Source organism: Ambystoma mexicanum, chromosome 2p (assembly GCF_040938575.1).
Source record: "Ambystoma mexicanum isolate Mex_15411 chromosome 2p, UKY_AmexF1_1, whole genome shotgun sequence".
NCBI classification, from domain to species: domain Eukaryota; kingdom Metazoa; phylum Chordata; class Amphibia; order Caudata; family Ambystomatidae; genus Ambystoma; species Ambystoma mexicanum.
The window spans coordinates 863,841,248-863,913,336 of NC_090923.1; positions in this window are offsets into that span (position 1 = coordinate 863,841,248).

Sequence of the window (72,089 nt, forward strand, 5' to 3'; positions counted from 1 at the left end):
TGCATTTCTGCATTTTGAAAGCCTATGTGGAAAATAATAAAGATGTACGTCCGTGAGTATGTCTGTCACCTACGTCATAGCACTGAGTATATTCTTCGTGTAGATTGGTGCGGGAGTGTCCGGTGTGTATATTTGCACAGGTGTGCTGACCGTTGGCTAAGTCGTCATGGCATCTCTAACGACGTGTAGGTTTAGTCGAGTTGGTCCGTGCTGCAGGTGTCGGCATGGGCAGGGCGGGCTGTTGGGCAGGTAGATGGGCACATCCGTATGTTCCTGTACCAGGGTATTTGATCGTCCGGTAGATAGGCAAACTCCTCTCGTGGCGGGTGTCTGGGCCGTGATCCTCTAGGCCAAGCGCGAGAGGGGAAGGGCAGGAGCCTGTTCTTCCATTCTCCCACTTCAGCTTAAACTGAATACTCCCTGGAAATGGGAAAAAGAGCAGTCTGATGCAGTGGCTAAATTAAAGGAATGTCTTCTAAAGGCACCATGTTTAGCATACCCCATAAAGGTCAGGGATTTCTTTATAGAAATAGGTTTTTCTGAACATTGTATGTCAGCAGTGTTATCACAAAAACACGATTTGAATCACAAAACCATTGCCTATGCAAGTAAGGCATTTTCCCAAGTTGAAATGAAATTTAATGAATGTGAAAAGGCCCTATCAACCACTGTGTGGGCGCTACAACATTTCCGCCCCATTGTTCAGGGAGAAAAGGTGATTATTGAAACAAATCATCAACCTTTGCAATTTTTAGAGAGTAAAAGAATTAGATCAGGTAATCTAGCGCAATCCAGAATCACTTCATGGACGCTGGCATTACAAGGTTTTCCCGTAGAAGTGAGATATGGACAAAATAATAAGAACCCAATTGCTCAAGGGTTAACTGACTTACATGACTGTGCAGCTGAACAAATACCAAATGAAATGGAAGTGGAAACTAGTTTGCAGGAATTTGAACAATCACCACACAAAGCTTTTGATGAAAAAACATGCAAGGATTTGCCAACTGTATATGTGGATGGTTGTGCTTTTCATATTGAAAATGACAGTAATAAACAGTTAGTGGCAGGAATAGGAAATGTCTGGTTGAAATGTGAAGGCGTCCCCAGTATAGGGATGAGGATTGGAGATAGGAGTAGTCAGGTGGCGGAATTGGCAGCCATTTATAAAGCAATTGCTACTGCAGTTGATAAAAAGTTCAGTGAAATTGTCCTGGTGACTGATTCTGACTATGCACGGAATAGCTTTGTGGAGTATTTGCCTGGTTGGAAAGCAAGAGGCATGGTTACATACAACAAAAAGCCACTTAAACATGGAAAAATGATACAAGCCATAGACAAATTGGTGTCAGAGAATAATTTAACAATATACTGGAGAAAAATTGTGGGCATTCCTGCAGGAGAGGATAAGGAGGGAAATGATAAGGCAGACCACCTGGCTAAGATTGGGGCTGTGATGGGAGAATTGCTACCTATTGATTATTTAATGGGTGAAATACAAATTGATGCAGTGACACGTTCTAAAGCACCAAAGGAGGTAGATCAACCGGTGGTGCAGTGGAGTCATGACACGTCAGACCAAGATTTGATTGAGGCACAAAAGAATGATCGAATTTTGGGAATCTATTATAATCATTTGATAGATCCTGAACAAAATTATTTAACAGAAAATGATTGTATGGGAAAAGAAGAGTTGAGGGTGCTATTAAAGAACAAAACACGAATTAGATTACAGGATGGACTCATGATTAGAGAGTCCATAACAGGACAAATACAGTGGGTAGTATCCCTTTCATTCAGAGGGCTAATGCTACACCATGCACATGATGCCACAACTGCAGGCCATAGAGGTTCACAAAAAACATTAGAAATACTAAAAGATTATGGTTACTGGCCACATATGTCCCAAGATGTGGAATTATATACTAGAGGATGTCTAGTATGCGCCCAATTTAAACCTGCTTCACCAATGCATAGAGCACCATTGATGAAAAGAGGCCTAACTCTCCCATGGTCAGATTTGCAAATAGACTATGTAGGTCCTTTAAAAAGGCCGAGCAGGGGAATCCGTTATATTTTGAGTGTGGTATGTTTGATGTCGAAGTGGATTGAATGCATTCCTGCACCAGATTGTAGTGCGCAAACAGCAGCCACATTGCTGGTGAACCATGTGTTCTCAAGGTTTGGGTTGCCACATAGAATTGAGTCAGACAGAGGAAGTCATTTCACAAGTGCTCTAATGAGTAAGGTATGGCAAATACTAGGTGTGAAAAGGAAACTACATATCGCATATCGGGCAGCGTCTTCAGGTACAGTTGAAAGAAGCAATAGGTCTGTTGTGGATATTTTAAAGAAATTTGTGGCAGAAGCAGGTTCCAGCTGGGATTTACGTTTACCGTTGGTTTTGATGGCAACCATATCAACTCCTGCCAAAGCAACAGGTGTTAGCCCCCATGAGGTCTTGACAGGTAGGAAAATGGTGTTACCACAACACCTACTATACAGAACACATGAGCAGACACTTGTGAGTGCATACACAGTTCATGAATATATTGATGAACTGAGGAGGCATTTGCAACATGCATTTGCTTTTGTGCAGAGAAATCTGGAAAGAGCTGTTGACAGTGCAAAGTCTTATTATGACAAAAATACATCAGAAAAGGAATACAGTGTAGGGGATCAGGTGTACAAGTTTCATTTTGGAAAAAGTAAACAGAAAAATTCTAAATTTCTAGCAGCCTGGCAGGGGCCATTTCGAATTATAGATAAGGTCTCCCCTGTAGTTTATAAAATTTTGAAAAATGAAGGTAAAACGGCAATAGAGCAGTTTGTCCATGTAAATCAAATCAAACCATGCCATCCCAGAAATGAGATCAGGCAGCTTGAGCATGTAGAAACAGATAAAGTCCCTTGAACACAAAAAGAGAAAATAAATGGGTACAATCAGGAGGCAGTGACAAAGAAGGTAAAAAGTTGATTGTTATAAAGGCACATAAACAATGTAATATATGTAAGAATATATAATATAAGATAAATAAATAAATAAATATATATAATGGAAGCTCATGGTTGGTGTGCAGAGAGAAAATGTATTAAATATTGAATGCTGTTTTATATGTGCTTGTTTTCTTTTTAACTTGTGTTTAATTTCAGAAAAAAAAAAGAAATATTTTTACCAAGCATGTTTTATTTTTGGCAAAAGGGTGACGTTAGTATTGTGCTATGTACAATTTAGAAAATTAACATTATTTGGTCGGAGGTTCCGGGATAAGAGCCCACGGGAGACAATGGAGTCCTGGAGCCCACGTGAACGGATTCCGGGAAAGCCCCAAAGAGGGGTGAAGACCAAGGCTGCAAAGCGATCAACATTGAAGATGATACCGATGATATGGTTAATGATGATGATATTTGGAGGGATCTTCAAGAATTCAGAAGCACAGGTTGTCATTGAACCTGGACCAGCATCTGGTATCGCGGTGGAAGAGGCACCAGGATTCATCATGAGTGATAGAAGGATGATTTTCCAAAATATATACATACCATTGAATCCTGAGATTTTGATTGAAAAACACTTGAACAATACCGGAATTAAGATTGAACAGACTAAAGAGTGGCTGGAAATAAGAAAAGAGGACACTAAGCAGTCAATAAGAGATATATTAATGAAATTGGAAAAAACATTTGTGAATTCAGCAGACATTAAGAAGAGGAGAGGAAAGAGAGGTGCGGTGATGCTCGCGATATCATTGGTAATGTCTATAGTTGGAGTCATAATAGGTACCACAATATCAACAGCCAATTCTATTTCGGTAGGAACACTGAGTACTAAAGCGCAACAACTGAGTATTGACCTAGAAATAATACAAAAAACATTAGATGGAATTAGAGGGGGACTGGATGAACAAGTAAGATTCATAAATGAAACTGCAATCATTCTAAATGAACAAGCGGATGTAATGCAACGGGCGACTAAAATAATACTTAAGCATGACAGAACTTTAAATGAAATATTGAACATAATGAGTCCTGAGGATAGACTATTAACAAATTATATGAGAGAAGTTCAAACTGCAGTTTCACAATTGATTCAAGGACATATTCCCTTGTATTTGTTTCGCAGGATATTATCCGTCAAATGATAGAAAGATTGACCAGGAGGGAAATTGATATAATACAGGTAAAAATTGCATTCGAAATGGGTAATGCAATGCCGTTATATGTGGACTTGGAAAGACTAGAGATCGGATTTTTGCTGTGCATCCCATATATAGCCCCTGAACTTATTTATCAAACGAAGTGGGTACACAACGTGGGATTTTGGCAATAGGAGAAATTTATTAAGATTAAGACTCCAGAAGTGGTCGCATTTCAGTCATGGGAACCTGAAGTTTATTTAATACCAAAATTATATGTGTCCAGGTAAACCGTTTGTTCCTGATGCCACAGATGCTATTTGTGGTTTGAAATCTGACCCAAGTATATCAGAAGGATGTGAAGTGATTATTAGCAATATGGGGAGTGAAGAAATGGCACAGGCTAAGATGGTCAGAGGTAAATGGTTGGTCAGCACCTGTTTAAAGAACATGACGGTAGTACATTTAAACCATGGAACATACGTGGTTAAACAGGTGAAATATAATGTTTTTTATTTACAGGTTCCAAAGGATACAATTGTGTCAATTGGGGGGTTAACATTGTTTCATGTAACAAATGATGTTTGGGAAAGCCAAGTGGAAAATATCGATTTTTTTCAAAGGGATACTTTTCCAATAGATCCGGATGTGGAATATTTATTGAATCACAAAGAAAGACATGTTATAAAAATGAATTTGAGAAAAAACAATATTACAATTAGTAATCTGGGGATAATAGAAGTAGAAAGATTTCATTGGGGAACCTGGGGGGAACGCTCAATAGTGGGTTTGGCTGTCCTGGTGCTAATCATGGGTGGATGGTTGATTGTGCTATAACTAAAAATGAAAATGTTACTGATTTTACTAGCTACGTCAGGAAGAGAAAGATATCCCAATACACATGCATTTTAAAAGAAAAAAAAAGAACAAGTTGTTTTTAGGAATTGGCTTGGATCGTAGTCAAGTTCTCAAAACAAAAGGAGGGTATGTAGGGATATTTGGCGTGTTACAGCACAGAGTACAGCACTACTGCACTGGTAGCAATTTGTTTTGATGCAGAACCACCACATGGGTGTGGTGCATTGCTATATGTGTTGCCAGAGTGACATGGACATATAAGTAAAGACAGGCTATCCAGTCAAAAACGATTTTTACATATAAGATGCAAATCTATTTTTACAGTTAAAAGCACACGTGCACATTCAAAAATGCACACTATTTTTCAGCTGAAATGCCTATGGTGCAAGAGACACATTTGAAAATTAATAACTAACCTTATTAATAACTAACCTGACTAATAAAACTGCATTTAATATAACCCACTAATAAAAATGTGTCTCCACTGCAGAATTAGGCCTACTCTGAAAGTGAACTTTTAAACGCACATTCATTTTTTATTCTTTTTCTCTGCTGCTCTGTCCACATAACTACAGGAAGCAAAGGGCTCGAAGGAACAGGAAATCAGTTGGTTACAAATGGTTACTGTAGAAATGGGCCATTGTGTAGTGAGGGAGGAGATGGCATGATTGATTCTGATTGGAGCAGCGTCATAGCAAGTATCATGCTAGAGGCAGTGATTAGAGTTTTGCTGGGGAAGCTTGAGGAGAGGGGGAGGACAATCGAGATTTGGCAGAGCTGGGAGAAGGACCTGTTTCCTGGCTGAAGCATTCCTGCTGCAAAAGCTGAGAATTCCAGGCAATAACCCTGGTTTCAGAAAGAAAGACGCTTGTTTTCACTGGGGTTAATCTTCAAGGGAGCCAAATTCAGAAAGAGAACAGCCGGAGAAAACTCATGCTGAACAGATAAGGTAATTACAGAAGTGTGGGGGCTGAGTGTGTATGAGAATATTCAGTCAGTGTAGGAAAGGAGATTCCTGTGCTTTACTCACGTATTTAACGTTGCAAATTGAGTTCTTGTCTCCGCCACTCTCTTTTCAGTGTATCACAGATAATGCTGTTACTGTGCTACTTTATTTATTTCTGTAAAGAGTGAGATCGTGTTTAAATGCAACTTTTATAATACACAAAAATATTTGAAAGTAACAGGGTGGTGTGTTTTATATTTACCAATACAGTGCTGATGATGTGGGGAGATGTTTAGACAGTGCAATTGTCATTTTTAAGGTAGCTAAACATCAAATTTGGCTGCAGCCATGTGCACAATGTAATTCAGTATGAGCAATTATAACTAACTGTGTGTATTGTAGTTTGTCGGAGGTCTATGAGTCGGCAAAAAGAGAGGCCCGGGACATAGTTCACTACCGTATATAAGATAGTGAAAATACCACATGATAGCTCGCTGCCGTAGATAAGACAGAGAGAAATTGCCCATGGTGGCACACTAAAAATGAAAATGTGGTGTTCCTGAAATGCAAGCCTAAGGTCTCTCTAGTGATTACACGAAAAACCTAAACAAAAATAAGGGGTTCTGGATATTGGGGCCACAAATAAAACAAGGGAATTATGCTCACCAAAATACCACCAACCACGCATACCAACCACACATACCAAATACCCATGTCTGTGTGCTGAAATAATGCATGTCCACTGTATTATTGTTGTACATGGCCCAATCTGAATACAAGAAGTGATTGTTGCTAAGTTATTTTTTGGCGGTAAGAAAATACCGTCAGGCCCCAAATCTCCACAAAATACCCTACATACCCCACACTCTTGCCACATTGTTTTCATGTAACTCGACATGAAGTTGTATCCTCTGTCAGAGCCAACCTCCTTAGGGAATCCAAAATGGGTGAAAATGCCCAGGAGAGCCCTGGCAACCACATTGGCAGTCACAGTCTGAAGGGGTGTAGCCTCAGGATACCTGGTGGCATGATCAACCAAGACCAGGATGAACCGATGTCTACCTGAAGTGGGAGGGAAAAGGGGATCAACAATGTCAATGCCCACCCTCTCAAATGGTGTGCCAACCACTGGAAATGGCTGCAGTGGAATAATGACACTGCCTCCAGTCTTGCCAGACAACTGACAGATTGTGCATATCCTGCAGTTGGACTCAATTCTACTCCCACCTGGGGCCAGTAGAAATGGGCAGAGAGCCTTTACTTTGTTTTTTTGGTCCCAAGATGACCAGCCAAGGGCACCTCATGTGCCAACTGCAGTAGGAAGGGCCTGTAAACCTGGGGTATCACCATACTCTTGAGGGCACCAGGTTCGGGTTTAGTGGGCTCACTACAAAGGAGCTCACCCTCCCAATAAATCCAGAATGTCCTAGGCACTTCTACCGGTGCCTGGGACAGAGCCTGTTTCCTCAGACCCTCGAGAAAGTGGCACTCTCTCTGACCTTACAGAAGTCCGCCAGGGAGGGTCCCCCTTCATCCAACAGGCATCGAAGGCGGGGGTGGTTCTCCGGAATGAGCACCCCTCCAGTTAGAGGGTCTTCTGATTCTTCTCCCTCAGGAATTGAGTTTGGGTTTTCTACTGGACCCAGCCCGTCCGGAGTATGAATCCCAATGTGTGCTGCAGGAGCAGCAGGAGGAGAAGGAGCCCCCTTCACAGAGGTGGCCTTCTTGTTCCTTCTTCTTGCCTTAGGCCTCGCCTTTGGCTGGGGTACCTGACTCTCAGTCAGACCCGGTGTCACCTGCGTCCTAGTGACCACAGTAGCAGACATGACGAGACTATTGGAGATCAACCCCAACTCTACTGGATCATTGCCTAACAAAATGTTAGCAGGGACATTTTCCTGAACCAGGACTGAAAGCTTTGCTGTCTTGTCTCCAATCATGAGTGTGACTAAGGCTACAGAAAATAATTTGGGAGGCCCACCGGCTAACCTGGTGGTTCTCAGAGGTGCAACTACATAGTCCTCTGGCTTGAGCAGCTGTTACTTTCACCTGGTTCCTACAGGGGTGTCGGGCGGAACTGGACAGCCACGGTCTCCACCAACCTGAGGCGTAGTGCAGAGATGACTGACTGGACTGGCCCACCTAGCTTCGTCTGCTTGACCCATAGAAGTAGTCTCCCAAAGGCGGAGAAAGGGAATTAGCCACCCGTGGATGTGAGTAATAGCCCCTCACTACGTCCCCATCTATCACCTCTGATATTCCCGTTCACAAAGCTCACCTTATAATTTTGAATGATGAGCTCTCCATCCTGCGAGGAACGCAGGGGCACGTTGATGGCCAGTTACTTTACTGGCTTGAGGATATTGGAAGAGTTCTAGACAAATCTTGGCTCCAAAACCCCTGGCAAAGGACCGTAAGTATATAGTTCTTGAGAGGTCAAAAATGTCTGAATAATCACTCTTGTCCTATTCCTTTGTTTATCTTGCAGCTTAGACCCAAAAGAAGATAGTTCTGTGGCAGCTGTAAGCGTTCAGGTAAGAGTCTGCGCTATCCCACACTGTCCGTTAAATGATGCCAAAGTTTAACTCGCTACTTTCTCTTTTCTTACAGGTGCGGCGTAAGAAGATTTGGCGTGCTGGTGAATAATACCGCCGGCGGTCAAATCATGTAAGTATATGGTGGCAAGAGATTGTTCTTGTTTGTTTCCCCTCAGCTCACCTTGTTGTTTTTCTGTCCCCATTAGGTGCTGGAATGTGGCCACATAATGATGAAGACAGCGCCAGATTGTAGAGGTGCTGCGAGGAACGGTGAGTATGGCGCGGTGCTGCTACTAGCGATGCAACGTGTTTAAAATAAAGTCTCTTTCTCGTTCAAAGGTGTGATGAATCCGGAATCAGGTAAGAAACCCAATAATGTTCTTGTTCTAACCTTTCTTTTTCTTTCCCTTCTTTCCAGGCTCTCTGGACTCGAGGCGGGCGTGGCATGACGCTGGATGCTGACTGCAGGCACAGTGAGCTTTACGCTGCAGGATGCAGAATAACGCGAAGCGTGTGCTGCCCTTCGGGTGTGCTTTAAATAGCCTTCAAAGTAGTTCCAGGTAAGTATTCCTCCACAACCACACCCGAGTAACAAAATAGTCCCTAGGAAAAGTAGTCCCTTCCAAGCCTCACATGGGCTTGGATCTCTTGCAGCACAGTCTGCATCAGGTAAGTTTTAACATATGAGCCTGGCACCTATGGCGCCAGGACTGTTCCCCCATATGAGCCTGGCGCATTGACGCCTGGGCTGTACCCATATAGCCCCTAACAAGGGTTGCTGGGCTTTCTCTGGGTAACATGATGCCTGCTTCCGGGGTGGCTGGACTTGGTCTGGATGCCCGGGGGTAGGCATCATGACAGCAGCGTCCTGTCCACCACTGTCATGTTTGCACCAGTGTCTCTCAAGCCAGTAGAAGGCTGGCCATTCAAGAGGACACTTCTCAAAAATCTACGGGTGTTCTGTTGGATTGTCGCCAGTACTTCTGCGTACTGGTCCCAGGCCCCAAGGGACACAAGGGAAATCTCTACAGGAGCACTGAATATGATTCCTGTAGAGGAGGGGAAGACAGCGGCCTCCACCTCAGGCTGACAGCCTGGACTCCAAGTGCCTTACCTTTATACTTGGGGTCACACTTCTTGTGAAATCCGGAGTCCCACAGTCCCAACAAGTGCCAGGAATGTGGAGTACAGTACTGCAACCACTGGGAGCCAGCTTTGCAGCAGGGGGACCTCTACTCTCACTCCCACCCACATAGGATTTATCCCCACGAGATTTTTGGGTCTAAGGAGAGGAAGGTTTTGGTTTACTCGACTGTGATTGCTTCTGGGATTCCTCAGCTTACTGAGAGGTTCCCTTTTCTTTGTCCTCGTCCTTCCCGCTGGAGTCCTTAAGGGACACCGGATGGGAGACTGACTTGTCAGCCAGCCTGGCCATCCTAAAGGGATCTAAAATGTTCTGGTCAGCAACATACTGAGGCAGTTCTGGTGAATAGGCTTTGGAAAAATGCTCAAAAACAAAAGGTGGGACAATTCAACAAAGGTTTTCACCTTGTAACATCAATCCACACCATCATGTTCATATGTGCAGCACTCACCCAGTCAACCCAAGACACATTCTCTCTTTTTTTAAAATTCCCTGAACCTTTTAAGGTACAGTGTAGGTGTCATGCCAAACCTGGCAATCAAAGCAGACTTCATCCACGCATAGTGACTCCTTTCTTTGACACTGAGTTTCAGGAAAGAGTTTTATCCAGTCTGAGGCACTCTGCTTAACAAAGACTTAGCCCAATCTCTTTCATCAACATCATGGATTCCACAAGCCATCTCAAATACTTCAATCCGTTGGAGGATATCAGAACCCTCCACATACACACTAACCAAATCTTTCATAAACTTGGTGGCTGGGAACCTGACACTCTCAACTGGTTTCGCTGAAGCCTCCACTCAAGCTTTCTCTAGCTGAATTTTCTGAGGTTCAGTGTCCTTGTTTTTGAATTCAAGATCCTTATCTTTGAGTATCACTTGCTGTGCCAACTCCTCTTTCTTAAGTTCAGCTTCTGTTTCCAACTTTCTATATTCAAAGGCCAATTTCATCCTTAATAATTCAAGTTCCAAGGAATTCCCTGTAGAAACATTGTTGGAGGTCAGAACAGAGGCAGCAGGAATGGTGGTGTTCCCAGAATTAGATTCAATAACAACCCCAGGAGCAGAGTCCTCACCGGTTGCTTCACAATCAGTCTGGTAGTCCACCAGGGCAGCTATCAGCTCAGCCCTAGACTTATCGTCAAAGTCTAACTCCCTGGCTTCACAAGCACACCGGAGAACCTCTAAGCTTATCCTAGTCAATTTACCATTTGCAATAGATTCCATTGATTGTAATGTAGTTATCTTGTACACAACTAAACCTCAATTTAACAAAGTGTAGATATTTTGTAAGTGGCACAGTTACACATTGATTCTTAAAACCAAAAGCATCCCACCGCTGCCACCTTTTTAAAGCACCAGAGGGGGGTGTCTTTACTCCAGCTCTCTATATGGCAGAAGAGAGGCACAGAGGACCCAGCCAAGATTCTCTATTTGGTAGATATGGCCGAGCAATCAAGGCCTAGCTTTCAGGAGGTGATGCAGGCTGGTTCTTAAGTACAGGGTTTTCCCCAAGCACCCACAAAGGAATGTCCACACACTGTATTAGTGAAAACACAGTCTTTATATAATTAAGGTTCAAGGTTATATACACAATCACAATAACTCACATTGTGCTCAGTTAGACTACAATGGCAAATATATACACAGTTCTATGTGGTACGTCAATTACCATCAGATTTCATTAAAGTGCATCAACTGTACTTAGTTTAAATGTCACATAAATCAAGTAAAAAAGTGAACCAACAATAGACATAGGAGGAAAAGCAGTTGGTTAGAAGAAATAGGCAGGACACTGGCCTGTTTACCTAGACACAGTTATGTCTAAGGATCCCCCACACCTGGGCAACCTGTACATAAAGAGATATCATACAGGCCCAGTCCTTACATTGTTCACAAGGGTCTTATTTCCTTCTAAATAGTTCTACAACACCATTGTACATGGAATAGCAGAGTTTGACATTGGGTCGTCGACGGACCCTTCTTGAGCGGCTCGCTTTAAAGCAGGAGCCACGGATCGTCAAGATCCCATGAGGGAAAAGGATTAACACTGTTGTTGCTGAAGCAGCTTCCGTTCTCGCTGTGCAAGCTGAGGCGTGTGTGCACCTCGACGACAAGTGTTCATTGCCGCAAGGAGTCAATGAGGAACTTTGGCCCAGCAAGGGCGTTGAGTCATCAGCGTCTCTGCGGTCTTAGGGTGGTGGGAAACCCACTGGTGGATTCTCCTCAGTCGTCAGTTGCCTTGACTTTCTCCGGCAGGACGACAGCGGTCGACGAGGATGAGCAAGGGAGTCCTTGGAACAAATGTTCTTAGGCAAAGGAGCACTGTGGCTCTGGACGGCGGTCATCGACGATGATGGACTTCAATATCCGGACGCTTCACTTAGTGATTCCGCGGTGGTCCCCGTCTCCGGTTGGCAGCCTTTCAAGGCTCTGATATCCAGGGGGCTTTGGCAAAGATAAGCCGGTGCACGATGGTCCCTTGTAGCGCGGGAAGAGGTCTCCTAGCCAGGTCCTCTCTTGGATCAGTTCCTTGAAGGCACAGCAGCTTTCAGATTAGTGAAGGACAGCAGCAGCGGTTCTTCTTCTTCCAGTGGGCTTCAAAGTTAGGCATCATTTTCAACTTCAGCTTCTGAATGATTTCTAGCAGTGAGAGGCCCCCAGATATACTGTTGATCTCCCATTCACTCTGCTGGGTGACACTCAGGCAACCAATCATTCAGAAGGGCATTCAGGCAGTCAGGCAGCCAATCAGAGTCACAGTGCATTCAGGCCATTCTTCTCCATCCAGACACTCACAACAAGGGATGTGGATTCAGACAAGTATCGCGCCAATCAACACTCCACACTGCATTCATACAAGTTTCTGGAAGGGCTGTCTCAGTCATTGTGTCAACCACCAGATACTAGACACCCACAACACGGAATGTGTATTTGTCACACACTCCATTCACCCAGGTCTCACCTCATGGGCGTACCGACAACAAACAGTCCTTGGGAAGGCTCCAGCCAGTCTGGCCTGGACTTCCTCACAATACCATACATGGAATGTCCACCCAACAGCAAGTCAGGGGGAAGGGACAGAGTCAGGGTTTCCCGGGACTTCGTGAAAAGTAATGTAACAGGCAATGGAAAGCAAGCGGCCACAGGGGCAATCTTATTTCATTCATCATGGAGCTGCCACCAGCCCTTACCCTGCTCTGTGGGCCACACACAGGTGACCAAAACATACACTAGGAGTACAGGGTTGTACTCCCACCCATATTTGCCATCTGGGTATCCCAAGGGTCTGTTCACCATTCCAAAAAGAGGAAGAGCCGCACCACCAGGAGTCCCACATAAACTCCTGAGCGGAAAACAAGACAGAACATACATGATAAATTAATAAAGGACAAGGATATGGAGGCCCTGTCTCTCCAATGCATTTCCAGCAAGCATCACACCAATGGATTTCTGTTTTTCTCACTCATAGGTCAGCAGTGTTTTTCCCTCTCGCATGTGGTTCTCTTGCTAGTGGACGTTAGGCCAATCACTCCGTGTGGCACACTGTCATGCTTGCCTCCATGGGGTTGAACACTTTGAATTGTCGGGCCTGCCGTGTGCAGGTCTTTCCTCTTCACAGCCGCCGGGTTCGCTGTTGTATTGGGGGACAACGTGACTGCCATGTTCCTCTTTTGCAACTGGCAGGATATCTCGGGATGGCGGAATGCCGTGGAGAGTGCTGCCAGCAGGATCGCTGTTAGGTATGGACGGCAGAATGCCATGGAGGTGAACACGATGGGATCACTGTGCTCTGACGTGCTAGTGGGATCGCTAGCTGGATCTGTATGCACATGGGAAAAACTTTGTTGCCAGTTCCTGTACCTAGTACGAAGTAAGGATGCAACACAGGTATTAGGTAGAGCTCCTTCACTTTATTCCACTTTCCACCAATACATATTAGGAACTGCTGTTTCGTATCCGCCCCTTACTTTTCCACCCACTTCCCCACTTGTGTCCCTGGGCTTACTTAGAGGTACAGCAGCCTGCAACAGCGAGGGGCTTTGCTTGGCCCTCTGGTGCTGGTATCCCTAGAAGACTGGCATTTTGGTTGGAAATGATTTTCTTTGCCAGAGAAGTGGCAAGTGTAAGCTATGGCATGGCATGTGCCATCATATCAGTAGCACTTTACTTCCACAGGCTGTTTCTGTGGATTGGAGGGCCTCTTGAAGACATTGTCAGACATAGGTTAGGCATCTCCAGAGCATTCCCAGAGTGCAATTTGAAATTCAGAAGTAAATGGGCGCCTTGGCCATGGTGAGGATGACCTTTAAGGATTGTAACTTATGCAGGTGTTTTCTGGAAAGTGCAGAGTTTTCACATCCTACAATGACCTCAGACTTGACAGAGAAGCACAGCTTCATGTCACAGATGAGGCCCAACAAGGCTGAAACACGTGTATGGGGTTTCTGTTGGTACTCTTGTTCAGAAAGGAATTGGCATAGCATTTCGGTGCTGGACTGCCCATGTTGGCGGGACAAATGGATATTTCCCATCTATGAAAGGTACAGTGAGCAAAAAGCAGACGGCTGCACAGTCTCAAAGTGGTTAATAACCACTGAGCAGGATATCATGCTGTGTTCTTTCGAGAGAGGGGTGCCTGCTACCTTTTTTGTATTTTTGGAAGGAACTTGGGGTTGGTCACCCTAAATTACCTGGGGGCAACCAGACGTGGACTCCCTGCTCACTGTGCTCAGAGAGGCACAGCTTCACCTCACTGATGAGGCCATACAAGGCTGAAACATGTGTATGGGGTTGCTGTTGGTACTCTTGTTCAGAAAGGAATTGCCATAGCATTTTGGTGCTGGCCTGCCCATGTTGGCTGGACAAAGACTGATATGCAAATGGATATTTCCCATCTGTGAAAGGTACAGTGAGCAAAAAGAGATGGCTGCAAACTCTCAAAGTGGTTAATAACCACTGAGCAGGTTATCATGCTGTGTTCTTACGAGAGAGGGTTGCCTGCTACCTTTTTTGTATTTTTGGAAGGAACTTGGGGTTGGTCACCCTAAATTACCTGGGGGTAACCCGACGTGGACTCCCTGCTCACTGTGCTCAGAGAGGCACAGCTTCACCTCACTGATAAGGCCCAACAAGGCTGAAAAATGTGTAGGGGGTTGCTGTTGGGACTCTTGTTCAGAAAGGAAATGGCATAGCATTTCGATGCTGGACTGCCCATGTTGGTGGGACAAAGACTGATATGCAAATGGATATTTCCCATCTGTGAAAAGTACAGTGAGCAAAAAGCAGATGGCTGCGAACTCTCAAAGTGGTTAATAACCACTGATGAGGTTATCATGCCGTGTTCTTTCGAGAGAGGAGCGCTTGCTACCTGTTTTCTATTTTTAGAAGGACCTTGGGGTTGGTCACCCTGAATTACCTGGGGGCAACAAGACGTGGACTCCCTGCTCACTGTGCTCAGAGAGGCACAGCTTCTCCTCGCTGATGAGGCCCAACAAGGCTGAAAAACGTGTATGCGGTAGTTGTTGGTACTCTGGTTCAGAAAGGAATTGCCATAGCATTTTGGTGCTGGACAGCCCATGTTGGCAGGACAAAGACTGATATGCAAATGGTTATTTCACATCTGTGAAAGGTACAGTGAGCAAAAAGCAGATGGCTGCAAACTCTCAAAGTGGGTAATAACCACTGAGCAGGTTATTATGCCGTGTTCTTTCGAGAGAGGGGAGCATGCTATCTTTTTTGTATCTTCCCTGCGGTGTAGATATACATTGTAGTGTTTGATAATGGCCCTGAGCCACACAACACTATTGTCCATAGTTTTAACCTTTTCTTGTATTGTTGAGTGAATGATGTACTGCTCAAAATTGTCATTTTTGTGAAGTATCTGGACAGGTTCCTCTTGGGAACGTCATAGATTCCTGATGCATCATCATCGATCTTGCAAGCGAAGTCCTGAACATCCAGCATAGCAGCTGCCTGACTTTCTATAGGTCATAACTTTCACATCTATGGTGGTGATGCGGTCATCAAAGTTGTGCATCCATCAGGACCAGCAAGGCCCCAGACTTGATGCATGAGGCCCATTTCAGAGGTATAGAAGATGTGACTACAGAGCATCAAGTGCTTGGGCATGTTGTGATTCTTGCCAGGAGGTGCAAATAGGAGGAGTATGTGACAGATGAGGGCATGATGACAAGAAGACAGTGTGAAGCTCCAGCAGTTATATTGTATGATCTGTAGCGGGAATGTAGGAGTCAGGAACCGTCAAGTGGAGAAGAGCCCATTGCAGCAAGCTGAAGTTTACAAGCAGGTGCCTGAAATCAGGCAGCCGTCTCTGTGAACCAGCAGCGTGCAAATGTGGTTACTCGGGACTGGCTCAACACCAGTGTTTTGTTTGCCCATAAAAGAAAACACAAAGGCATGTGGGAATGCTGTGATGTGATACCACAATGCAACTACCTTCATCCCTTTTTACAAAGCAGAACTGCCTGCACTGCTCTCTACACAGTAGTGAGAGTAAACAAACCACTTCACATGCATCCTCCTTATGTCTGCTTCCCCTCGCTCTTTCTCAGATGTGCCTTCCTCGGTATGATGATGATGGTGGATGAGGGGGGCCAGTGGGAGAATGACATGGGACATCACAGTGACCTAAATTAGATAAGCATGATTGTCGCCTCCACACATGGAACATCGCAAACCTCAAATGCCAGCTCAAGTTCTGAGCAGCATTTTTAACTTGCGGATATATATTGGTGAGAAAAAGGGCCCAATTCATGGAAATGTGTCCAGAAATCCTACAAGGGCCATGCATTGAGAATTACATGAATCCAAAAGCGCATTTCTAGTTGACGTGCAAAAGGAATTGAGTTGTGCGAGGTATGCCCACAACACGCACCCATGCAAACCAAAAACATAGCCAAAGACCATGGCAAAGCTCTGTGTTCACCTCTGATGCAACACCAAGCACCCCAGCTACTCGAGGTCCCACATAAGTAACAGCTGCACCCCAGCTACTTCGCACAATGGTCCACGTAACTAACGGCTGCACCCCAGCTACTCTGCACGAGGTCCCACGTAAGTAACGGCTGCACCCCAGCTACTTTGCACAATGCTCCACGTAACAGCTGCATCCCAGCTACTCTGCGTGAGATCCCACATAAGTAATGGCTGCACTCCAGCTACTATGCATGAGGTCCCACGTAAGTAACGGCTGCACCCTAGCAACTGTGCCTATGCCCCCACAAAACCGTTCCTCCAAATCCCACCACACACAAAGTGGTGCCACATACCCTGGATGCACATCAGCCCCTTCAGGTGCAGATACGACCCACCAGCCCTCCTCACCTCGGCCACTGCCCCAGGCAGCACTCACAATACCCACCAGCCCCCCCTCACCTCCAAACTGTCCTCAGACACCCCCCTAAAGTCCAGACACCACCCACAAGCCCCCCTCTCCTCCAACAGTACCCCAGGCAGCCCCCTGACAGTAAATTCCCCTCCCCACGCTGTCCTCCCTTCCAACACTGGCCCCAGGCAGCCCCCTCAAGTCCAGACACCACCCACCAGCCCGCCTCACCTGCACAACTACCCCATGTGGCCCCCTGACAGTACACTCAACTGCCCACACTGCCCACAGCTCCAACACTGACCCAGGCTGCACCCTCACAGTACTCCACCCTCCCCACACATCCCTAACCTCCAGCACTGCCCCATGCAGCCCCCTCCAGTCCAGAAACCAACCACCAGCCCCCCTCACCTCCAACGCTACACCAGGCAGCCCCCCTGACAGTACACACCCCTCCCCACACTGACCTCACCTCCAACACCACCCCAGGCACAACACTCACAGTATTTCACTCTGCCCACACCACCCTCACCGCCAACACTGCCCCAAGGCAGACCCCTCAAGACCAGACACCACCCCCCAGCCCCCTTCACCCCTGGCACCTATTCAGCCTTGTTCTACCACTTCACCCCCCTACCAGTGCAATATTTAACAACAACTCACCTCAACTTGACTGCCCTGCCACTAAAATGAAGCGCACTGCTCATATAGACACCCATATACCCACCAATGGTCAGCACATCCAGTGGCACAGCAACAGACTGCAGAAATCTGAACTGCTACACAGTGAAAGCACCATTTAGAAGTCACACAGCAAAGCAATGTGAAGTAAAGTGACATATCAATCTGCACATGTGCCATTGCAATGACATCAAAGTGCTGTAGGTGAATGACCCAGGTGGAGAGAACTCTGAGTCCTCCCTGATGGGACAGAGTCACAGGTAATATTAGTGCACATTTGCAAACAACACTCAATGAATCAAGGCACTTAGGACAGAAAGCACAGCAGCCAAAGGCCCTGCAAGTAACGTAATGTGAAGATGCATGGACTGGGCCGATGTGAAGGAGGTCTGCAAGTGTGTGACCAAAGCAGATGGATGATGTGTACAGCAACACATTCTCAAACTCAGATGCACTGAAGAAGATTCACAATGGCAGATGAGTAACATGACATGAGAGCACACACTGGACCGAATCTGATGTGTGTTATTTGTTGTCCATGCATTGGGAAGCAACCCCCCGGCATGACTGATGACCCTATGCCACACCACCACACCACCACAGTCATGCCCACAGCTCGCCTGAGAGTCACAGAAGAAATGCATAGCAAAATGAAAGCAAACCACTCGCTGTCCATGAACAAAAAGACAACAATTATATGTTGAATAACGCAAAACTGTATTACCAATATATACACTATACAAAACTACTATGTGGAAAGGGGGAAATGTCCAAGGGAAAAACTGAAAATCCCAAAACACATATTAACTATTTAAAAGGGCAGTGTGCTCAATACTCTTCCATTAGGTTAGCCAGGGCAGAGTCACAATCATCATCCTTTCAGTGCCCGGGAAAGCAGACACTTTTTGCTGGCTACTGGGGGGCTGTGTGTGTTTGCTGGCAGGATGTGGGCTGGCACTGCCTGGTCCAAATCCACAAACTGGTTTCAGTGTGTCTGAGTGGTATGCATGAATGTCCCCGCCAGTGGTCCGGATTGGACCACTGCTGGGATGTGTGTGTGGGTTAGTCCTGCTATTGGCTAGGGGGAGTTCAAGCTCTTCCTGGCTTTTAGGATAAGGATAGGACCATTGCACCAATTATTCAGAGATCCTGGAGAACCCTGAAGGAGCCAAGTAAACCGTCCAGCTATGAGACCCATGAAGAAACCTGAGGCCTGACTGAAGGAGGCCTGGCAACCAACTTCTGCTGCTGTCCTGGAGGATCCCTGTCTTGCTTGTGACCTTTAGCAGTCTTGGGAAGGAGCTGCAACCCTTGGAGTGGAGGGATCATCCTTTCCTGATGGATGTCTGCACGGTGCCCTGCCAAAGGAAGCCTTTGTAAGTCCCGTGGACCATCCTTTGGCAGACCCGCTTTGATTTTGGGCTCCCGTGCTGCCGGCATCAGTGTTGCAAGTTCAAGCCTGAAAGTTAGGGGATCCTCGGCTGGCTCTACCAGGCTAACCTCTGCAAAATGTTGACGTCCTTGCATCGAGGGATAGGAAGGAAAATCAAACCGCAGTTGCTGAGTCACTTGGCATTGCCATGCTGTGGTGACCACCCTCTGATATCACTTAGCTGACCTGAGTCCAGTTCTGAGAGGTGTCCTGCATCGAGTTTTGCTGCATTCTTCAATCAAGAGTCCTTGCAACAGTGAAAAACTCCAACCGGAGATCGGCTTGCACCTGCAACCCCTGGGACTCAAGGACTGCGACTTTTGGCAGGAAAAGCAACATTGGACCTTCTTCATTTGTCCTGCCAAGTTTGGTAAATAATCGGAGCGTGGAAGTAAGTTACAGAGCTTCTAACCTACCACTATGCTCCCATTATAAGTCAATGGGCTTAGAATAAACCGTAATTCTAAAAATATTGGCTTTGCCATTGCTTGCTTGCGCAAAACCTCTGAAGTTGGGGCTACTTTTGGTAGTCAGTTTTACTTCTAGCCTAACCCTAAGAACTCTTCACTGGACCCCAGAGACCCTACCTGCATCTTCACCTGATTCATAACCTCTGTGGAACCTTTACCTGAACTGTTTGGCAAAAGGACCCAGACAATTTATGGCTAGAGACTTTTAGTTAGGGATCAACTCTGTGGACCTTGAGTGCACAATACTATTCTAACCTTTCCTTTGCAGGGGATTCTGATATGTATTATGCCCTATAACAAAGTGAATGTGTATGTGTATTTAGTATACTATTGTTGTGTGATAACTCTACTTGCTAGTAGTCATTTGTGATAGAGTGTTTTGGCCATGAATAAATAATTGGATTTTTATACATCCTGTCTGAGTATAATTTGTGATTCCCATTGTGTGACCTCATTGTGGTCCCTTTACAAACTCACCACCTCTGAAGAACTTATCCTAGACCGCCTGTCACTGCTACCTGAGCTCGTTTGGCTACAGCTCCCCAGAGCTGTGGATGTCACAATATAGGTTGGCCTTCAATACATCTGTCCACCAGGCCAGATACTAGGAAATCAGTCCTAACAAATTGGTATACAGTGGTGGGAGGACCCTCTCCAAATAACATCTGGGTGTTTTGTGAAGAGGATCTGTATTGGGTACCACAGTGTAAATCACTGGTGGTTTGTCCAGATAATACTTAAACATAACACTATTATTTGTGATTGGCTTGTAGAAAAAAGTTACTTACTGCACTATATACAATGGAAACAATAATTTTCACCACTTAAAGTGCCTCCAAAAAGGATCAGTTAAGAAAGTTGTGTGCTGACAGGGGCTTGACAGTCTCTAGCACTAAAGCAGAGTTGGTTGTGAAAATTCTGGACTTTGAAAGAAACAAAGTTGTGTCTAATTTAGCTGGGGATAGACCCAGTTGCAGTAATGGAGTTACTGCCACTACAGTTTATAATGTTGAGGATGCGGAGGAAGAAAGAGCATCCCCTGAACTGTTGGCTTTCACCACCTCAGATGCTAAGGAATTGTTCAATTTGAAAAAGGAGAAACTTAGGCTCAAAGAGAAAGAGCTTGAGTTTAATATGGCCAAATTGGAATTCAAGAGGATTGAAAGGCAGAAAGACAGGGATCACCAGCTGGCTATTGCCAAGATTCAGGCTTAACAAGGTTCTTCCAGATGATCTGAAGATGGTCCTGTGTTATCTTGACATCTTCTTTTCCAAAAGATTGCTTAAGTAAGTATGAAGAGAAGAATGTCATAATTGAATGGCTTGTAGCTTTTGAATATGCATGCGAGGTACAAGGAGTGAGTGATGCTGACAGGGTTGTGTGGTTGATCAGCAGACTGCCCCGTTCTGGCTGCAGTGCCATCATGGAAATGTCAATGGCTGATAGATTAGACTCTGTGAAACTAAAGCAATCTCCTATCCTCAAGCTTGGGAAGACTCCTGCCCAATACTTGAGGAGGTTTAGAGAGTATAAAAGAAAAGAATGTATGACCTATGTGACTTTTGTTGAAGATTCCTTAAAGAACGTTTGTGGGTGGATAGAGGGCCATCAAGTAACCACCTTTGAGGGTATGATAAATGTGGTCATTTTTGAACATATTGTTCCCTCTTGTTCCCCAGAGCTTAATCAGCATTTGGCTGACTCAAAGGAGTTCAATCCAAAGAGGCTAGCCATTTCTGCTAACATATGGGTTTCACATAGAGTGTCCCATAAGAACAAGCCTGATTCAGGCAAGCAGGAGGAGGGGAAGATGCAGAAAGAGAAAGAGGGTGGGGGTATTGATAAAACCATGTCCAAGAAGGCCCACAAGTTTAATAAGGGGAATTTATCAGAATCAGGTCAGGTTAGTGGGACTAACTCTCCCAAGCATGTAAGTGGTTTCTCTAAGCCTCCCTATGTGTCAAGTTCCAGTGGGACTTGTTACACCTGTGGAACAAGTCACCACAGGAAGGGTGACCCCAAATATAAGGGTTAGACCTTGGGGTTGCACTTTGCCAGTCTGACTTTTTCTCAGTATGAGGAAGAAGAGATGGCAAAGGTGACCTTCCCTTTAGACTGCATTCCCTCAGAGGAAGAGTCTGAAGTTTCTCTATATTCCTTGGAAACTAGTAGTGCTGGAGCATTGGCTCCCTTTCCCGTCCTGTTGCATAGTGAACATTCTTTGGACGATAGCATTCAGGTAGTTGGTGTAAATACCTCTACTGTTAGGAACACTGGGCCCAGTTCTACTGAGGTAGCTTCCTTCATGGTAAACCCACAGGTTCATGCCAGAGTTCCTTTGGGGGATACTCAGTTGGCTGGTTGGACCTCTCCTAATGTTCCAGTAGCACCTGTCATTCAAGCTGTGAATAGAGAAATAGTCAGGGCATCTGTCAATGTGAGGGGAGTGGTTCCTAGAAGAGTGCTGGTTGAGTTGAGTCGTCAAGACCTATATCCTGATAGGCCCTCACCAGACCCTTCAAGCACTAGGTCTCAAAATCAGGCTGCCTTAGCCAAGCCTAAGAGAAAGCCTATGCCTAAGGGGAATCTCCTGGCCAGAGGAGTCAGAAACAGAGGCAGAAGGAAAGAGAATATTCCCCAGCCTTACCTACAAAATCTGTTGAGGTAGTTTGAAGAGTCCCTATTCCTAGTTTGGAAGACGGACCCCCAGGAAACCTTGAATCCTGTGGGTCTCCTCAGCTTCCTAGTATATAGGTAGAGGAGACTACCAGGATAGAGAGAAGTATGGACCAACAGAAGAGGACACCATCATAGTTGGGCCTATGGAGAAAGGTCTGCTTCCAAGGAGTGGATTCTCCTCCAGTGAAGTAAAGGATTCACAAAGAAGGTGGGTTACTGCAAGGTAAGCCCACAGAGCCCACCAGAGAAAACCTTGAGAGGTTGGAGGTTACCCAGGTTGTAAGGCCCTTCCTACAGTTGGTGTGTTACAATCCTCTGATGGTGCATCCCAGTGTCAGGATATCACCTATGTGGTCTAATACATATTCTTGCTGGTCCTTGATGGGGGTCCCAGAGGAGAACCACTGTAAGAGTCTCACTCTCTGTCACCGGGTAGACAGAGATGAGACAGGAATTCAATTACTCCAGAGTTCACTCATAGGAGTTAACTCATTGCTACCAGAGACATTCAATTATCCCTTTGACTCTGCAGACCTCTTGTAATAGGTTGCAAGTCGTGATTGCTGATCACAATCCCATATGCCTGTGTGCCACCCCACAGAGAATGACTGCCAGTCAGTCATTGAAACCCTATTGTATGACAGTCCCAGAGGTAGCTCCTCTGCTGTACTGAGTAGGGGTCAGACCCAGTGGAGGGATGGTGAAGTGACCTCTCAAGTGTCCCCAAGCTGTCATGTACAGGAAAATGTTCTGAGAGAGCGAGCTGTCAGTTCTCTCCTAAGTTTGATTGGAGCCTTTAGTGGGCCCCAGAGAAGGTGGTGGGACCTTCTACTGTCAAACGTACTATGTAAATCCCTGACCACCTGTCAGTGGTCTGGGCCTTGCCATGTTTCACAGCTTGGCAAGATAAACTATTCATAAGGCCCTGGGGGACCTGCCCAGGATGCCATAATGTTTCCTATGAATAGTATGAAGGATGCTATCTTGAGAGATAGAATGTGAACCCTGCCTATGACTACAGGAAGGGAGCCAGCAACACCTGTGTCTCTCCCTACCCTGTGCCTCAACAGTCATGCTAATGGCTAAAGTGAGGATGGCCTAGTGTCTCCTCACCTGACCTCACATCAGCAAGGTGAGCTGGAGAGTTTGCTGAAGCAATATCCCCCCTTTGTTGTCACTGGCATCCCTTATAACCGGTTGATGTAAACCGGACTTTATTTTGGATGTGAGTGAACTACCAAGTTTGGGTATTGTGGTGACTCAACAAAGAGCATGTTCTGCCAGTTGGTGTGAGATCTACACTGTATTGGAACAAAGCGTGTTTGAGCAATCTAGCTGTCCAGAGTCCTTATCTGAGGATCTAGAGGGGTATACAGGTAAAATCAGTTTTAGATTCTGTCTGGACACTAGAGCTCAGTATACTGTCCCCAAGACAGAAACAGACTTTTCACTAAGAAGTAACACCTTAGTGGATCAGCACTGTACTGAAAAGTACAGCTGCTGTTAGGATCTCTCTGTAGGGTATGGAAACATATCCCTTGCAGTCTATGCTGAGGAAGAGATAACAATTCCAGCCTTTTCAGAGCCCTACCTCAGTGTATGCACTTTTGGATTGGTGGCTGCAACTGACTACTGTCAAATGAGCTTAGCCCCTTGGACACTTGGAAGGAACTGGGTCTGACTCGAGAGACTGGGTGTCAGGACCTTCATAAGGCCAACGTGTTCAGGGAGACAACCAAGTGTCAAACTGAACAGTAGCCGTTGGCCTTCCTCAAGCATGACATTGGTGTATGTGGGGACAAGATGCAACCTCTGGGAGGGAAGTACTTCAGGTGAATACCTGAGCAACCCCCACTACCCAAGCCCAAGTGGGGACTTTCCTGGGCCGCACTGGGAAACACTGGAGCAAAGTGGCAGCCCATAGCAATATATCTGTCCCTCTGACTGCCCTCACTACTCATAGGGGACCTAAAGAGTTCTTATGGACCCTTGAGTGTGAGAAAGCCTTCACTGGCCTGAAAGAATCCTTAGGTCAAGCCCCTGGTTTAAGGGCACCTGATTGAAAGAGAACTTTCGTAGTGCAGACAGATGCCTATGACACTGGGCTAGTTGGAATACATTCACAAATTAATGACAAAGGTGAGGAACATCCTATATGTCTAATCAGCTACCAGGTTATGAGTGGAGAACTCAGTTGGCCCCAGGTGGAGAAGAATTGTTTTTCCTTTGTATAGTGCCTTAGGAAGTTGAGTTCCTACCTCCATGGGACTCACTTCACTGTATATGCTCACCCTAAGCCTTTTAAGTGGTTGATAGGTGTTAAGGGAGAGAAACCAAAGTGGCTCAGGTGGTTCATGAGTCTGCAGGCCTTGAACTTCACTATTGGCAATAGGCCAGATCCCAAATATAGCAATTTTGATGGGCTGTCCAACAGGGATCACCAATGGAACAGAGGACCCATTCAGTGGTGGATTGGATCCCCCTGTCCCTTAGTCTGGTGGGAGGGGGGGTGTTAGGAGGGATTTATCTTTACTGCACCTTTCTTTCCATCTTTATGGAAACAACAAATGTTTTGGTTTTATTTGTGAGTATAACCTGTACTTTTTGCAGTACAGTGAAGAATTAAGCTTCACTGCACTAGCTTTTGCTGATATGTCATGTTGAAACTGATATGTCCTTCAGGCTGTCAGTACTGGGAAACACAGTTCCCTTAGTCGTGTTACTGTGTTGCTACTTTTTGTTACATCTGTATCACTTGTGGTAGCTTTTTATCATTGTACAAAGCAGCTGACACTGCAGTACAATGTGGTACATTGTTCTTATGCCTATACTCTGAGGAGTTGTCGTTATTCTAGGTGTGCTAAAAGAAAAAGCTGGTGGCAGCAGTAACTTTTTCCCACTTTTTTGGAATTTTTATTTTAGCCTTTACCGCATTTGGCCACTAACTGTGGCTACTGGTCAAACATGGCTGGGCCATGAGATTATTTGCATGTCCTTTTGCCATCTTGTCTTTTAGCTTTCTTCTTAGCGTGAGAGGCCCGAAAAATCCTTATAAGGACTTCCAGTGCTCAGGAAAGGAGAAGCCTTTTGGAGTGCCACTGGAGGGCTGCTTGTGGTTGCTGGCAGGATGTTGTCTGGGACTGTCTGGTCCCAATCCACAAACTGGTTTCAGTGTGTCTGAGTGGTATGCATGAATGTTCCCACCAGTGGTCCTGATTGGACCACTTCTGGTGTGGGTGTGGGTGTGTGTGTGTGTGTGTGTGGGCTATTCCTGCTATTGGCTAGTGGAAGTTTCAGCTCTTACCTGGCTTTTAGGATAAGAGGACCTCTGCACCCATTCTTCAGATGCTGCTGTCCTGGAGGAGCCCTGTCTTGCTCAGGATCTTTAGCAGTCCTGCGAAGGATCTGGTACCCTTGGAGTGGATGGACCATCCATTCCTGACGTTTGCTCGGAGCCCTACCAAAGGAAGCATTTAGAAGTGCCCTGGAACCTTCCTGTGACTGATCCGCTTCGTTTTTGGGCTACCATGCTGCCGACATCAGTGTTCCGAATTCTGTCCTGAAACTTAGAGGATCCTCAGCGTGCTCTATGAGGCTAACCTCTGCGAAATTGCGGCATTCTAACATCGAGGTAACCCGAGATAGGAGAGAAAGTCCAACCACGGCTGCTGAGTCCCTTTGCATCACTGTGCCGTGGTGACCACTGTCCGAATTCACTTGCCTGACCCAAGTCCAGTCCTGAAAGGGTTGTGCATCGAGTTTTGCTGCATTCTTCAATCAGGAGTCCTTGTAACAGTGAAAGTCAGCAAATGAAGAACATCTTGAACCTGCAACACCTGGAAATCAAGGACTGCAATGTCCAGGAGCGAAAGCAGCATTGGACCCGCTTCCCTTGCCATGTCTGGGGAAGAGTATGGGGTAAGTTACAAAGCTTCTAACCTACCCCTATAGTCCCATTATAAGTCAATGGTTATATGATAAACCTTAATTCTAACTAAATTGGTTTGCCATTGCTCGCTTGTGCATGAACTCTGAGTGTTGGGGATACTTTTGGTAGTTACTTACTTGTACCCTAACCCTAAGAACTATTTACAGGACCCCAGAGACCATACCTGCATTTTTGCCTCCTTCATAACTTCTGTGGAACATTTACCTGAACTTTTGGGCAAAAGGCCCCAGACAATTTAGGGCTGGACAATTTTAGTTAGGGATCATCTCTGTGGACCTTGAGTGAATAATACTGTTCTAACCTTTCCTTTGAAGGAGTTTCTGATGTGTATTATGCCCTATAACAAAGTGAATGTATAATGTATATATGTATTTAGTTTAATAGTGTTTAACTCTACTGGGTGGTAGTCATTTTTTATTGTGTGATTTGTCCATAAATAAATAACTGTATGTTTACACATCCTGTCTGAGTATAATTTGTGATCCCCATTGTGTGACCTCATTGTGGAACCTTTACAAGCTCACCACCTCTGAATAACTTAGCCAAGACCGCCTGTCATTGCTACCTGAACTGGTTTGGCTACAGCTCGCCAGAGTTGTCCCTGTCACAATATAGTTTGGTCCTCTATACATCTGGCCACCCGGCCAGAGTATAGAAAATCAGTCCTAGCACTCCTCTCCTCCACCCCCGCAACCCTGCAAGTCTCTTCCAGGATCTCAACCTGCCTCTGTGCCCTCCTCTCTACCACCTCTACCCTGACCCTGGCAGCCTCTGCCACCCTGGCCCGCTCCCTCTTCCACATCACATCCATCTGGACACATATGATTTCCGGAAAGCAGCTTTGCTCTTCCTGTTAGGTGACTGATATTCTCTGTGCAGCCCGCCTCCCTGATGCAGCATGGCCATGTGAAGAGTGCCCCTGGACACTCCCATAGTGCTGCTGCCTTGCCAAAGGTACCCTGCGCATGCACCCCCACCATCTTGATGTTGGACGATGGGGGGTATAGTACCAGCACTGTTCTGCTGTGCCAGCTGCCCCGGTGATGCCTGTTCCTGTGCAGGTGTCTCGGTGGGCACAGCATCTACCTCCAAAGTACTTCCTGGGACTTCCGTCTAAGGCAGGGACATGCTGACCATGAGACGGGGCAGTGTGTGAAAGACAGGAGTAGAGGGGGCCATGATGGAAACCGGCAAGTAAGGCCCCCCAGAGCACAACTGGGGCACAGGGGAGGCAGTGGAGGAGGGAGAAGCCGAATGAACCAGTGCACAAAAACCACCCGAGAGCAGTGCATGTGCAAGCTGGGATAGGGAGCCAGATATTAATCTGTGATGATCTGAGAGCCCCTCACGAATATCCCTCACATCATCACGGATCACGCTGACCTGCCTCGCTACCCAAGCCAGCAGGGCGTGCAAAAGCTCAGGGGTGACCACCATGGCCCCAACGGTGGGCCCGGCCTGGATGGAGGCACCCACGAGGTTGATCCCAGCTGCATCAGATGGATCAGGGACAGGAGAATGGTCAGCCCCCTACATGGTGCACTGTACATCCTCCTTTCCCTGACCCAGGGGTGCAGTTGGAACCCCCTCTTGGATGTCCCCACCCAACCTTGTGTGCTGGCCTTCATCTTCCTCCTCCACCACCACCTCAATCTCACTGGATGACTCCCGAGAGCCTTCCTCACTGGATGGCCCTTCAATCCCTACACCCTGGCACACAGCCACTGAGGAGTCCCTCACTACCACAGCTTCCTGGGACATACCCCCAGCAGCTTTGCCAAATGGAGCATGTGCACCCCTGTTGACTCACCCTCTGATGAGGTGGAGTCATGTCAACTGGTCAGGGGTGTGCTCTTAAGTCTGGTGGTCTTATCCTTCCCACTTCACTCCACAACAATGCCTGTGCCCTCTCCACAAGCTGCAGTAACTGTAGAAAAATTGGAGACAGAACATTGACATCAGTCATCGTCATCAAAGGATGTCTGACATACACAAAATAAACATGGCAAGTCGTGCATCATGTCACATCCATGAACTGAGACCCACAGTGCAAATGTTGTATACGTGTAATGTGATATGATATGATATGATATGATATTTTATTTGTATCACGCTCGTACACAAGTGTTTCAATGTGAAGGTGTTATCACATTCAGTACCCATGCCCATCTGAACTAAGCACATTGTACAGTGCACAACAATACATCGCCACAAACAGGCAACCCCAACATACCAATGACCAACCAACACAAGAACAACATGCAGACATGGTCATGGGGACAGCACCACAGCGCCTGCACACACAAACACAGTCATCAATGTCCACATGCAACAGCATAACCTGCAATCAAGCAGCATGTACTGCCATGCATACAAATATTGAATGGACACTCATACACTTGTGCCACAAATAAAGTGGAATGACATGAAACATCCCATTCCTGGAGGTGTCAATGCATGAACTTCACACACGCAGGGATCCAAGCCCCTTGTCATCACCATCAGATGTGCCTAATTGTATGCACTGGCAGTACTGCAACACATAGACTGAGACATCATGCACGTCACTCAAATGCCCACAACTCAGCCTGTCCACAATTGTCACGTGCAAGCTCCTGCTCCATGCACACACACTGCATTTGAACAACAACAAGGCATGGATGTGCCATCCACCACTGGAAACGTAAATGTCACTTTCCAATGTCTGATGCAACAAATGTCTCCCATTGGCATGAGTCAGTAGTCAGCTGCGACTCACAATACACACAAGATACAAACAGGATGTGGCCTCTGCAAACATGCATGACACAAATGTGCCATAGAGCATTGTCCCACATTGGTAATCACCAGCGGCATCAAGACGACTTTTCCAGGCCAGGTACTGGGAGTGCAGGTCCGGATAAAGCTTCTCAAATACCTGCAGCTGTGTCCGGTAGAAGCAGTGGCAGCCAGCACGGTACACCTCCACGGTGGGTTTCGTTTCGAGGGCTGCCAACACCTTGGTATGGCTGCTGGTCTTAAGATCATTTCCATCGTTTACGGACATAGTCCCTGGTGTGGACTGCCACCCCCTGCATTTTGTTGGCAGCCATGATGTCATCCCAGATCCTCAGCCTTGCATCAGTGCCCACCTGCTTAGCTCCTTTGAAGAGGGCATCAAAGGCATCCAGGACCCGGTCCACCTCAATGCCAACTTCGATGTCGCTGACGTTGGCTGCCCTCTGCCTCAACGTGGGGGTGCTGCCCTTCCCAGATGATGTGGGCAGACATGTCACACCTGTGGCAGGTACAGGCTTCCTGGGACGTGAGCAGGTGTTGTGGCGCTACGATGATGTTGACAGAGGTGGAAGTCATGGGATGTACAGTGCAGGTGACTGGCGGGCCAACACAGGATTGCAGGCATAAATAAGGGAGCTTGTACAAGAAGACTGTGCAGGTTGCAGTCAGGCACTCACTCCCGAGCAGGAAGCAGCACTATAGGAGTGGAAGAGGCAAAATATGGCCAGAGGTGGCAAAATGAGCAGCAGTGTGAGCAGGAGGACTCGTGGTGTGCATCTGGCATCCACAGCAGCCGATAGCAGAGTAAAGGCCCTTAACGCATAAGTTTTCCCCTCTGTGCTTTGACTATGTGTGCCTACGCAGCACACCTATGCGGCTTACAGCCACAACTCCATGATATAAGTCGTGCAGACATGCAACACCAGTTGTGCACGAGAAGGAGGAGTTTCACAGTTGTTTGCCTATTTTTGCTATGGAATCATTCCCTTGAGGTACTCCATAACCATTTCCTTTGGGGGGCTTTACCCCTGCGCATACACGCATGTTGTTTTATATTTATACAAGGACTACAGGGTGTCGCATGCGCAACCATTGAATATCTGTGATCCTCTGTTTATCTGGTACCATTCTTTGGGCTTCACGGAAGCTGTCCGGGTATCGTGTATGCAATTTTTGTGTTTGGGGGTGCCACTGCATATCGTGTACCATTCTTTTCATTTTTCGGAAAAAAGCTCTATGGGTATCGCCTACACAAGTTTTGTTTTTTCAGGCTGACAGTGCGTAACGCCTACCGTTTTTTCCGATTTTGTGGGTACGTACTTATGAGACTTTCAGGACCTCACATATACATCGCACATCACGTAGAGTGCCCCTTCACACATATTGCCCATGACAATACCTTGGTGTGCCTTCCACATTTCACTAACACCTGTGACATGAGTAGAAATGCCCCAAAAAGGAAAGAGGGCAGACGGGTTCGGGGTGTGGTTGGGAAGTGGTGGTGAAGCACCTACCCCTGCCCGAGGAGGACATGGCAGGCCCCAGTCCAAAGGTGGCCCGGCACCTGGATGCCAACGTGGTTCCAGACACAGAGGGGTTGCTCCAATACCCCTGCCACTCATGGCAGGAAGGAACGCACTGCACAGCAGGTAGATGCCCAAGCCCAAGACAGGGCACGGAATACTGGCCTGCATAGGAAGAACTTCTCTGATGAGGAGCTCCAGATTCTGATTGACTACGTGACATGTGCCTGTATGCGGGGAGCACACGTACACTCGCACAAAATATGGTGCATTGGCAGCATCTCACTGAACAGATAAACGCCTTAGGGGTGGAGAAGCGCACAGCAGAGCAGGTCATCAAGCACTGGAATGATCTCACCTGTCGCACCAGGCAGAGGCGTTGCTAGGGGGGGGCTAAGGGGGCTATAGCCCCTGGTCTTTTGGTTGTAGCCCCGGATAGAATCTTATGAGCTCCAACCAAAAGGCCAGTCCTGACAGTTCCAACATTAGCATAGCCCCTGGTCTTTTCCAGACCTAGCAACACTCCCAGCACCAGGCACAAGCTGAATATCAACCTCACCTCTGCACTGGCAACGGGAGGGGGCCACCAGAGGAGGAGCAGCTGACACTGAATGTAGAGGCCACGAGCCAATTCATCCTAAATGAGCAGGTGCAAGGCATGAAGGCCTGGAGAATTATGAGGACACATCAGGTGAGTGTCTGACATTGCACCTACTGTGTTTTGCCAGTCATACATCACCCACATCAATTGTGTATTGGCACAGCTGGCTGCATTTGTATGGCAGCCCTGGGTAAAGCATGTCCTGTGATGTACGGACTTCTGTCAATTGGCCATCATAGTGTGTATAGCCCATTTGGAAGCCATTTGTGGTACATGTCTGTGTGACAGGACGCATCTCCCACAGGGTACTGTGTAATAAGGTAAGTATAGATGAACGGCGACACACAGCACGGTACTTCAAGTTCGTTTATTGTCTCCTCATCAAAGTTGGTGTCGTAGGAGAAACACTGGCAGCACCCCACCCGGCAGGCATCAGATCTCCAACTGTCGACCGTCAGAGCACTCACACGTCATCCCTCCACACACACACACGAACATTCCAACATTCCAGGAGCCGCGCAAGCACTCTACCACGCACAGATATAACACGTACTCCACCACGCACAGATATAACATTTCTCCCTACGACAGTTTTTCAATAGACCCAACAAGAGCAAACCAACTTGAGATGCACAGACATGTGGCCACCATGCCATGCACACAACCTGTAAAAGAAAAGCTAAACCTGCCTATAAGAAACCGTAATAACTCACAGAGCAGAACGCTGCCAAACGGTCACAATACTTTAAGGAAACAGAGGGCCTAATAGCATCCCCAAACCACTTGCAACACCAGCCTACCCAGGCTACTACATCCAACCTACTGCAACTAACTCACCAGCATATCAGAAACAATCTCTACCACTCCTCCCTACTGTAACCCATCCTAACACAAACTCATCCTAACACAAACCCTCCTACCTACTAAACCCTGATGAAACCAGAACCCTTGAGGATATAAAAATAAGAAACTAAGCACTTCCACCAACCCTGAGCTGCCCCTCAGAGCACAGGTCTGCCACACCCGACTAACCGCGGAAATCCAAACAAACAACCCGAAACCATGAGTGCGCACTTAGCACCTCCCACCCCGGGATGCCCCCAGGGCCTCCAGCCTGCCACAACCAGAGCACTAACCAACCGGCCAATGGACCCTCCCGGCCATCCATAGCCCACAACAAGCACCACAAACAGGTCCCGTCATCCACCAAAAATGGAAAGAAAAACAAAGCGCTAAACAACACCCTTACTAACTGAAAACCAGTTAAAAAACAACCCTTACCTTCTGAAAACACCACACACTTGATACACACACACCTCAAACACAATGCCATTTACTCTCGCCCAGTCCAACTAACCATTTCTAAACTAGGCAGGGAAAACCCCTCATGACCACGCCACCACCATTGCATGTCCCTCACCCTAACCACATCACCTGCACATACTTGCAGTGACCCAAAACTCCACATGCAAAACGTGCAAGGCCCGACCGGAACCGTGCACACCATGAAGAACACTCTCTAAGAATACCCAACTACCCAAATAGATCCACCCGGACATCTATATAGGCAAAAACAACACCAAGTTAAGGTACTAACACTACCCACGCTGCGGCTAAATCAGCGGAAACAACCACAGGTGAAGAGAACACAACTGAAATCTAAACTCTAAAGTGCGGGCACCTACAGCCGCACCCTGCAAGATCCGAACCCGCCCGGCGTTCGGCACAGGATGTCGCTTACATGCACCACCTGACACATGCAGGTACACCCCAGCTAAACTCTAAAGTGCGGGCACCTACAGATGCACCCTACATTATCCGAACCCACCCGGCGTTCGGCACCGCAATTTGCTCATATGCACCACCTGACACATGCAGGCACACCAAACTCGCGTACCAACACCCCATGCGAACGTCACTTATTGCCACAGTGCACTTGTAACAGGAAAGAATATACAGAACTAAATAGAGCTCCTTAGGCACACCACACTCGAATCGGTCTCCTTAGATCCTACACACAAAATATGAACAATAGCAGTACATGAAGGTACCACCCACCCTCAAGTTCATCCCAACTGCTCCAAAGGGCATGGTAAACCCATAAATATCCATAAAATCGGAAATATCCATAAACTCGGAGATATACATGAATAGGAAATAACCACCCAAGCACACCTCCCTCGAGTCCGACCACTACCCAAGGATGGAGACAAAAAATAGAAAGGACAACGGATCCCCACCGCACCTGAAAAGAAAACATCATGTAAAAACGGTTTCACATACTCCTAAAATCAACAAAACATAAACCATAACAGTGGGCCACAACATAAACAATCATACATCATTCACACAACCAAGGCCCAATGAAATACAACAGGACACAAACCACAACAACAAAAGTTACGCACGTACATGCTGGCCTGCAAGACACCAACCAGTTAAACCTCTGATACTGCAAGTTTGTTTATCTTCATGTAAAAGTCATATATCTCTTCATCCAAATCCTTGAGAGCTCGAAGTCGATCGTAGCATGCGCAGCAAAATGACTTGTGAAAACATCCTTCCTGCTCACATACAGAGCACGATGTAAACACTCCTTCATTGACTGAAACACCAAGCAATGTCCGTCGCTGTGCTTCCTCTTCATGGAACACAATGTGCCGCCTCTAGCACCAACTTTGGCAGCCTCTCCGAGAATGGGGAATGCGGTCCACACTGACTCCATACTCGACCCCGGACCAACTGTATAAATTTCAGACTTGGTGCTCTGGTCACTGCACCCCCTCGCTGCACCGACCCTGCATTCCACTGCAGGGCGTGCGTTGCACTCCATTTGCGCAAATGCGCCTTGATTGTTCTCCTCATCAAAACATCGGGGGCCGTCCTTAGGCTCCCAGTACGCTGGACCGCACCTAGAACTCGTCGCACAGCTAGCCCCCTGCAGGTTGTGCCCTTCTGGGACCATCGTGGCCATAGTTCAATTTGACTTGTTTCACTGACCTCACAAACGATCAGGCAGTGTACTTCAGGACACTCTTCCCGCGTCACGTCAGACAACAGCACTGGACTTCAGGACACTCTTCCTACACCACGCCAGACAACAGCACTGGGCACTCTGCTATAAGACTCAAGAAAATCCTGGCACTCACTTATTCAAACACGCATAGACATCGCTTCTATGACGTCGCTGCTGATCCGGTGCTGGACCCCAAGGCCTCTCCCTGACCCAGCTACTGGCAGCACGTATGAAGATGTGTACAGCACGGATCATACTCAAACCCAACACTGGACCTTCCGGTACTCCGCCACAACACAAGCATTGGACCCTACGGTACTGGACCCAGGGGCACCCGCTGCCCCCGCTGCAGACTCAACGGACGGAGTCACACTCCTCAGCTCAAGCACTGGACCCTCCGGTACTAGACCTGGACCTTCCAGTACTCTGCCACAGCACAAGCACTGGACCCCCATGTACTGGACCCAAAGGCACACAGGGGCACCCTGTGGCCCTGGCTGCAGACAAGATAGACGGGTCACCTCCAGAGCACTTGGACCAGTTTCACAGTCCCACTGACTGGCCCAGCGCATTGCCGTTAGGGATGATTATGTTGGAGGGCAGTGTTCTCATCTGTTCTGCTGCCCCCTCCGCAACAGCACAAATCCCAACCTCGTCGTCACTGTAATAAGGTAAGTATAGATGAGTGGTGACACACAGCGCGGTACTTCAAGTATGTTTATTGTCTCCTCATCAAAGTTGGTATGGTAGGAGAAAGACTGGCAGCACCCCACCCGGCAGGCATCAGATCTCCAACTGTTAACCGTCAGAGCACTTGCACGTCATCCCTCCACACACACACAAACATTCCAACATTCCAGGGGCCTCGCAAGCACTCCACCACACACAGATATAACACGCACTCCACCACGCACAGATATCTCACTCTCCCCTGGCACTTGTGAAATATGTGACACCTACAAGTAGTGTTCATTGCTACATTCTTGTTGCATTTCACTTTGCACTGTTAGACCAGGGCATGCACACACAGTATCACTTACACAACATGTCATGCAGAGTTGCATGTTCCATTTGTCATGTTATGTTATGTTAATTTGCATTTATATAGCGCCTTATGTACCATTGGTATGGTCTGAAGGCGCTGGTAGGTTGAATGCCCTGTGGAACCGAAGTTCAAGTCAGTATAGAGAATAGAGAGAGTCAAAGGTGCGTGTGCGCACTGCATATGTGTGCAGCTGGTGTGGCATTCGTGTGATAGCTGCTTCTTAGCAGTAGGTGTGGTGGTTGGGAGATCAAGAGTATTTGTTCGTTCTGGCAGGTATTTATCCAGACCGATTCTGGCTGCGTTAGGCCTGAGGAGAACGCCTAGGCTGGAGGGTGTGTAACCAGCAGTGTTTAGTTAGGGTGATGGGGAGTATGAGGCAGATGATGGTAAGAGAACAGCTATACCGAATGGTGTCATAGTATCGCTGTGATCTAGTTGAGTGGTGTTGTAAAGAGGAGAGTAAGCGTGTAGATGTGATATGGTGGTGTATCTTAGGTGTTTGAGATTGGGCTCACTCCAATAGTTCCATGTGCTCCATCCATTCCATGTACTCCGACTGTTCCATGCATTACGACCATTTCAAGCACTCAAAATCGTTCTTTTCCATGCTCTTTCAAATGCGCATTCCATGCTCTCCAAACCGTTGCATGTAAGTCAGTCCGTTCCATGCACTCCAATCCGTTCCATGCACTCCAATCCGTTCCATGCACTCCAATCTGTTCCATGAACTCCGATCCGTTCCATGTACTCCGAGCGCTTTTAAAAACTCCAACCATTTTATGCATTCGACCATTTTATGCAATGCTCCATTCATTCATTGGTGCAATCACATTGTGTGAGACTACACAACACTTATCTGCTTAGTATTAGGTAACCCACCTTTTGGTATAGGTCTCTACTACACAAGTTGGTAGTGTGACTGAGCAGCCAGGCCCATCTCAAGAGGGGTAAATGTGAGCTGTACAAATGAAATCCGTAAATACAAGTATCCAAGTAACACTTACACTCAAGGTTTTAATGATAGTGATTTATTTAACATCAATTTTTAAATGAGCATTCTTTAAAAAGGCAATTTGGGCAACACTGTAAATATACTTTAAAAATACTTTCCAGAATCAAAACAAGTTGGTGGATAATCTTTGGATATGGTTCATACACAATTCCTACACTGAGGGGATTTCCATCACAAGCACAGTAATGGCATTTATATAGTTATACTTATACTTTGAAGATTCTGAGGTTGCAGAAAGGAAAGGTTCAGGAAGGAAATGGCGGAAAAAGTTACTTACCTGTAACTGTTCTCCAGCAAGGGTCTGGCATGGAGTCACATGCTCATGAACATTCTCCGTCGTCAGGCTGGGAATCCTCGGCAACAGAAAAAATCAGCATTTGTCACTTGCTGCTATGGGTTTCCTTATCACAATGCATTTCTAAGCTGTCTGTCAACACACATTGTCGTGTTCCCAGACCACATACACATTGACTCAATTCCAGTGCCGCAGAGAGCCTACTCATTGTGACACACGCTCCCTCTTACCCTCCCACACTCTGTGCCCACTACATGTGGCCACTGCCCTCACCCTCTGTGGATTGGTGGACCTTGTTCACATCGCCCAATCCACTCTCCTTCTAACTGCACTTCAGGGATCTGAGCAGATGCCGCACTTTCGGGTTTACCTACTCATTGGCTTACTCCATTTCCACGCCTTCCTGCAGGTCATCATTGTCTCCTCTTCCCTGTCTCATATCTGATTATTGTGTCATGTGTTGACTGTGATGTTGTCTGTGGATATGGATGTCTGGCTCTTCCCATGTGATGTTATTGTACATTAAAATGTCACATGTGCATTACTTTTCCCCTGGTATGTGTGATGACTTGACAGTTGAATGTCCCCTCATCATGCATTTACAACACTGTTGAATGTCAATGTGCGCAGTGCTGGCATGGATATGATAGAGGGGAGGGGAGGGGAGAGGCACTTGTCAGAAAATGCCATGCAACAGTTGCTTACTGGACCGAGTGTGTGGATGTGCAATGTCTGATGGGTTCATACCACGCTATTTCTTGTCTGAATACTCCTTGGAGCATATGTACATTGTTGTTTCTTTTGCCATGTATCAATATGTCTTCTTTGTCCATATGCAGGGGAAGATGCACCAGATGCAGGGGAGGAGGAGGAAGAGTCAGTTGTGTGGCAGACCACCAGTGGTGAACGTGGTGTGGTAGGCTGTGAGAACCCACTGGTGCTGCAGACCATCCTGAGTCATGCTGGACTCTTCAGACTCTTTTGACTCAGATGTCTCTGATGCTGAACCGCATGTGCATGCCTCAAAGAGGGTAAAGGTGAGTGTCTCAATGAGTGGATCAGTTGCGGCCCGTGAGTCTGTGGCAGGGCGGCTGGCTTCACAAGGGCAGTCAGTGGTGGCAGCCCCGGTCTGCAGTGATTACAGCTGCAAAGCCCCCGTCCCCTGAATTGGTATCAGGACCTGGGCCTGATGTTCAAGGGAGGGATGTAGAACTGCAGCCAATGACAGGGGCAGCACAGCAAAGGACATGGTCCCTTGCATCAGGCTACCGTGGTCCCCACACACGTGGGGGATGTGTGCAGGCTGGGGAGACAGAGTGGGAGCAGCAGATGTTGCATGCTGCCCTCCGACATGTATGTGTGTTGGATAAGATATCTGAGGGTGTGTCCATGACCCGGGCAGCAGCCCAGGTAGAGCAACAGCTGCAGGTCATGCATTCCTCATGCCACTCTCACAGACTGCGCATGGAGGCCAACATCAAGGGCTGACGTCCTGATCTGGGGTGTCTGCAGGATTCCCTGCATGTAGATGCTCTGGGACACAGAGAGGCCTTGATGCTTGAGATGGAGGCACAGAGGAGTGTGCTCCATGTAGAACTAACAGCTGCAAGGCTACTAATCCACAATGAGGTGTGTGCCTTCAGGCAGTCACTCTCGGAGGAACTACATGCATCACAGGCATCTGCACATGCACTCTTTTGCTATCCAGGATGCAATGCATTCAGACATCCCGGCCTAACTTTGCTGGTGCATTCATCAGTGTCAAACATGGCAGCTGTCTAAAATGACCAGGCCTTGGCACTGCATGCTCTACCTCCAGCACCACGCCCACCTGCAGATCAACTACAGGATGGGGGTCCCAGCACAGACATGCCTCCTAGTCCACCATTGCCGTGAGGTCCATGAGCCCATAGAGTTTTTTTTTCCTTTATATTCTGTGTCCACTCATGGACATTGACAAGCACCATAACGCTACCCTCTTCAAGGTGGACACCCCCCCGCCCGTCCATGATGGACAGTTTTTCTTATATTTAACATTTTTCATGGTCATGGCTTTTTTATTTTCTTTTTTGTGTCCCTTGCTTTGCCATGAGCACTTTTTTCTTTGATTTCAAGACCCCTGGACCAGATGTTGGCATGTGTTTTTGTTCATCCCTTTCCAAGGTTTTTGTTCATCCCTTTCTGTTTTCTTTCTGATTTTTCCCATTTCCTTGTGCATTTGCCCTCTCAAGGCATGACGCATGCAGTGGTTGACATCCAGCCATGTACAGTGATGTCAACTGCCGTTGTGGATGGGATGGCAGGTGTTGGTAACATTGGGTTGAGTGAATATTGACTCATTTGTGCAGCGTGTATGGTACTGTGCTATGACATTTATAATGCTTTGTGCCATGTTGCTGCAGTGCCATGGAATGCAGCCGTGACTGCACTCCCAGGGGAGACACCCTGAACACTTTGACGTCCAAATTCTGCATGCCCCCTGCCAGGCTCTAGAGCTCCTGTCAAGCATTTGTAGGCACAGTTCCTGGTGGAAGTGATGCAGAAATCACATCGTGCTCGCTCAGTCAGCAGGTAAGCAGGTGCACTGTCTTGCATGTTCTCCCTCTGTAATTGTCCCCCATGGTTTCTGCATGCAGTACACATATTGAGCAGCTGGTGGTGTTCACCTTGTGTCACAGTGAATGCCTGCGCTGATGTGTGTCTGTACGCATGCATGTGTGTGTATGTGCATTTGCACTTCTATGCCAGTGCATTGTTTCTGTGGATGCACTCATGATGTTGACAGCATGTTTGGAAGTAATTGTGCAGCACTATTGTCACATTCCTCATTCTCTGTGTTTCTTTCAGTGGGGATGCACATACTGCTTTGCCACATGCATTGTTGGTGCTTCTGCACTCTGGGGGTTTCTGTTCTCCAACACTTGGCACACTGACTGTGGTGATGTCTCCTTACTGCCACCCTTCTACTCCCCCAGTCCCTATACCATGTCCTGCAGCTGTTCTTCCTGTGCACACTACTCTTTGACCATTGGTAACTCTAAATCCACTTCCTTCTCCGTTTATATATCCTGCCCAACTGGGTGACTGGTCCACATGTCACATTAACTTGATAGGAATGCATGCACAATCTACACTGCAACACTCCATGACATGGGCTCTCGTGACTCTGTTGTGGACATTTGTGTGCATTGACGCCACAGGACATGTTTGTTGCACTTGATACATGATGGTTTTGACATATATGCACATGTTCACCCCTGCCGGACTGATTCTGTGTTACCCAGTATGGTGACTTTTTGTACATGCTTTTGTACTGTTGGTTATCATCACTGGTGTGTATTACATGTTTTCTGGTTTTAATTTCTACTTCATGTTTACTGCCATAATCTGTGGGTGTACATTGCATTGACACAATGTAGTTGCATGCATGAGTGATATCCTCCACTTCCCACCGCTTGGCTTTATCTGGTGATATGTGTCAGGTTCAAGTGAGCCCTGGAATCCATGCCCACTTATTGGGGCAGTCTCATCCAGGGGGTGTGGCGTATGGCGGTGAATGTACAGTTGAAAGTAAATTAGGTGTGTTGTCCACCAGTGGTATATTTTTGCTGATGTAGGGTAGGGTACGGGTGTATGCTTTCAGTGCCTTAGTTGCGTAGAAGTGGGGTACATGTGTCTTGCTGTGTAATGCATGCCATGGTGGGTTTTTTCCTTGGTGTCTGTGATAGGGCTACTGTTTGACCCTACACATGTTCCTATTATTAGCCAGTCTGTCCTGTAAATCTGGGGGAACGTAGCGCAACATGGGTGCAATCTATTGCACCAAGCACTTGTGGGAAGTGCGCCACAGCATAGAAGTCCTGCATTACTATCTGCCTTTCTGCCAGTGTTCTTGGCATACAGATGTGGTGGCGCACAGATGGTTGTGCAGTTGTGCACGCCACCATCTGGTGTAGGCATCGTGACTGTGTGGCCTGGGAGATACCGCCTACTATGGCAGTGGTCCACTGGAAGGATCCTGTAGCCATAAGATCTAAGCCAGTGAGACATTTTTGTAGAGGGCTCATGGCCTGGGAGCACATGGTGGGTGATGTTAGCCCACCTTCCCACTCCTCGACAGGGTCTAGGATTATATGTGTGTGGAACATTTACCTGCCATAGACCTGGTCATCTGGCAACACAAAGAGGATGGTATGTGGGTTGAAGATCTGGGCCCTGGCCATCCTCTTCCTCATGCGGTGTCTGTGTATGATCGCTCCGACAAATGCTGGATTCATCATGGCTGGATACATTTTGTTTGGTGTGAATTGCATGCTGTATTAATGCACATTGACATTTACGCCTGCTATCAGGTCGTGTGGGTCGTGCGAGTGAACCAGGATTTGCATGAACTTTTTTGCATCTGACGTTTAGAATTTGCATCCATAAATACGTGTTTATTTGCGCTGCTATGGGCGTGCGATTGCTTGACCGTGGACCGTCCCTCAACATGCCCACATTTTCACATGTTCTTCCTCATTCCGTATGTTCCACTGCCTATTTTGGTCTCTTCATAGGCCCGGGCCACAATCTGCTTGGAGTCTCGCACAAGGTGTTCCTACACTCGCAGAGACATGCCGAGCCAAGTCAAACTCCACACAAGTCCAGGAAAAGTACTGCGCATTCGATTCAATGGATCGAAGAAGGCAGATTTGCACGCAATTGCACAAGTAAGTACCCTATGTTCCTCGCAGATAATTCCATGAATCGGGCCCAAACTCTGTGTGAGAGTTTCTGAACTCTAAAAATACATGAGAGTCCCATGAGACTGTTCAGATTGCCATAAAGAGCTCAGAGGGCCACCGTTTTCTTCAAGGGGAGTTTGAGACTATGCCTCATTCATGGAATTTATTGCACGGTTCAAAGTGACTTTGCACTGCTGAAAAGCGACTTTGCACTGCTGACACACACCTTGATTAATGGGCCTGTGCAAAGTGTATTTTTTGAGTGCAAAGTCAGTGAAAAGTCATTTTTGCAGTTCAAAATTACTTTGCACTGCAAAAATACACTTTGCACATTTCCATGAATCAGGGTTTGTGCCCGCACTGCAAAATCATTTTTCAGCAGTACAAAGTCACTTTGAACCGTGCAAAAAAGTCCATGAATCGGGCCCATTATATGTTTGCTGTCAAATGTGCATATGTGCTATCTGGATCATTTGCATTGTGTCAGGGGGACAGATGCTACACAACAATAACCTTGAAACACGGGGAGTACTTCACTGAGAATGCCATGCTTTGATTTTAATGGAATGAGTACTTAGTCCAGTCTGAGCCTTTTTGGTAAGCAGTGGCCAAACATGGCATTTTGTGTATTTTGCCAAAAACCAGCCAGTGCTAAAATAGGTGGCCTTAGTTATAACATGTATATAGTTGCAACGACAACAAGAGAAATCTATCATCAATTGTATAACTTGCAGGACCACAAAATAATAAAAGCTAAGGTTAAAATATGGAATTGTGGGTTCTGTTTTTAAACTATAACTGAATCATCTTTTGTTCATGGTTTTCTCATTAAATGTTAAAGTGTACACTTCGGTTTGCAATAACAGAAAAAAAAATGCTAATTGGTTCAAAGTGGAAAAATCCATGGATTTCCTACCCCATGCCCTGAGATAATAATAACATGTATTGAACATTATGAAAATACATACAAAATAAACAATTATGTTATAAAACATAAATTATAAAACTATAAACCCTGTAGGAACGAGAATAATAATTTCATACAAGCAATTTGAATTCCATAAACCCTCATTTGAATATTCTGAATGTGATATCAGTTTTTCATATTGTTGATATTAATGGATACCCACGAGTTCTGAAAGAAAAGATATTAAGGAATTGTTCTTTATTGCCTAGAAAATAAGTATTTTGAAAATGTAGCTTATTGATGTAGTGTACGCAGTGAGCAAAGTGTGAGATTTGCGACACGACGTACACCAATTGACCATGTCACCTGTTTCGAAAGTCAAGTTGTTCTGCATGAGTCATCACACTCTACTCAAACTGCAACGGTTAACTTGTTCCCCCATCAAACCAAGAGCAATGCAAACAATGTCACTGCTGTGAGCCTAAACACAATGATGCAAAACAATACATTGAACGAAAACAATTATTTAAATATGCAAAAGAAACTACTTAGTACAAAACATACAGTACCTTGCAACGTAGAGCAAAAATAAGCCAGGAGAAAATCAGGAAACCCAGTCAGGCAATGCCTGACAAAAAACACATTGAAGAACATCACAGTTGTGCAGGTAAAAGGCGGAGGAGCAGAACTAGGGGACAGCAATGCAGTGGATCTTTTCTGCCAAGATGTTGTTTATCAGCAGCAGCTAGACTGGGAATAAAGAGAAGCAACAGTACAACCAAAGTGCTTCTGTGCTACCCAGTATGATGACTTTTTGTACATGCTTTTGTACTGTTGGTTATCATCACTTGTGTGTTTCACATGGTTTCTGGTTTTAATTTCAACTTCATGTTTACTGCCACAGTCTGCGGGTGTACGTTGCATCAACACAATGTAGTTGCATGCATGTCTGACACCCTTCACTTCACAGCGCTTGGCTTTATGTAGTGTTCCTGTTTCAGGTACAAGTGAGCCCTGGAATCCATGCACACTTACTGGGATAGTCTCACTCAGGGGGTGGGGTCTGTTGGGGGAGGGGGGGTGAATGTACAACTGCATGTCCATTTCCTGTGTTTTCCAACAGGGGTATATGTTGGCTGAAGTAGGGTAGGGGTGTTTGCTTTCAGTTCCTTAGTTGCGTGGCAGTGGGGTACATGTATCTTGTTGTGTAATGCAAACCATGACAGGTTTTTGTCCTTGTTTGTGTGAGATAGGGCTGCTGATTGACCCTACACATGTGCTTATTATTTGCCAGTCTGTCCTTCACCGCCCACCACTTTTCTTCTTCATGGCCTCAACATGTGGCTATATTGCTTATATGTGCCTTCCGTGATCTCATGCCATGATGGTACTTCCGAAGGTATTGATATCACTATCATCCTCCATGGGTCGACTTCTAAATGCCCTCACCCAAAGTGATGGTGGCATGTCCGTCTCCATCTCCAATCCAGACAGTGTACTAATTGCTATGTTTTTCACTTGTCCCTCCCTTCCTCTCTTTCTCTCTCTCTCTCTCTCTCTCTCTCTCTCTCTCTCTCGCTCTCTCTCTCTCTCTCTCTCTCTCTCTCTCTCTCTCTCTCTCTCTCTCTTTCTCTTTCTCCCTCTCTCTTGTTAAACTCTCCTCTCCTAAGCATTTCTCAATCTGTGTCCTGTCTCCCTCCTTTACCTTATGGTCCTTTTGCACTGGGTGGTCTATGCCTGTTTTTTGAATCTATGCCCTAAATGGTTGTCATGGATCTCCATTGTTTTTCAGTTGTTGCAATGCATGTCTTTATAATGTAGGATGTGTTTCCCCGTGGGATGAGTGTATGCAAGCTAGGTGCGTACCCTGCGCAGGCAAGTGAAGGGCACTCAGTGTGTCACTTGTGGTGTGGTGTTCAGCAGGGAGTCTGGCACTGTGTACATTTACTTTTGTTTGACTTGCTTTGTGAGGCACGGGTCCAAGTTAATGCATGTTTCACATGGTGTTCTTATGGTCATGTGTATGTGCTTGCTTTTTTCGCACTCGTATCATGGTGCCACATGTTGTGGGATCATAGCTTGTTAGGGAGAATTCTCCTGAGTGGCTAATTTCCCTTACCTACTGAGTCCCTCAGCAGCTTTGCTGGATTTCTAGGATTTATTTTTCACCTGGTAAGAGTGTGAGCCATTTTTTCCCACTCTTTCATGTGTTTTTCTGTGTGTGTTCAACATTTTCTTGCGTTTATAGACTGTGGAGCCTCAACTACTCCATAGGCATCATCTTTTTACTCTGTGTCACACAACACCTTCAGTGCAGTGACACAGGGTTGTTTTTTCGACTTCCCAACTCAGGCTCCATTTTCTGGGACTGTCTACTGTCTCCCAGAACATACAAAGTTGCCATTGACATTATTAGTCTTTTTAAAACCACAGACCCAGTACAAACTATCTTAAATAGAATACTGGAAAGGGTTACTAGTTATCCCTTTTTGTCTGTCTCTGTGGAACATTGTTTAATTCCCTTTTCATTAAGACTTGGCTGGTGGCAGTGGTAACTACCCTATTTTTCCGACCGCGTTTATTTTAAATAGCCTTGGTATTGTTTTAGGCTATCTTGGTAGCCTCGAACTTAAACCCGCTGGACCATATATGTTTTTATATGGTTCTGGCTGTGTTTATTCGCTATTTCGTTTTGTAAAAGTCTTTCTCTTGTTTTACTTTGTGCGCCAAACCAGGTTTGGTTCCTTTGTTCACCGTCCTTTCCATGGCTTCTGCACAGAAGCCCTACTTAGGTGCCTGTATGTCTGAGGGGGTCAGGATTTGAGGGAGGGGTTTAGGACTCCCTGCACAGGGTCTCTTTGGAGACCCATGTCACACTCTGATATGATTGGCTCGGGTGACTGTCACGGCAGGACAGCCACCCTGCTGTGTGATTGACAGCCAGGCTGTGTGAATAGGGGAAAAGTGCATAAAAAGCAGGTCTCTGGTGCTGGAAAGGCAGAGTCGCCACTGAAACTAGAGAACCAAAGAGAAGCTGACAGAAAAGGATCTCTACCATGACTGGACCTCCCGGTGAAGCCAGCTGCGGGTCCGAATCTTCAAACTTCGATTACAGGGAAGATCTGCAAGGAATCTTCTCCCCTTGAGCTGGTGGAAACAACCAGTTTGCCAAACTGCTCACCAGGCATCCCTTCTCTGGTCGAATTTGCTGTACAGAGCTACAGTAAACTGGATAGCCAAGAGGAATGGACCCTGCTTGCATTTTAAGGAGCACACCTTTTATTTGTCGCTTTGGTCTGCTGCTGGTTTCTTCCCTGGGAAGTGCAGGACCCTCCAGTCTTCCTCCTTCTTGTCAGTCCGACAGTCGCTTCAGGAACCGTGAGCCTGCAGGACCTGCCAGGAATATCTGCCTCAGCTACAGCATTTTTCTGCTCTAAAGGTACTGTGCTAACCCGGTTGTTTGTTTCGTCCATCCGCGGTGAAAGTGTGTGAAATCTTTCGCCAATCCGAGGGCTTGTCCTTCTTCATTCTGTAAAGTAACTTTTTGTCTGACCAACTTCATTCTGAACTCTTGGCAAATACTTAACCGCGAACTACCCTGAACTGTGTGATCCTCTGCAAAGACTTTGGTCCATTGACTTTGGCCCTGGCCTCTTGATTTGATTTCCTCACTGTAGTTCCTTTTTCTAGATTGCCCTGCTCACTTACTTATTGGTGGTACTCAACTTCTGTCTAACTATTGCGTGCGGTGTAGTATATTAGCAACATGATTTCTTTACTGCTTAATAATAGTGAAATGTTTAATAACGGAGTTGGAGAGCCGAGGTGGAGAGCCAATCTGCAGCGTTGTGCAGCCCATCCACGCAATTGTGCAGGAGGTGCCTATAAGTGCCTCAATACACCACGGAGCGGTGAGCGGAGTTGGAGAGCCGAGGTGGAGAGCCAGTCTGCAGCAGTCCGCTGCAGACGCGAAGTCAGCGACGTATGGAGCCGGAGGTTTGACCGCCAAATTCACTGAAACCTCTCTTGAGACCACTCCTAAGAAATTCGCCGTCGACCAAAACAACCAAGCCGGAGGGGGCGATGGCCCCGCGATCAACCGACAGGAGGAGGAGCAAATCGGATTTGGCACCCAGACCGGCTTTAACATCACCAATGGTGGACCTTCTACCGATAGCGCCCGGATGGACATGTCCACAGGTACCGGTACATGGACTCGGCAAAAGAAGCAAAAAAGAAAACTATATCCTACCTGAACCACGAAGAAATGGGCAGGAGACCGCTGGAATGAAGAAGTCCACGGCATCGACAGAGGAGCGGGAGGAGTCACCCGCCCGGGAGGAGGAGGTGGAGGGGGCTCGGGAGGGGCCACGCCCGCCTACCTCGGCCATAGTACACCAAGCTGGGAGCGGTCCGTCATCACCGGAGGTGGTGAGTAGAGTTCGTCCAGGCGTATTCGGAGGACGATGTCCGCCCGACTCGAAGACGCCACCGGGCGGTGGTTTTGAGGAAAGTCCCGAACCAGAGGGATCGGAGGATCGGGAGGTACGCATACCCTTGGAGAAACCAGCTGGAAACGGTGCGGTGGCCACCCGGGCACAGGACCCGCGTAGCGGGTTCGAACTGGGGACCATAGAGTCGGCAGCAGGCCTTGAAACATCTAAGACATCAGAACAGCATTTGGCAGGAGAGGGGCTGTCCCGTCAGCATGGCACCGAAGTAGAAGGGTTGACTAATCCGCCAGGTAGAGCTGAAATCAGCGAATTAGCCCCTAATACGGTGCGCATCCAAGTTATGCTCCATGATACAGACCGTGAAGGCGGCGATCTCATACAAAGGCAGGGTAAAAGGCAATCAAGGCTCTCCAGACCCGTTATAGAGATCAGTGATAATGAGAGGAACGCCGACCTAAGCAAAGAGGAGGAATCAGATGAATTTGGCTCAGAAAATGAAAAACAAACGGAGGGAGAGCCGGAGGACTCGAATAAAGAGACGGATGGGGAGCAACTTAAAACTGGTTGCACAGTGAAAAGAAAAAAGAGAAACAAAAGCAATACCCCGGCCAAAGCAAGGCAACAAGGGACAAAAAACACGGCAAACATGAGAGCCCTGAATAAACTGTCCATGGGAGAATTGAAAGAAAAAAAAAGTATCAGAAGACGGGGGAAAACATCTAAAGGACTGCCTAATCCACTTCTGTCTTGCCCGTTAAAGGTGTTTTTTACCCAACAACATAAAAGGAAACAGAGTATAAGATGCGTAAATGCTTGAAATAGCAAATGAAACACAGCCAGCTCTAAAGGAGGAGAAAAACTGAAATGACAACATTGCAAACTAACAACCAAGGGCGAGAAACCGGTAGCCCCAAGGAGAGAAAGAATACAGCTACTAAAGAACCGAGCAATGCTACAGAAAAGCCAACAGCGGCAGGGAGTCTGGATACATCGGCACTGGGTACATCGCTACAGAGCCTAAAAGCCCTATCAAGAGAGATGGCCCCCACCCCCCAGACTCAAAAGGCATTGAAGGGGATTTCGTCAATTATAGAGGAGATTGAGATACTGGAGGATGAACAGGAGGAAGAAAGGGAGAAATTCGATCAAAGAGCCCGGGACTCGAATCGTGAGTCCATCACTCAACGGGAAAAAGAGCTCCGTCTTGCATGGACAAAGCCCCATCTGTCAACGGGCCGTTTGACCTCTTCTCCAACTACGAAAGGACAAGAGTTAAAAGCAAATTGGGACAACCCTCAATTGAAAAATGGACCATTAAGAAACCGGGTGAATTTGGATTCCCCAGTGGAAGGCTTGGTGTTGGACTCATCAATACCCGCAAGGCGATCTGAAAAAACCCAAATATCGCCAAAAAAGAGACGACTTAGTGACATTGCAGTGGCTATGCAAAATGAATCGCCAAATAAAAAAACGGACATGATAGCTATCATGTCGGCCATGACCATCGTGTTAGCACCCTTCTGCAAATTATATGAAGCTATAAAAGAAAATGCGCATGACAACACTGCAATCCTTTCCAATATAATAGGGGAATTAGCCATCGTAGAAGGTTATATAACAGCAATTGAAAACAAAGCGCTCAATCAGAAAACCTGTTGGGAGAGGAACATTTTAGCCTTGGAAAAAAAGATCGAATTTATGGACACATAAAACAGAATTCATAAACCAACAACACTGGTGCACGAGGAAATGGTTCAAGAGGTTCAGGTGTGGCCAAAGGGAAAGGATAAAAGCCTCCCAACGCTCCCTCAAGTGTCAAAAGAATCCAACGAATTTTGGACTCTGATAAAAGCAAAGAATAGCCCTCAAAGTGCAGTCCAGTGTAATGCTGTGGCGGAAGGAAGTAATGGATGAATTATTTTACAACAGAATTTGAAGGCGTAAATCAAGACCCAGCAATGATCAACCAGGTTTCCAACACACCCTGGGATTACCTCTCGAACGCAGAAAACATCGAAGCAGCCATAAGGAAACTTAAAACATCGAGAGCCCCAGGTCCTGATGGGTTGACAAATGTGGACTTAAAAATGTTCCCAACGCGATGGTCGGAAATGATCAGGATGATTTTCGCCGAATGTGGTAGAACAAAGATGATCCCTGAGTAATGGCAGAAAGCGGTGATAGTCCCGATTCACAAAAACGCAGCTAGAAATGAACCTGAGAGCTACAGGCCAATAGCCCTATTGGACATAATAGGGAAAATCTATGCAACCCTCCTGCTAGCACACTTCAGAATTTGGGAAAAAGACGGCCCTTCAAAAGACCATCTACAAACAGGCTTTCAAAAAAATGGCTATACAACAATCAACCTAATGATAATAAACATCTTGAAAGCCAAAGTCAAAGAAGGTGCACCAAAGATCTACTTGGCTTTTGTTGACCTCTCAAAAGCTTTTGATAGGATCGACAGGAACAGACTATGGTTGAAACTTCAAGGTTGGAATTGTCAGAAAAAAATACTTGACCCCATAAAAGCTCTCACTCGCACACGAAAATCAGAGTTAAACTAAACCTCCAAGGCGCACTTTCCAAGGAGATAGTGGTGAACAGAGGGGTCAAGCCAAGCAGGGGTGCCCCTTGGCCCTGGCCTTGTTCTTAGCATTTCTAGGCGATTACCAGCTCTCTGAAAGTAAAGATCGGGAAAATGGAAATTCCACGTCTTCTGTACGCCGCTGACGTCATCTTAATAGATCAGACCAAAGTGGGGCTTCAAAGAAAACTAGCTAACCTGGAGAAATACATAGTTGAAAACCAATTGGAGATAAATAAAACAAAGACGAAAATCTTGGTAATTGAAAAAGTAACCAACAAAGCAACGAAAAAACTAAATTGGTTTCTCGACAAGACCAAAATTGAAATTGTCAAAAATATCAAATATCCAGGGGTCCAGATGGACAGCTCAAGAACAGACATGAGAGCGCAAAACCAACTGTGGGAAAAAGTGAGATGTCTAACCTCCCAGACAAGAATGGTTGACTCCAAGTTTGGAAAGTTCTCCTTAATACCAGCGATAACCTTCTACAAGGCGAAAGTCATTCCCGCGATGACATATGGAATGGAAGCTTCATTGTATATACCACGCCATCTTTGGAGCAAACTAGAGGGCTATGTTTGGAAAACACTTTTGGGCCTTCCAAAATCAACTGCCATGCCGGCCATTAGGAGAGAGCTGGGGCTAGTCTCACTAGCGTCAATGGTAGATCAAAGCGCCATGAAACTGTACAGGAGAATAATCATATTGGATACTTTACCCATTTTTAACTTCATGAAGATGGAAATCAAAACAGGCAATTGTGAGGCTTTGAAAACATGGGTCAAGGCCAGAAAGACCGATCTAGCAGTAATAGCATGCACAGAAGTAGAGCTGAAGGAAAATCCAGATCGAATCAAAAGAAAAATGGAAGAGATGGACTGGATTTTGACAATAGAGAAAGCGGTGGGGAACAAACTCCTAAGCCACCTGCCACCGGCTTTTAATAAACTGAGAACACCGATGAACTACTGGCAAAAATTTCCGGACAAGAAAATGAGAATATATGCCATGAAAGTGAGATTGAATCTTTTGTTGACCCGAGAGATCATAGCAACTCGAGGAACCACAACCGAAACATCTACCTCCCATCGCTGGTGGAAAACCTATGGATATTCAATTCTGACGATTTGTGGAACAGACTGATCTCTGGCGAAAAAACGAGATGGACCATTGCACTGGTCAAACTACTCGAACCCGCATTCGAACAGATACATCGCCAAGGGCCCGAGGGTGGAGGGGCGTGGGGCGCCAATCTCAAAAGACTATGGGCCTCATTACGAGTCCGGCGGTAACCGAGGCGGTACAACCGCCAGGTTACCGCCGGACTCGTATTACCATTCCGCCTCCATGATTCCCGGACTACAAGATTCGCTCTGGCTGTGCGGTTTTACGCCTCACGTGGCTCTGCCATACAACTAAGCCTTGGGGTGTCTTGTCTTCAGAAGTTGCCTCCTAGGGCACGGGCTTGTGCGATTTGCCGCACGTGACAGGTTGCGACTGGTTCAGCCGCACAAGAAAGCTGCGAACGCGGTGTTCGCCACATGGCTAATTAAGTATTCCTCAGATGTGCCAAGATATGCACTCCCTCGGGCGGCGTTGTTCAGTAGGTATACGCTTCTGTCTATGGCGCCGAAGAAACAATGACTTAGCTTTTGATGATGCAGGGGACCTGAGATGCCGGGCTGTGCCCCCTGCGCGTGCCCCTTTGCTTCACTGGGCGATTTCTTGCTACTCGTTTAGTAACACGGCTACAGGCAGCTCTCGCAAGGTTGTGGACCTCCCCCTGTGCAGCGCGACTTATCTTTTGCTGGCGAGGGGCCAATGTGGAAGTATGGTAGGGCGTGGCCCCTCGTGCCGATCCCCGTTGCAGGAGCTCTGACCGGCATGTCTTCTCTGGTTGCGAGCTGGAGCACAAGCCCTGTGCGTTGGCTCTGACGGGCACGCGCGCATTCCTCGCCCAACGTGGGCCTCATTATGTAGTTCCTGGCCCAGGGGTGCTTGGGAGATGTAGTTCTGCAGGCTCCTTTCCTGCAGTGAGGACACAGAAGCCTTTTGTAAGGCTGTAGTTTGTTCCTTTTTGCTGATGTTTTTAGTTTTCCAATATTTACAGGTGTCTTAGCCCCAATTGGGCTTTGTTCACAGGATCCCAAGGTTTGTCCCCTGACACACATATTGCTGTATGTTTGGATGCATGGATGTGTTCCCTGCGTTCACATTGATTTGTATTTCTCCACAGATCGTTCATCATGATGTGATTTGTGATGGGATTGAGGGGATACTTGCAGTCGTATGCATGCACAGAAACAGGTAAGACTTGCATTTCTCGTGCAGTGCACTTTTTTTGCTCTTTTGTTGTTCCCATTCAAAATGAATACTTTGACATCACTTAGCATTGTGTGCATTGTTGTATGTATGTTACATGTGGATCCTGACACCACTGCTTTTGAGCTCACAGCAACAAGACATGTATGCCTGTCATGCACATTCTCACACAGGTGTGCACCCCTATTTCATTGAGTTTATGGGGATTGGTGTAAATTATACTTTTGGAGTCCATGAATGCCTGTCGGCTCATAAATGATAGTTGGCAATTTGCTAAATTTATCTCTGGGAACACATATTTTGGGTGATATGTTTTGGGACATTAGTGATGTTTTTGTGCCTCAGGAGTGGTTTCACTCCATTCTTACCGTAGTGGTGGTAGTATATTCCCACTTACGAGTCTTTCATTTGGCCACACTTTGTGCATGTTGTTTTACGTCTAATAGATGCACACAATTTTGTCCTCCCGGGGGCACATTCTCAGGGTGTTTTTGCGGGCACAGAGTATTGGCCCATGGTCATCATTACATGGCATCTGGGATGTGGCTTGATCGTGTGCACTGCACATGGGCAGGATTCTACATAAAGAAGGATTGCACCAGCTGGGCATGCGCAGCATCTCCAAATGCTCTTTGTCAAGCCATGCGCAAGGGTCATGCCTGTGGGAGCGGGTGGTGGGCCACCAACATTTCCACTAGAATGCCACGTTGTGTGGCAACATTGTTCAGGACACATGCTGCCACAATGATCCTGCACACATCTGGCGGTGCATATAGCAACACACCACCAGAGTGGTCAAGGAATCGGAAACGTGACTTAAGCACTCAGAATGTGGACTCCACTATGCCCCTAGTGGCTTTATGGGCATTATTGTACATTACCACAGCTGGTGTGGGGGGATTTCATATGGGAGTCATCATGACTGCGCTCAGGAGGCAGGCACTGACCCCTGTAAATGTGTAGATGGTTGGCATTAACATTTGTTGCAGTGTCTATTGGTAAGCTTGCAATGTGCATGCATGTGCGTGTCAATTCATACTCACCAATGAGCCATGTATTCCCATGCTTGCCAGCTTCTAGGTTCAGGTGTAGTGATGACATCCAGAATATTTAACTGTAGTGTGTGCTTCCTGGATAGTTTGCATCGCACACAACCTGAACATTGGTTGAGTGCCAATGTTTGCGGTTTCCGTATATGTGTCATGTCAATCTGGGGGGGACGTTTCACAACATGGGTGCAATCTATCTATCGCACCAAGCACTCGATGGAAGTGCACCACAGCATAGAAGTCCAGCATTACTATTTGCCTTTCTGCCGTTGTTCTTGGCATATAGATGTGGTGGCGCAAAGAAGTTGTGCAGTTGTGCACGCCAGCACCTGGTGTTGGCAGCGTGACTGTGTGGCCTGGGAGATACCACCTACTATGGCAGTGGTCCACTGGAAGGATCCTGTTGCCATGAAATGTAAGGCAGTGAGCACTTTTTGTAGGGGGCTAAGGGTCTGGGCACATGGTGGGTGATGTTAGCCCACCTTCCCACTCCCTGACCAGGTCCAGTATAATATGGGGGGACCTATGCCTGCCAAAGACCTGGTCATCTGGCATCCCAAAGAGGGTGTTATGTGGGTTGGATGTCTGGGCTCTGGATATCCTCCTCCTCCTGAGGTGTCCATGCATAATCGCTCTGACAAATTGTGGATTCATCGTGGATGGATACACTTAATTTGGTGTGTATTGCATGCTTTATAGATGCACATTGACATTTACGCCTACTATCAGGTGGCGGGAGTGTACCAGGATTTGCATGAACTTTTTTGCGTCCCGACGTTCAGAGTTCGAATACATGAATACGTGTTTATTTGTGCTGGTATGGGCCTGCAATTGCTTGACCGGGCAACGTCCCTCAACATACCAACATTTTCACGTGTTATTCCTCATTCTGCATGTTCCGCCCCCTATTTTGGTCGCTTCGTAAGCCTGGCCCACACTCTACTTGGCGTCTCGCACAAGGTGTTCCTCCACTCGCAGAGATGTGCTGAACCAGAGTGAACTCCACGCAAGTCCAGGAAAAGTAATGCGCATTCGATTCCACGAATCGACAAAGGCAGATTTGTGCTCTGTTGCGTGCGCATGTGCCCTATTTTCGGCGCAGCTAATTTCATGAATCGGGCTCAAACTGTGTGAGAGTTTTTGAACTCTAAAAATACATGACATTCCCATGAGACTGTTCAGATCGCCCATACAGAGCTCAGAGGGTGACAGTTATATTCAAGGGGACTTTGAGAATAAGCCCCATTTATGGACCTTTTGGCACGGTTCAAAGTGACTTTGCACTGCTGAAAAGTGACTTTGCACTGCCGACACAAACTCTGATTTATGGAACTATGCAAAGTGTATTTTTGCAGTGCAAAGTCAGTGCAGTCAGTGAAAAGTCATTTTTGCAGTACAAAATGACTTTGCACCGCAAATATACACTTTGCACAGTTCCATGAATCACGGTTTGTGCCCCCAGTGCAAAGTCACTTTTCAGCAGTGTAAAATCACTTTGAACCGTGCAAAAAATTACATAAATCGGGCCCATTATAGGTCTCCCTGTCAAATGTGCACATGGGCTATTTGGATCATTTGCATTGGGTCAGGAGGACAGATGCTACACACGAATGTCCTTGAACACAGGGAACAATTGAATGAGTACTTAGTCCAGTCGGAGCCTTATGCTAAGCTATGATCAAACATGGCATTTTATGGATTCTGCCAAAAACCAGCCAGTGCTAAAATAGGTAACGTTAGTTACATCAGGTATACAGTTGCAATGACGAAAAGAGCAATTTATCATCTTTTTTTTATAACTTGCAGGACCACAAAATAATAAATGCTCATTTTAAAATATGGTATTGTGGGTTCTGTTTTTAAACTATAACGCAATCATCTTTTGTTCATGGTTTTCTCATTAAATGTTTATGTGTACACTTGGGTTTGCAATAACAGAAAAAAAATGCTAATTGGTTCAAAGTGGAAAAATACAGGGATCTCCTACCCCATGCCCTGAGATATCAAAAACACGTATTGAACATTAAGGAAATGTATAGAAAATAAGCATTTATGTTATAAAAAATACATTATAAAGCTATAAACCACGTTGGAACGAGAATAATAATTTCATACAAGCAATTCAAATTCCATAAACCCTCAGTTTCATATTCTGAATGTGATATCAGTTTTTCATATTGTTATTATTAATGGGTACCCTCGAGTTCTGAAAGAAAAGATATTAAGGAATTTTTCCATATGGCCTTGAAAATAAGTCTTTTGAAAATGCAGTTCATTGATATAGTGTACGCAGGGAGCAAAGTGTGAGATTTGTGACCAGGCGATACCAATTGACCATGTCGCCTGTTTCTAAGGTCAAGTTGTTGTTCTGCATGAGTCATCACTCTACTCGAACTGCATCGGTTAACTTGTTCCCTTTTCAAACCAAGGGCAATGCAAACAATTCAACTGCTGTGAGCTTAAACACAATGATGCAAAACAATACATTGAACGAAAACAATTATTTAAATATGCACACAACAAAACATACAGTGCCTTGCACTGTAGAGCAAAAATAAGCTATGAGACAAATCAGGAAACCCAGTCAGGCAATGCCCGACAATAAACACCTTGAAGAACATCACAGTTGTGAAGGTAAAAGCAGAGGAGCAGAACTGGGGGACAGCAACGCATTGCATCTATTCTGCCAAGATGTTGTTCATCAACAGCAGCTAGACTTGGAATAAAGAGAAGCAACAGTACAACCAAAGGAGAGCAACTGTTGCAAGACACAAACTGGGGATTTTGGCTTGTGATTTCGTACATCATTGTGGCCAAATGTATTGTACCAAAACTACCAGAACCGCTAAGCGGCAGGTGGTCAGGAAATTGAATTCCTTAAAGGCGTTAGTGGTAAGTGGCACATAGCATGTTACATACATTAAAGAAAGATGGAAATATTCTGAGAACAAGGAGGCTGAACCTGCAAAGGTGTTGGTGGACAACCAATTCAGTCAAGTCTGAATTCAGGCAGTCAGGATTCTGCTCCAGGGAACCAATAGGTGGAAATTAGATACTGGTGCCAAATGCGGTATTTTGGAGTAAGTGTAGGGAATATTGGCTCAATGGCAGAAGGAGCAGACAAGGAGGGGTGAATAAGGGAGATGGTATGGTACACTGTACTAGAAGCAGTAATGGAGGGACAAAAAAGAAGTCACGACAGGGCAAGGATGAAAAAGGGAAAGAAGGAAGGGTGCGAGTGAAGAAGGCAGGTGAAAGTATGTAGTTTCATTGCCACACAAAGGAGAAAATACACAGCACCAGCACTATTAGGACATGGGATCTCTTAACATGGAGTAAGGAAATGTGTGCAGAAATGAGACTGTATGCAAGAGAAAGAACACTGTAGGTGGTGCCAGATATCAGGACTCAGGGCATTTATGAGACAATGAGCCTCATTACACGTTGTGCGGTAGGGATTTAACGTTACCGGTAATGGAATACCAGTAACGTTAAATCCCCATGCCAATTACGACCTGGCTCACCGCTATTAGCGGCACCGCTAAGTACGGTGCCACTAATAGTGGGCAGGCCGCATGCGCGCGACCCTCCTTCCCGTAAATTACGCCATGCCGCTATTAGCACAGCATCACAAGGCGAGTGGACATGCTAATAGCGGCATGGTAAAGCCTCCCAAACCCCTTACCGCCATGGTGCTAATACCGGCATCGCGAACCACCCGTTAAGAGAACTGAGCAGTGTTCCCACCTGCCACAGGTCGACAAAATCAGCACAGGTGGAGGCAATGGAGACAGTGGCAGCTCTAAAGGAGCACACCACACCCCTTCCCACACCCCTTCCCACACCAAGATGATTCCAATACTGGCAGCATTACATGGCCTGGAGGACCTCATTGCAGTGCAGCTGCAACAACAACAGGCAGCACAAAGGAGACGCAGGAGGAGGAGGAGGGCAAGACAGGCACAGCAAGCACCACCACAGCACCTAATCATACCACAGAGGCACCCACCAATCCCCAGGATCAGAGCCAGTCCATTCAACCTAACCCCTGAGCAGATACACACCCTGTACCATCTGGACACGGCTACCATCACCAGCATCGTGGACATGATCCACGACGACATTGTGTGCCTCATAGACACAGAACTGCCATCCCCCGCTACTGAAGGAGGTGAGTGTGCACCACTTCCTGTCCACAGGCACTTATCAGCATACAGTGGGACAGATGCATGGCATCTCACAACCAGCATTCCCACGCACACTGAACCAGGTACCCGATGCACACCTGAAGCATGCACCTGAACACATATCCATGCCACAGACTGCCCAGGAGATAGCAAACACAAAAAGTTGGCTTCCATCCACTGGCAGGCATCCCAAGTTGCATCGGGGCCATTGACTGTACCCATGTTGAATTGGTGGTCCCACATCACAATAAAGTAGTCTACCGAAACAGGGAGCAATTCCACTCTATCTACGTCCAAATGGTATGTGACGCCAACCAGATATTCACACATTGCTGTGCCAGATTTCCTGGAACTACACATGAATCCATGGTTCTGCGGATCTCAAATATCCCACGCTACATGGAGCGACACACCGGACAACGCACGTGGCTACTTGGTGAGTAGCCGGGCAAGCACATGGCAACGTGATTTGGGGGGGAGAGACACACACTCAAAGTGGGTGTTGACTGGCGTCCGTACGGAAAATGGACATACAGATGTACGCCAATGTCCATCAGGGAAGGCCACGATGTACCTGAGAAGAACCCACATGCAATTTGAAGGTTCACGACTATGAGAACAATGCAGGTTGCAAAATATTACACATCAATCCCCATTTCACATCATGCCACGCCACATACGACACAAATCAGCAACATGGCGTCAAGATGGTAATACAGAATCAGCGCATCACAGCATCAATCCAGCAATGTACCCTTGAATGCATGCAAAGGGATCACCCCTAGACATAGCACTGAACCACACAACTATAGCACCACTGAAGTGATGCTTCACAGCATGGCAACATCGGTGTCAGAATGTCAGTACACTAGCAGTGTGGTACAAAATTTGCCTGGGCCAGGGACACCTAAGACCTGGCCTCACCCAGGACATGTCAAAATTACTGTTGTAGGCATTATTGTGGCATTTCTACTTGCAGGGTCGGCCACACACTTGCACGTTGCTGTCACACAGACCATCTGCATGTATGCTCTCAGTTTAGCACTTGCATCACAATGCAATGTCAATTTGTGTGATGTGAACAGGCCGCCCTTGAGGTGAACAGTAACAGGACCCCATTCATCCCCCCATACAGGTGATGCAGCCTATCCCCTGAAAACCTGGCTCCTCACACCTGTACGGAGACCACAGAACAGGCACGAGGAGGTATACAATTGTGCACATACACGTACCCGCATCGTGATCGAGCAGGCCTTTGGACTTTTGAAGTCACGTTGAATGTGCATTACCAGGTCTGGTGCTGCGCTCCTGTATGGACATGAGAAGGTGGCCAAGATCACCATGGCATGTGTCATGCTGCACAATATGTGTGACAGACGGAATGGCCCACTGCCCCCTGACGTTGGAATAGAAGCACCTGATGAGGATGATGATGTTAATGAGGACGGAGGTGAAGGGGATGCAGGTGTTGCAAGAGGGGATGGCCAGGAGGCACGTGCTGTGAGACAGCATCTGATCAGCCAATCAATCTGCGGAACATGTTTTCGTACTGTCACATGGATATGGGGAGGAATGCACTGGTGTATGTCTTAGAGCACGCAATGGACCCTGTCGCCAATGAAGTACACACACACACAATGAAGATGTCCAAGGCTGTGTTTTCATCAGAAACCAGTGTATTGACTAACATAAAGGTGAAGAAGTGCAAGCCCCACAACATCCCACCACCCTTCCCACCCCACCCCCACAACAGACCCATAACACCCTTCCCACCACCCCCCACAACAGACCCATAACACCCTTCCCATCACCCCCCACAACAGTCCCTCATGTGTCTGCATTTTTGCCATGGCCAATGCACACCGAGGTATCCCCATGAACCCCCTAATTTCCATTGTCCTTGGAAGGATCTTGAGGGTTGCCAGACGTGCGCCTGGTGGTTCGCATTGAGCGCCTGAGGGGGCTTGTTTGTGTTGACCCGGAAGACGAGGATAGGGCAGACTGGCCTTGTTGGTAAAAGTGGCGGTCCATTGTGTCTGCCATGCGGACAAGCACCTCCCTAAGACTTGCAATTTCATTGCATATCCTGTCCGTGTTGGCGTCCATGCGCTCAGTGGAGTGCCTCACCATCTGGACAATGTTCTCACAGAGATTGGCAGCCTCAGCGACATGCTGGCCAACCAGCACGGTCAGCTCCTGTTGGCGCTGCAGGATGGTGGAAATTTGGAGGTCAGTGCCGGGTGACCGTGCACTGGATGGCGTGCCCTCAGATGGCTGCAATGCAACAGGTGATGGTAGCATGGGTGACATGATTGCAGGGTTGGTGTCCTCGAAAGTCCCATCAGAACCAGGGGTCTGGGATGCCACTGACTCTGGGCTTCCTGGGGGGCTCGGGGTGTGCATCTCCATGTGCTGGACTAGGGTGTCCTCTGGATCGGATAGGGGGCCAGTGGCGGCTGCCTCACCAGCGGAGCTTGCCGCAGCTGATGGTGGGCCCTGGGTGTCTGGCATTGTTGCCAGTGGGTTTGCCTCCGGTGGTGGGGCCACAGTTGGTGGTGCAGCTACTGCTGCCCTGGCAGTGGCACTATGACGTAGGCTACCACTCTTCAGGTGTGGCCTTCCCCCCTTGACCCTGGATGTTGCTGGGGTATCCTCCAGCTCCTGTGCCCTTGGCCTCTTGGATGTAGGTGGTGCCTTTGATGCATCAGCGGCATCCTCCCCATCTGTATGTGAGCCTGTCAGGGACGAGAAGGGGGATGGCATTGGTTGCGTTTCAATATACTCAATGTAAATTACAGGATTGATGAAGTTGTGGCCATTGGGACTTAGCAGTTGTGGATGCAGGTGATGTGCCAGTTCAGTGCCTCATCCATGCATGGTTGAGTTTGGGACTTGTCTCTGGTGATGTGTGCATGTGTGTGTGTTTGGGTCTGACACTGACATGGTGATGGATGGATGCATGTGTGGATGTGTGTCCATGCATGAGTGGGGTCTGTGCTCACATATGGGGGTGACTGTACATTCACACCGCATCCTGTCATGTGTACACTCACCTCCATCGGAAGTGGTAGCACGCCGACCTCCATGCTGCCCACTCCCTCGATGCTTTCGATGGCAATCATGTTTGAGCATTTCTCCTCCCATTCCTTCAGGCGTATTGGTGAGCCATCTCCACCGGCACTGGCACTGCGGTGGTTCTCAGCCAGAATGCCCCTAAACCGCAGCCTGAGGTCGTCCCACCTCTTCCTGCATTTGCGCACAGTGCGCGTGCTGGTGCCCACGACACTGACTTTGACAGCCACCTCCTCCCAGATGGCTTTCTTCTTCAGCAAGGTAGTGCGGCGCATGTCATTGGCAAAGACTACCTCTGCATGCTCTGCAAGGGTCTGTGTTAACATGACCAGTTCCTCATTAGTATATTTTTCCTTCCGCTGCCTGTCACAGGTTTTCTTCAAGGCCTTGGGCATGATGCAGGTGTCACAGATGATTTAACACAGCTCCCAACTCCAAAATGGTCCAGGGGGCAGAGGATGGCAATGGATTGTGTTTTTAAAGATGGCCGCCGTGCTCTTTCCCGTTCCGGTGTGATGACGCTATTTCCGGTTCCGCAATTTAACGGTCAATGCTAATAGCGGTGACCGCTATTAGCAGGGACCGCTATTAGCATGTAGAGTGAGGGCGGAGGTGCTATCAGCATTTTGGTCGGCCCCGGTAAGGTGCTTTTGCGGCCTGGCGGTAGGGTAATTTACCGGCATGGCCCTATGCGCGTGTCCGCTTACTCGTAATGGTACGCTATTGGCGGTCTCCTGTGAGGGCGGACACGCTAATAGCGCCATGACGGTAAATCCCGTTTTTTACCGTGTAATGAGGCCCACTGTTGGCAATGAATAATATAGAAGAGTTTCTTACCATGCAGCAAAGAAAACCACCCATGGCAACACAAGAGCATGGTATCACTGCATGAAAACACACATGCAGACAAATAGCATAAAGCATCAGAAATCATACAACTCACAGTGACATAGCAACATGATTGTAGGGACCACACTACTTAGAAAAAATGTACCATATAACATAGAGTCAGAGGCATATTATGCAATGACCAATATTCTGCACAAGGAAAAAACTATCTGCAACAAACTATCCACAACTCTGAAGCAAAATGAATCCTAAAAAAGTCAACTTAAATCGGAAAACTCACACAGCATTACATATTTGAATCATTATCATTAGTTATGTTGTTATGTTATGTTATGTTATTGGGCATTTGTATAGCGCCTTTCACCATTGGTATGATCTCAACGTGCTGTGGGTTGAATGTCCTCAGGGACCGTAGTCCAGGTAAGTGGAGAATGCAGGGTGGTAATTAGTGCATGTGTGCACTTAGTATATGTGCAGCTAGACCAGATTTTGTGGTGGGTAGCTGCATTGTAAAGCTAGGAGTAGTGTGGAAGTTGTGTGAGATCAGTAGTATGTGTGCAGCAAGGCCGAAGTGTCTTGGGTGGCAGCATTCTAGCAGGTGGTGCTTGCATATGAGATTATGTTTGCAGCTAGACTGATTTTTTTCATGGGGGATAGCTGTGTTCTAAAGATTGTTGTGGTGTGCATGGTGGTGTACAAATACGTGTGCAGCAAGGCTGAAATTAGTCATGAGGGATAGCTGCATTCTATTGTTTTGTGTTGCAGCAGAGAGAGTCAACATAATGGTGGGTATGTGTGAGTGCCAGTGCAGTTGGAAAAGGTCCCCTGTTCCTGATTACCTTCCTGTGCCTACAAAAATTAACTTGTGATCTCTATTACAGAGATATGGTGCTTTAGTTCTCCAGGAACCTCTCGGTCTAGTGTGGGCTCAATTCTGTTTCGTCAAGCATGTCCGTACCTCTCTCTGGCTTAACAATATAATCAATGTTGAGTTTTCAGGTTTCCCAAGCCTGCTGTACCAGGCTATTAGTTTCCCTATGCTTTGTGTTAGGGAGAATACTCTTCTAAAGCTAATGTCCCTTACCTATAGAGTCCCCCAGCAGCTTTGCTGGATTTGAGGGGTTTATTTTTTCTCCTGCTAGGAGTGAGACTCCTTTTCCCACTCTTAGGCATATTGCTGATGTGTGTTTTAGGCTATTTTTGTGCTTATGGTCTATGAGGTTTTTCTCACCCTCATAGGTATCACCTTTTTACAGGTGTGTTACACAGCACCACCCTCAGTGCAGTAACACAGTGGTGTCACAGTGACCCCCAAACATAGACTCCATTCCCCGGGACATGTAAAGTCCCCATTGACTTTACTAGTCAATAATTATGAACAAAACCAATACAACCCATTTTACTATGGAAGTACTGGAAAGGGTTAATAGATTATCCCTACTGTTCATTTTCGAGAGGGTACTGTCCAGTCCCTCTCTCCAAAGTTTCTGGATGGTGGCAGTGGTTACTACCGTAAATATTTGACCGCAAATATTTTCCTATGGGATTTTCCCATTGTTCGAGGCTACCACTTTTACTGACAGCCTCTAAGAAACCGCTGGTCTATTTTATTATTAACTTTACTTCAGTAGGTTTTTATTGCCAGATCTTTGATATGATTTCTTTCTCGTGTCTTTCTCTGAAATCCTAACCCAGGTTGGCGATCCTTTGTTCGTACTTTTGGCAGGCTTCTGCAGATAAGCCCTCCTTTCGGTGCCACTGAGTCTGGGGTAGACAGGATGTGTGGGAGGGGGAATAGGCACGGTGGAAAGGGTTACCTAGGCAACCCATGTCGCACTGTGTCCTGATAGGCTGGGGGGTTATCCCTCCAGGATAGCCACCCCACTGTGTGAGTGACAGCTAGACTGTATGAATGGGTGTTTTTCTGCATAAAAGCAGGGCTGTGAGGACTGGATAGCAAGACCTCGCCATTGGAACTAAGAAACCCGAAGAGGAGAGAAGCTGAAGACATCTGCAACGACTGAACCACTGGTGAAGCGCTGCTGCAGATCCTTACCACTTTTCTCCAACGACTCGAGAAGATCTTCACCTGCAAGACTCTTCTTCCCTTGATCTGGTGGGGCCAACCAGTTCGCCAATCACCTTCCAGGACCTGCCTTGGTCGAATCGCCAGTGCCCTACACTCGGAGACTGGATAGCCAGGCACCCGTCCACCACGACCGCGATTTAATGGAGTGTACCTTTTATTTTCATTTTGGCAGCACTGCAGCTGGCTTTATCCCTGGGCAGTGCAGTGACTAGAACCTTCCTCCACGACGAGAGCCTCTCTTCCTCTGCTGGATCTCAGAGACTGCAGCAACTGCTAGGAACTACCGCCACTGCAGGAGCCTCTTCCACTTTAAAGGTACATTGTTCCACCAGGCCTCCCATTTCGTTGGGTACTGCTAAAGGTTGTTTTAAATCCTTTACTTACCTGCTGGGTTGGCCGCACCCATCATCTAACATTGTCTTTTACCTTCTGCAACCGCCTTTTCAAATCGTCAAGCAGCTACTAGAACCGTTTGATCCTGGGCACTTTGCCTTGTAACACTGACTCTGGCACAGGCCTATTGACTCTGGCTAAATCTGTTACAACTGCCTTCTCTAGATTGCATTTCATTAAGAAATGTGTTGGTGCACCTAAAACTCTTATAACCACCTTTCCTTCCCTTTTTAAATATTGTGAAGTGCCATTTTGCTTGGTTTTAATCAAGTATTTCATATGCTAAAAGTACTGCCTTGCCTAACTTGTTCACAATCCACTTGGGAAGTGTTGGTGGTGTGTTTTAGAGTCTGAATCTGTAAAACTTGCCCTTTCCCTCCTTTTTTGAGAAATTATTAGAGTGCCATTTCTGCTTGGTTTACACTGCTGTTTTGCTCAGTTTTCACTCTTGCTCAAACTTGTCTACAATTTAAACAGGGAGTTGTGTATATTTTTGTGGGCTGTTTTAACTTGCTTTAAGGATAGTGATTTGTGTGTTGAACTTAAGAGTGTGGAAAATAAATATATATTCTTTTTGATAGAAAGCTTTGGTCAGTGTTTCCTTTTCCCATGGTTCTGTAGTCCTATTGTGTAAACCCTGAATACTGCTCATCTCCCTCTTGAGATACGTCTCACTGCTCAGCCACAGTTACCAACTAAATCTGTGTGGTACAGACTGATACCAAAGGGGATTTATTTCATATACCTGTAGTCCTAATCTTCTGTAGTGCTCTCTAGGGGAACTGCATAGGATTCTGCCTAACACTTTGGAGTGTTGAGGGTTTAGGTCTTGTCATGGCAGGGGCTGCAAAGGGTAGTGGCCTTAATAGTGGTAACAGTCCTGGTGCTTTACTGGGCCAAGTGATTGCAGATTGCAGTCCTACTGTGAAAACATAGACAATTGATATGAGGCTGGGAAGCCCAAAAGAAACACACCAACACAGGTTACAAAGGACATACAAGTGCTTTATTTAAAAGCTACAACAGTTACCAAAGTCAATTGACAGACGGATAGCTATTCGGCTCTCAGAGTAACGTAACAAACTTCAACGAGGGTTCGATGCATTAGTAGAGAGACCGTACATTGGAATATTTGAGCTTTTATATCCTTTATCCAGCCCTTGGCCAACCCCCTCGCGGGTTAACCATTCTTGGGATCAGGTCTAGGGTTCCTTGCCAGGTCAATCCTATAATCTATGCATTTTGATCAGTTCCTCTGATACAGTTGTTCATTTACACATAGGTCAGTAATAGGACAAGGTCTCAGTTCGCGACCCCGACAAGTGGCCTGCAGGCATATTAATTATTCGTGTGTGCGGAGGTCACAACGGCCAGAATCTCACTCAGAATGTCATTCAGCCTCCATTTTGATGTTCAGGGTGACTTCCACATTACAAGAGAACCTAAAATGGCAGCTAAATCCAAGATGGCGACTTACATTACTTTTCGTTAAGGTCAAGACCTTGCCGCAAAGTCTATTTACATGATATTTTAGACAACTTGGCGTAGGCCAATACACATTCAATTACTGCGATAGGAGGCATAATATTATTTCAATTCCAACAGACCCTCCTTTTGGCCTATGCCAAGTGATAATATAATTTCTAATACTTTTGCAAATAACTCCATGTATTGTCATCCATACATCCCGAATCATTGTCTGTAATATCTATAGCCATTAGGTCGTCCATCAGAACCTCTTGTAACACAAACTCTTGGGATGCTGTATCTGCGGCATACATTCTATGCCCTATTGTGCTCACTGCTTGGGCACAGCATCCCCCTAGCATTCCACATATACTCGGAAGACATTGAAAACAGCAACAAAGGAATAGCAGGATCCCCAAAATAACCGAAATAACAGAAAGCACCTTCCAACCCCAAGATCGTAAAGAATCCTAGAACCAGGTGCTAAGATTCCAATCTCCTACAGGGATATGTACTTCAGAACTAAGGATATGCAAGTTCTGTATTGCTTTAAAAATTGTCGGCAAGGAATCTGGTACGAAAACACAGCAAGCGGACCCCACCAATTTGCATACTCCACCTCGTTCTGCCAGAATGACATCTAATGCCATCCGATTTTGGAGTGCTAACAATCTTATTGCTTTTTTGTTCTAGTGTCATATTGTAGAGTATGTCCGTGGTCCGGTTGATCGTTCTCTCCAGTACCCTTTCTAATCCCCTAATGTTCTCAGAGTTTGTTATTTGTCCCCAAAAGGGCACAACTGATTTTGCTATATCTCCCAATACTTGCCCAGGGGTATCTCCGTTCTTGTCCCGCCGTGGGCGAGCCTTAGAAACCTCCAATGTACTAGTTACAAACCTGAATCCCAGGTAACAGGATTCCTAAATAACAGGTTCCCTGCCAATCCTTGGGCAACCAGGGAAATGCTAAAATACCACAAACAAAATAAACAGGCCCCCCTACATACAGAGGCCTGTTTTCTCCAGTCAAATTTACAATGTTCATACAACCTTCAAAATCTCCCATTGGCCGAGTGCCATTTCTTTGCACACAAAAGGGAACCGAATCAGGACTATGATTTATAGAGTAAGAAGGAGGCACGCGTCCTTATTGCCTACCGGAGCCATTTTAAAGGAAATTAAAGCTTGAAAAGGAAGAGACAGTTTATCGGACGGCCTAATAGAAGCGACATTAGGTTTACTTCTATTTGCAAAAAGCGAGCATCCCAGGGGAGTTAATTCACGTTTCTCGAAATCATTCAAACTAGTTCCATCAAAGTTCCCTGAGATGCTATCATTCCAACGGCCAAAGAATAGTGCTCTAAGAGAGGCATAGCAAGCAGTCGTTAAAGGTAAAGGGTGAATATACCATCCTAGTCCCTTGTTCCCATGTTGCGGTAAATGGGTGCAGATCCAACAATTACTCTTATTAAAAATGGCATGCGTTGCATTCATTACTATCATTAGAGTGTTATTATGATACTTTTGTCTATGTTGGGAGTCTCTAGGGGACAGAGTGTGAAGGTGTACAGAGGGAGTCAAAGTAGTTGGTACAATTTCGGTCGGTAGTAGAGGTTTTAGAGGATAGATTTCTTCAAAGTACCAGAGTCCTACAGCAGTAATTGCAAAAATAACAATTATCATTATCAAAACACAGCAATACGTTTTCGGGGCCCAGGCACATTGTTCATTGTCCAAGTTGGTCACCCCCTTATTCACAAGTCCAGTGCGGGGAGCAGCAGTGGAGGTGGCAGGCATTGTAGTTCCTCAGTCGACGACCCCAATGTTCGTTGCTGGCGACGCTACGGTTGCGCGATTTCTTAGTCCTTCCCAACCCTAGCCAGCAGAATCCTTTTTTTTTCCTGTTGTTCAACAGAAACTTTCTTATACAAAAGACAACTTTCAATCACTTCCCTTTTCCCAAATGCATGGAAAAACCCGTGCGTAGTTCTATTTTCTTTGTCGAAGGTTGTACCTGGTGGTACCCAAAATTGTTTGATCCGAAAATAAGGTGTCGTCACTTCCTGAGGGAAGTGAAGTATCGGAGGCGACGGAAGTCGCAGAGCTTGAAACAGTGTTTTCCGGAAGTGATTTTTCAAGAGAGTGCAGAGACGAAATGGACTGTTCCCCAAGCTCCACGGGCTCAGAGAAATTCTCCGACGCACTCACAGCGCTGTTTGCTACTCCGAGATCAGGGACTGTAGCATCAGCGAGGGGATCTGCTTCTTCTGTAACGTGTGGCGTCGGGTGAGGAAGTTTCTTGACATGCGTCGCGTGGATCCAGTGTTTCTTCCCAGCCACCCGCACTGCTGTCCGGTTGACCAACAGCACCTGGTAGGGTCCCTTCCAACGAGGAGCGAGACAGGAAGACCTTTCGTAGGCCTTCACTAGGACCCAACTTCCAGGCTGTATATCGTGTCCTGGGCCCGTGAACCGTACAGGTAAAGCTGAACACACCTGGTGATAAATGAAATACAGGTTTTTAGTTAACTGGTTACAGTAGTCTACAAGCAATACATTTTCCACCTCTCTCAGGGCTTTGGGTTTCGGGAGACCCCAAATGTTAGCAGGTCTCCCCATCACTACCTCAAATGGAGAAAGCCCAGTCTTAGTTTGAGGTGTGGTACGCATAGCCAATAATACAATAGGTAAGGCATCTGGCCATTTCAGTTTGGTATCGGCACATGTTTTTGCAAGCTTATTCTTTAAGATACCATTATGTCTTTCCACCAACCCAGCACTTTGAGGATGTCTAGCTGAGTGAAATTGTTTCTCAATATGTAAAGCTGTGCATATCTGCAAAATTACTGCTGCAACAAAATGAGGACCATTGTCCGACCAAATTACCTTTGGGAGCCCAAATCGAGGAAAGAATTCTTTTACCATAATCTTTGCAATGGTCATGGCGGTAGCATCTTTAACGGGGAAAGCCTCGACCCATTTACTAAAGGCACAAATAATTACAAGAACATATTTCAGATTGTTACACCGTTCCATCTCAATAAAATCAAAGTGAATGACCTCGAAGGGAACAGAAGGGGGCCGAAAGCTTCCCCTTGGAGTTACTGTCCCCTTACCCACATTGTGCTGTAAGCAGATCATGCAGTTCCGAACATGGCGTTTCGCAGTCTCCAGAATCTTGTTATTCACCCAAACTTGTTCTAACATTTTCGTGATCTGCTGAGCACACACATGTGTAGGACTGTGTGCCATCGTAACCATTGCCAGTACATATGAATCAGGGAGCAACCATTTTCCTTCAGATGTATCCACCCAACACCCATCATCATCTAGTTTCCCCATTCCTTCGGCCCACCTCTTAGATTCTTCTGTTGTGGCATCAGTTTGAATATCTCGCACAGACCCAATACCTTCATCCATTATATAAGCATCTTTCATTTCCCTCAAAGCATACATGTCCGTGCTAAGGTCTGTGGCCGTTTGCCTGGCTATCAGGTCCGCAAAAACGTTCCCTTTTCCCACATCATCTATGACCTTACGATGTGCTGCACATTTCATGATTGCTAACTGCCTTGGGAGCGAGAGTGCCGAGAGCAATTGCACTATCAAGGGGCCATGCTGAATCTTGGTCCCATGTGAGGTCAGGAACCCTCTTTCCAACCAGAGCCTCCCAAAGTTGTGAGCCACCCCAAAGGCGTACTGACTATCTGTATATATATTTACTATACGCCCTTTGGAGAGTTCACAAGCTCGGGTCAATGCTATAATCTCTGCGGCCTGCGCGGAGTTATGCAAAATTCTCTTAGTTTCAACAACTTTACTCAATGTAGTAACTGCGTAAGCAGCTGTAGATGTACCATCTGAAAGTTTGAAGCAGGAGCCATCACAAAACAGCTCCCCTTCTGCATTGTCCAAAGGAGTATCTATGAGATCTATCCTGCCCTTCGTTTCTTGTTCAGTGGTATATAGGCAGTCATGTAATTCTTCGTCACCGCAAACAGTGTTTTGCGGGAAAGGTAAGAGTTCAGTCGGATTAAGAACACAACACCTCTTAATTTGAATGTGAGGGGCAAACAAAATTAATTCATACCTTGTTAACCGTGCAGAGGTGAGGTGTTGCGTTTGGGTTTTGTTCAATAGGATATCTACAGAGTGAGGTACCATCAAAATCAAATCATGGCCTAGGACCATTCCCTCACTCTGTTGTACAGACGCGGCAGCAGCAGCGACGGCTCGCAAACATCTTGGCAAAGCGCATGCGACAGGATCAAGGGCGGAGGAGTAGTAGCTGCACGGCCTATTCTTCCCTCCGTGTTCCTGTGTTAACACGGCCAAAGCGCATCCATCACATTCATGCACAAACAACACAAAGGCCTTGTCATAATTTGGAGTACCCAGAACTGGTGCAGAGCATAACGCGGTTTTGAGAAGCTCAAATGATCGTTGATGTTCCGATTTCCATGGCAGTGGCAGAGAAATGCCCTTCTTCGTCAAAGCCAACATCGGTTTTATCACTAGCGAAAAGTTCGGGATCCACAACCTACAGTAAGAAGCCATACCTATTAAGGCTCTGACTTCCTTCTGTGTATTTGGAACAGACATGCCAGAAATGTGTTTTATTCTTTCAGGTGTCAATCTTCTCCCCTCCTTTGACTGGAGGTAGCCTAAATAGGCGACCTCCTGACAACAATATTGACATTTTTTGAGCGAAGCTTTATGACCATTTTTAGCTAGATGAGCAAGTAACAATACAGTGCCTTCTTTACAAGCACTTTCAGAGTCTGCAGCCAAAAGCAAATCATCAACATATTGAAGCAGTGTACAAGTAGGTGGCAATTCAAGGGTATCGAGCTGCTCTTTCAAAGCTCTACTATAAATACTTGGACTTTCAGTATACCCTTGAGGTGCCCTAGTAAATGTAAATGAGCGTCCCCCCAAGGTGAACGCAAACAAATATCTACTTTCCTTATGTATAGGAATGCTAAAGAAAGCATTTTTTAAATCCACAACGCTGAAGTGCGTAGCCGTAGCAGGGATCATTGTCAATATCGTCGTTACATCAGGCACGATTGGGAATTGTGGGGCGACAACTCTGTTAATAGCACAAAGATCAATTATGAACCGGTATGGAATTGCATTGTCGCCTTTCTTATATACAGGCAAAATCGGGCTGTTACACAAACTACCTGTAATCTCCTCGATCACCCCACGATGCACAAAATTGGAGACAATGCATTTCAAAGCACGCTCGCCCTCAACTGATATTTTATACTGCGGAATGCGTGGTAGTTTAACTCCATGTTTCAAAACTATTTTAACGGGCTCAATCTGTAGTACCCCGACATCATTGTCGTCAACCGCCCATAAACATTCCGGGACAATGCTAAACTCAGGAGGTAAAGGTCGAATCAGAAACTGAGAATTAGGAAGTTGCTGTGGTGAAACCGTCAGCCGTACTCCATCAGAGGAACAATGAATTACTGCATTCAATTTCTTTAACAAATTCAACCCCAGCAAATTCTCTCCACAGTTCGAAGTCAGAAGAAAAGGGCAATGGTCCGTAAAGGGACCCAAAGAAACAGACACCGGTGAAGAAACCGGACAGACAATTGGTATACCAGAAAACCCTACGGAAACATTTGTTTGCCCTGACAGTGGAATGTTTGGAACCCGAGAATGATCAATGGAGCACTTCTGTGCTCCAGTGTCTATCAAAAACTGGTGTTTCCTATTCCCCACTAATAATTCAACGTAGGGGCCTCTCTGATTAACGGGAATAGGTGAAGGTTCCAAACCCTGCTTCGGGCAGTCCTAATGAAATAGAGTATCGTCGGAAGGAAGCTCTTCAGAAAGGTAGGCAGCAGAAGGGTGATCAAATATGTTCCTCGAGTCCACACTCGAGGTCTGATTTTCCCGTGAAAAAGGTTGCTGAGGATCTTGCAAAAACTGACCTCTATCAGGGCCCCCTGCTCCATGGCGGCCCCTAGGTCGTCTACCCATACTCCCAAACGCACTGTTTGGCCTTTGTAGAAGGACGGGGCACTGTGCTCGCCAATGACCTTCCTGGCGGCAATAAGCACATTGATTAATATTCACAGAACCCAAAGGAGCATTTCCTTTTGGGACATACTGACCTCTGGTCTGTGTTGTGCCTCCTCTGGGGTTTCTAACAATTTGTTGTAATAATACTTTGGTTTTCAAATCTCCTTTCCTCTTTTCTATTTTCTCCTTCTCGTTATTAACACGGTTTTCATAATACTGAGCCATGTGCAAAACCTCAGACTGAGATTTTGCCTGCCAAGCGCTCTCAGAGGACATAATCTGTGACTGGATGTCGGGCAACAATCCACGTACAAATTTGTCCACAAACAACCTTTTCCCAGACTCTGTACCCAAATCCTGCCCACTGAAATCAGAAAATACCTGCTCGAATCTGTTAAAGAATTCAGTGGCGCCTTCAGTTTTCCCTTGACCACAGGCCGTAAGCTTGTCCCAAATAATTCTTTTCTCTGCAATTATAGTTTTTAATTTTGCGACAATTCTATCAGGCAAAGTAAGTATTACCTGTGGTGGTTTCTCACCTGCTGGTCTTTCCCCTCAATCCTAATCATGTTAGCCCACCTATCTCCCAACCCTGGCACATCGTCTATTGTCCGAACCTGCTTCCATACATCTACGGGTAGGAGCACAGGGAATAGCAAGTCAATATCACTTAAGGTGAACACAGAGGACTGCAAAACGGACTCTATCTCTTTGTAAAACCCTGTCGGGTTTTTCCTGATATCGAGAACTGATTGTCTAATAGTGTTCACTTCCTGTCGTGAAAACGGGACGTGAACAAATTGCGATACATAATGTGCAGGGATATCCACAGCGGGTGCACTAGTCCCAGCGTTGGCGGGAATCTCAACCTTTGGGACAAAGGTCGGAGGAACCTCTCTCATAGGCAACTGAGATATAGGTACCTCCGGCCGCTTACTAAGCAACAGTGCCAGGTCGAGCGCTAAGGCAGCCGAAGAAGTGTCGGGCGAAAAAGCCCTTTTACAAATCCCCAACAATTCTATGGGGCAACTAACCTTCTTTCTTACACATTCTTCTTGCAGGTACTGTACCATTACCTGAATTACCTTTCTTTGCATTTCTACTGTATACTGACTATACGTGTCATACACTTCGTCTGGCGGAATCGATGAATCCGAGATCCATCGAATCGCATCTTTGGTACAAATTCGTACTTCCTCAGGTGCCGATCTACGACACGGAAGGAACCGTTTCTGTACATACATACTATCGTCTTCGTCATCCTCATTTCGTGACTTTTCAAAGTCCTTCCTATACTCAAACAATCTTTCAACATGACCATATATTTTCTGCTCTGTGTCCCTCGAAAGTGCCAAAGCATTTAGATCTCTCACCCCTTGTGGGAGATCCGAATTTTGTAATCTACCCCACATCACACATAAATGAGTCCCCAAGCCTTCGATAAAAACATTTTTCTCGGGAAAACTGTACAAATTAGATAATGTGGAAAAAACA